The following is a 64,516-nucleotide window of genomic DNA, read 5'->3' as shown; positions in this document are numbered from 1 at the left end:
AAAATGGGTTGTTCAACTAAAAGTGTGTAACTAAAGTAACATCAGAGGCTTCTGTACGTGACTGGACCCTGAACTTCACTCATAACTGGCCTTCCTGGTCAAGCACTTCATTCTAACCAAGATTTCAAGCCACAGACCACCATGAACCAAGGGTCTAGAGTGAGACTATCTATTGATTCTAGCTTAGGAAATTACTAAGTTCAAAATAGGAGAGCATCCATATTCAGTGAAGATATATTCTCAAAACTGAAATAAATACATAATTATTCTGATCAAGAAGAACAGTAAAGACCCTGGGTTGCCATTAAATGGTGGATAGAGTCTCCCTGGAGCTTGTTTTCCTGATAGTAGAGCTTTTGCTTGTTTATAACTTCCCCAAAAGCAGAAGACTGAAACACTGGACCAAGGGGGCTGGGAACGTGCAGAGCTGGGCTCTGGGGCGTTGTGCGGGGTGCCTAGACAGTTACTTTTCTCTTCGAGCCCCAGCACACTTCAGGTGCGTTTCCTATTATTTTACTAGTTCTGTATGAAGCAGAAATTCTACATTTAAAATGGAGAATGGGCACATGCCTTAATCATACACAGGAGGCAGAGGCAGCTGGATCTTCATGAGTCTGAGGCCCAGCCTGGTCTAAATAGCAAGCTCCAGACCTGCCTGGCTGCACAATGAGACCTTGTCTCAAACATCACACACACACACACACACACACACACACGAGAGAGAGAGAGAGAGAGAGAGAGAGAGAGAGAGAGAGAGAGAGAGAGAGAGAGAGAGAGAGAGAGAGAATGTATGAGGAAGCAAGAGTGTGGGGGAGAGAGAGGGAATGGGGGTCAGTGAGGTGGCTCATTGGTAAAGGCACTTGCCACTAAGCCTGAGATCCTGAGTCCCATGCCAGAACCAATATAGTGGTAGGAGAGAACCAACTATGGAACTTGTCCTCTGACCTCCACACATGTGCTGTGGCATGCATGTGGTCCCTCCTACAATAACGTAAAAAATTAAGAACTGTGGATGGTGCTTCAGCCCCACATATATTATAAACAAGAGTTTGCAAAGCCATCCAGGAAGTCAGAACAGTGTCTAGAGATAGTGGGTCAAGCCACACTGTGTGAAAAGGCCAGAGCATGGCTCAGCTGACCTTCTGGGTGGCCATGGCAAACGAGAAGACACAGTCTGTATTAGAACATTATCCAGGAAACGAGGGGCAGGAGTAGAAGGGGAAGAAGCCAGCAGACAGGCGTGAGGGGCAGAGTGAGAGCTAATTCTCCCAGTGGTGGCTTTGGAAAGTTAGTAGTCCTCAAAGCATTGTCACAGGTTGTGGGGCAAAATGATACACAGGTCTTAGATGTTCCTGATTATTCTCTGGAAGTGGCTGAGGGCCGGAGTCAGGATTGAACAGCTCCCTTGGAGGACTAACAGACACGAAGTGCTGGCTCTGGGAGGCCCACTGAGAAGGGCAGTAGGCTTGCCTGTCCAATGGTGCCAGTGGAAGGTCCAGTGGAAGGACTTGTCTTTCTGTTACCAGCAGGGATGGCTCCGCTTGGGTTTTTTTTTTTTTCGTTTTTCGAGACAGGGTTTCTCTGCGTAGCTTTGCGCCTTTCCTGGAACTCACTCTGTAGCCCAGGTTGGCCTCGAAATCACAGAGATTCACCTGCCTCTGCCTCCTGAGTGCTGGGATTAAAGGCGTGCACCCCCACCCCCACCCCCCACCCCCCGGCTCTGCTTGGGTTCTTTTTCTAATCTGGGAGCCTGCATGAACTAAGAGGCCCAAGAACCAGATGCAGGTTTGGCACAAACCAGGCTTTCTCCTGTGTTTGGTCAGGAACTGCTCACTTCCCCACCCCCACCCACTCCTGCAATCCTCGAAGACTTTTCTCATTGCTGATACGTGCCGACTGCCAGTGGCTTTCGTGGTAACTGAGCTCTACTGAGGAGGAGCAGCCCTTTCTCTAAACACAGTAATGTCCCCTGAGATGTCAGACACCCTCCCAGACTGCGGGCAACTCTTCTCAGTTATGAATAGCTGCCTTAGATCCCGCACCTAACATCACAGCCGCAGGCCCGGGCTGATCACTGTGAGGCGATCACTCACAGTTCCCCTGCAAATCACAACCCTACCGCATGTAATCACCAAGTCCGGTATGCTACCAGTACTGAGCTGGCCAATGTAAACCTCCTGGATTTGGTTTAGTCTTTGGTGCCAAGTAACACACAGCTGATTAAACCAGCTCACAGATGGTCTGGAACCATCTGGCTGTTTCTTGCCTCTCCATTTATTCCTTCATCCAGCTAGCACTCAGAGATGACCCCGGCCAGGTCATGGTGGAGCTAGGAAAATTTGCTTACATTTCTGAGCAAAGGAACTGGCCCTGCAAAGCAGTCTTAGGATTGCTGACTTACCACCCTGTGACAGCGGTTTAATACAGCCATGACCTTGCTGTCCCTTGGGGGGTGAGACAAAGGGATGGGAGGAGAGGGACAAGGCAGAAGGATGTCTAGTGTTTGCAGACTCTGTGGGAAGAGCTGCCAGGCGGAGCCGACCGAAGGCTCCTGTGGTGGTAGTGACCCGCTGAGGCCTTGCCAGACATCTGTCCTGGAAATGGTGTGCGTTTGTGGCTTCATGTAGGACACCAAGGCTGAGCTGGGCAGGGTGGAGAGCCCAAGGCATTTCTCAAATAGCTAGACAAAATACCTTACTATGTCTCTCCTTGCTTATCCTATGTCTTACGATTGGGGTTCAAAACCAGGGAAAATGGATGAGGAGAGAGCAAAAGGAGAAAAATATTTACTTACTAGGAGAGTAAGTATTCATGGAGTTGCTATTATGGGTACCATGCTGGGCGAGGTCCTGAGGACAAAGACTGATGGTTTCTAGTCACAGAGAGGAAAACAGATGCAGTGTAAACCATGGAGCAGATATTCCCAAATGGCGGCTCCTTTTGGCAAACTGTCTCAGAGAACTTCTGCCTCAGCATCTTCTTGTTAGACGGGTTTTTCTATCCGATACTGTGCCAACACTTCCAGCTCTCTCCCTAAGTACTTCTGGATCCTTAGAGCATCTGGCTTTGTCTACCAAGGACAAGGGACCGGCAGCTTTTCCTAGGCTTTCTAGGTAATGCCCGGGATGAGCTGGTCTGGAACACTGTCCCGGGGGCCCATGTTAGGAGACTGCCATGGTGCTAGGCATGTCCCAGCCCCCTGTAGGAGTCCTGGTATATCCTGGAGGCCATCTGTGTGACACTGGATACATGTGTTCTCCCCCTTTAGCTCTTCTGATGCTGGCTTATACGGGGTCTCTGCCATTATACTCTCTGCCGGGGTGTCTTGAATCTTTTTATCTCCCCTTTCCCTGCTGCTTGGAACAAGGATGCATGATAGACACCTAGTGTTTTGTGAGGGAGCCTGCCCATTCTCCAGTTCTGAGCCCTGGACTTAGGGATCAACATGGGCACAGTGACAGCCACGTGGACTATCAAAATAGATAAGCCACGAGCCTCATCTACAGCAGGGTGGCACTCACTGGAGAGGCCGCTGGTGGCTGGGAGTGTGGCAGAGCTGCAGACTTTAGCTTTGTGAGAATCCAGCCATTCACCCCAGTTTTTCAGGCTCATGATTTAATTTCTAAGTAGCATATGTGGTAATTAAGAAAATTTTTGCTTAGAAGATTTAAATTTTTCTTGAAACAAGCTTTTTTTTTTTTTTTTTTAATTCTGGGACGGGTCTTGCTGTGTTGACTAGGCTGGCCTCAAACTTGTGGGAATCCCCCGACTCTGTTTTCTGAATGCTGGGATTGCAGGTACAGACCACCATACTCTGCTACCATGAAGCTTTTACAAGCAACATCGACTCCCTGACATGTTATTTCTGGGCTAATTCTGTTTAATTTTTTGGTGGATTTCTGTGATGCATGTTTGTGTAAAGATGTGCATGGGTGAGCGCATATATGTGTGTGTGCATGCAGATGCTTGTGGGCTGACATCACTGCTTTCCACCTGGTTTCCAGGGCAGTGTCTCTCACTGAACCCGGAACTTGCCATTTCAGGTGGACTGACTTGTCCTGTGAGTTCCTGATCTACGTTTCTGGCTCCCAGCTGTGTGCTGGGATGTGAACTCAGACCCTCACGATCATACAAGCAGCACTGTCCCCACAGAGCAGCATCTCCTCAGGTCCTGGCTTGCTGTTTTTGGAACCTTCATTGCCCTCTTCTGAGAAACATCTAGAATAAAGCCACATTTTTAAAGACTGAAATAACAAATCTTTTCTGATTTGAAGATCGTAACAAGCAGAAGAGGAAAATATTCAGAAATTCTGGATGTCACCTGAAATATTAAAATTCTGTCTCTTCCAAAATTTTAAAGTATCCTTTCGCCTGAGCAAGGGGTGGGAATGGGGAAACTGATAAACAGAAAGGGCAGTCTGTGAGCCAGGCCTGAAAATGGGTGGCTTTCCATCGGTCCTGCCAGCTTCCATTCTAAAACTGGTGATGTTCTACCGCCCCCTCGTGGCCAGGTTCATAAATGAGTATCATCGTATAATCTAAATGAAAAGTCATCTCCGCAGCAGCTCAGGGAGATGCAACCTGAAAACAGATTAGAAGAAGGAATCCTGCATTCTCATTTAAACCGGTCACATGCTTTGAATCAATTTGGGTCTTAGAATGAAGAGTACCATGACATTTATTTTGTTGTCTGTGACAGTTTCACCTTGACAGAGCCTCAACATAGAAAATTATCTTCAAAACCTGCTGCAACATTCTCACAAACTGGGAAAGCCCACAAACAACAAAGGCCTCTCTTCAATATTCGATCTTTTCAATCTCATCCATGTCTTCTGGGTCGAGTTGCTTAATATTGCTATCTGAAAGAACAAAAGAGAAAGGATCCAGTCTCATCCCAGGTCCTAAATGCAAGTTCATTCCAGCCAGCCATACTAGAAACAGTGACACCTTTAAAATACAGTTTCTAAGCAGGGTGTGGTGATGCACGCCTTTAATCCCAGCACTCAGGAGGCAGAGGCAGGTGGATCTCTGTCAGTTTTAGGCCAGCCTGGTCTACACAGTGAGTTCCAGGACAGCCAGGGCTACATAGTGAGACCCTGTCTCATCAAACAAACAAACGAACAAACACCCTGCTCCTGTGACATTTTGTATAGGAAGCCCCAAATGAGTAACAGACACCAAATAGTTGGCCCACATAAACTACAACAGCAGCAAATAGACTGGATCCAGAGTGTATATGTCTGGATACCTTGAGCAAAAAGAGGCTTTGCTGATAGTGAGAAAAGCCGGGGTGGACCAAGCCTCCTCATTGGAGTTACTTCCCAAGAGTTCAGCAGAGCAGTAGTGGCTCTGGGTGCCACTCAGGTAGTTTAAGATGGGGTGCCTAAGCAGTACTTTAAAGGGTCAGTGGAAATGCAGCAGTCAGCCTGAAAACCTTTACAAATTCCATTCCAATGTTTGGTGAGTCCACTTCCTGGGGAGTGTGTCTATGGCTTCCAACAAAGTCCCATCCGAGAAGATGGTACTTAATGCCTTCTTGCCATGCTCCCCCCTCCCATCAGTGGCCAGGTTCAAAAATAGATATGATCATATAATCTAAATGAAAAGCCATCTACACAGCTCTCTTGGGTTTGGGGTAATGTTTGTTTGTTTGTTTGTTTGTTTGTTTCTTCAAGACAGTCTTACTATGTGGCTGTCCTGTCCTGGAACTCACTATGAAGACCAGGCTGCCTTGAATTCACAGAGATCCTCCTGCCTCTGCTCCTGAGTGCTGGGATTAAAGGTGTGTACCACTACACTTGGCTTCTGCAGGGGAGGGGGTACAGCTACCAAGTGATGTAATAACCCTTGATGCTCCCATGAGTGCATTCTGACAGTTCTGGGGCCCAGCAGACTAGCTGAGCCTGCTTGTTCAGATGTGGGGCTGGGGAAGGTTGCAAAGTTCAGAAGTCAGGACTGTCCTGTCTGAGAGGGTGAGACTAAGGAGAAACTGTAAAAAAAGAGGAAATTGGGACACAATAAATCCTATTACTTTGTGGTATTGCTCTATGGGCATAAAATTCTACAGATTGCAGAATGAGCTCATGTGAATTGACTTGAGCTTGACACTTAAACTTCTGTTTAACCATAAAGGAATCACGTAGTCACTTGGCCTAGGTTATGACTTTCACCCTATGAACTAGAAGCTATTCTCTCACGGCTTCTGTTTCACACAACCTCTCCCTGCCCTCACGGACAGTGTGAGCATGTCTGGGGCCCCTACTGTGCATGCGAAAGCCTGCTACTTACTGAAGTGGTCCTGTATTTTCATAAGCAGGGGCAGCTTATCCACTTCAATCATGTTGAAGGCGAGACCTTTTTTCCCAAAGCGTCCTGTCCGTCCTATACGGTGGAGGTAGGTCTCATAGTCTGGCTCTTCTGATTGATTTACAGGAAGGTCAAAGTTCACCACGATGGTGACCTGCTTCACATCAATTCCTAGGAGAAGAAAGACACTATAGGGTCTTGCAACAATTTCTTTAGGACAAATCCACCAAGAACTGTATTTGCCAAAGGAACTCTCTCTCACTAGTGGGTCCTAAAACAGGGCAGTTTGCTTGCTCACGGTGGTGTCTGTGATGCTGGGCAGCAATCAAGCTAATCAAGGCTAATTCTGCACAAATCTGGGTACGAAGCATGTATATGTGAGTGGGGGGAGGGGAGAGAGAGAGAGAGGCCCTCACCAAGCCTACAAGGCCAAGCTCTTCCCTACTTCTGTGGAGCTTAGTCCCCAGCAGGCTCGTAGGTCCAGGGTCTTCTTACCCATTATGGGATGCAGCTCAGCTCAACTCTACTCCATGGCTGTGTTCTCATCATGCCAGTTTTTCATCCCTTGTCTCAGTGTTATCTCCATTCAGTGTTCCGCGTTACAATGCTTTTCCCTCAGTCTCTTCCCCACTCTTCTAACGTCACATAGATGGCCACCACCGCCATGTCCAGGACACTTGTGCTCCCAGCCTAGAATACATGCTCCTCAAGTCCTCAAACCACCTACGGGCTCACCTCATTGCCATGTTCAGTTCCAGTTACAAGGGCTAGACATTTTCTAAGCCACTGTATTTTCCTACCCAACTGACCTGTTCTGACTAGAGCTGTGGTTCAGTGGTAGAGTGCCCGCCTAGCAAGCACAAGGCCCCGAGTTCAATCCCCAGCATTTAAAAATCATCTGAACTTTGTCCTTTCTTCAATACCTTTCAATCCTAGTGCTGCCTAGGACACCTCTCTGTCGTCTGGGCCTCCATGGCCACACTGACAGGCTGCCCACATCATCATCTTGCCCTCTCTGCTCTGAGCCTTCAGCCTGGAGCTTTCTTTGCCATTTCCCCCCTAGGGCCTGAGATCATTCTGTCCAGAAAGGAAACCATAACAGTTCATAGACTATTCACAGTTAAATTAGCCAAATTAAAAAGAATCCAGTTCCTCAGTCATACTGTGATGTTTCAAGTGCTCAAGAGCTGATACAGTTAGTTAGTGGCCACCATCTGAACAGCACAAAGTCCCTTTGGATAGCTCCAGGCAAGAACAGTTCCCAAGGGCCAGGAGCTTCACCCTTTTTCAGGGAGGCTAGGCTTCCAAGACAAGGCTAGTAGAGCAGGCCCTTTGTTCTATTCAATGACCTAGAGAATGTGGTTTGAGTACAGACTGACGTAGAGAACATGGTTTGAGTAGAGGTTGACCTAGAGAACATGGTTTGAGTATAGGCTGACCTCGAGTCTGGGGTCCAATTTGAGTATAGCGTCCAAACAACAATGTGAGAAGGATAAAAAAATATGCAGTCCTCTTTCTTAACACTTCTCAGCTCGAAACTGTAGATTTAAAACTCGAAACACCTAAGATACTAATAATGTTGGCATTATTAGTGATTAGGGTAATGCAAATTCAAACCGCATGGAGATACAATGCACCTCCATTTGAATGGTTGAAACAAGAAACTGACAAGATTAATGAATGACAAGGGCGTGGAACATCATCAATGGGAGCGCACCCTGCTGGTGGGAATGCACAGTGGTTGAGACAGGCGGAAGAGCAGCAGTTTCTTAGAAAGCAGTTCCACAGCAAGGTATTTACCCAAGAGAAATGAAGACGTGTGTGGATACAAAGACCTACACATGACTTTTTTTGATTGTGAGCCTAGCCTTTAACAGCTGAGCCATCTCTCCAGCCCCTACACATGACTTTTTATTGCAGACACATTCAAAGTAACCCCTAGCTGCAAGCAATTCAAATACCCAACTGGTAAATGACTGAGCTATCAATGGAGTACTATTGCCAACGAAGAGGAACAGAACTACTGTTGCCTTAGCAAACAAAGCTGGGGAAATTCAGCAGCAGCATGCTAGGTGGACAAATCAGATACAAAGGCTCTACACTCTATGATTCAATGTAGGCAGCAGTCTGGAAGAGAAATCGCATCGGCAGCAGTTGCCAGAGGTTATGTGCTGGGAGGAGCCTGGGTGCAGAGAAAGCCAGGACCATGCTGGGGAGCTGGCGGGTTCTGATGTTGATTACAGTGGTGTTTCTATGACTGCATACATTTCCCAGCAACACTCAACTTTCACAAACCTCGAGCACAGACATTGGTTGTGATGAGGACCTTCTCTTTGCCATCTCGGAACCTCTGGATGATGGACGCTCGCTGCTCCACCGTGAGTTCCCCACTTAGCAAGGACACCTGGTGGCCATCCTGCATCATCTCCACAGTCAGCCACTTGGCATTTCGCCGTGTCTATGAGAGAAATCAAAGCATGAGTCGAAGCAGACTGGCTGCCCCGTAAGCTCATGGGTGAAGGGGGAAAGCTGCAGAGGGCTATTTCCTTCTCCCTCAGTCTTCCAAGGAGGTCTAGACTGTGGCATGACATTCTCTGCGATTTGAAGAATCACAGTCTCTCAACTTGACCAAGCTTTGGCCTTCTTTTCTGATGACCAAACCAAACCAAACCAACAAACACTACAAGAGTTCTTTGTGGGAGCCATGTGATTAACATCTTTATGTACACAATAAAATAGCTACCCATTTCTGCATCTGCATCATCTTTGTTAAATGGACCAAAAAGAAAACAATTCTAAAGCTAAGTAACTTGCCTAGTTTACATGGCTATCTTGGGGCAGAGCTGAACTTGTTTTCATTCTATAGAGGATTTCAGTTCTGTCCACATGCCAGCAGATGCCAGTCTAGAGCAGGGGATATGTCTCAACACCCTGCTCATAATGCTAAGCATGTTCACATGGTAGGAATGAAAATAAAGTATATGAGCATGAAAAGGGTCAGCTAGCAAGAAGCAAACACAACACAACTCCCCCCACCAGCCCACATAAAATAAACACAGTGGGACAGATATCAGTATAAGTAACATCACAGACTTGGAAAAGCCAAGTGTGGATGTGCTAGTGGCAGGCTTTCTAAAAGGGACCTTTATTTAAGGTCCATCCCGTCAGCCAACCTTCCTAAGTTTCACCCCGAAGCTGAAGATTCTAGTCAAAGCTGTTCTGAGGGTTAAAGTGAACACAGTGCCTGGCTCGATGGCATTTACTCATGGTACAGTCTCCCCGCGCACTTGCATGGAATCTGTCCATGGCAAAGACACAGGCAGCAGGCTTGCCTGGCAGAAGATGATGGCCTGGCCAATGGTGATGCCGCCATAGATGTTGCACAGGGCTTGGTATTTGTCTTTTCTGTTTTCACACAACACATAATACTGTCGGATGTTGTTCAGGGTCAGTTCCTCTTTTCGTAACTTGATAACATTGGGGTCAGGAATGATTCGTTCAGCAAACTGCCACACAGAGTCCTCAAAGGTTGCCGAAAAGAGGAGCATCTGGCATTCGGAGGGTAAAGCTCTGAAAGAGAAGGAAGATGCCGTCACTCAGCTGTCAGACTGTCACTCGTCAAGGATTGGCATACTTGTAAGCTTACGTGGTGCTGTGTGCTGCGATCAGCGCCACCTCCAGGCCACAAGTCAAACATCCTGTCCCTATCTGCCACCAAGAATTTGGAAAAATGTATGTGGGATGTGAATCTCCGAGCATTCTGGAGGGTCAGCAGTCACACACGCCAATCTCCTCCCAATGTAAGGTTCAGTAGTCTCACACTGGGAATACATCTAAAGGGAATGAGCCGAACCACTTAAAGGGATTGTTTTAACAACCCAAAGAAAGGAAATCAAAAAAGGGAGTGCTGAGCAACCAACATAAGTGCTCTAATTATTATACAGCTTTCTCCTGAGTAGGAAATAAGAGGGACCTTTTCAGAAGCCCCTTTTGACTACTAAATCGTGAGTTCTGACTCTTTTTTTTTTTTTTTTTTGGTTTTTCGAGACAGGGTTTCTCTGTGTAGCTTTGCACCTTTCCTGGAACTCACTTGGTAGCCCAGGCTAGCCTTGAACTCACAAAGATCCGCCTGCCTCTGCCTCCCCGAGTGCTGGGATTAAAGGTGTGCACCACCACTGCCCGGCAGAGTTCTGACTCTTACTCTATAGCGTAAACACGCTAACTTACTGGTTAGAGGACGGCAAGAGGAGAGTCTCCCCTGACCTCTAGCCATAATGAACAAACAACTGGGTCCCTTATTTCAGCAGCTAAGCACTTACTACTGGGAGACTAGCGTGGAAATTCCGTATTTGGAGACAGGAGCATTAATGGTAGGTGGAATAAGTCACGCGGCCGAAGGGAACGAATCAAATGAAAGCATGCACACTTCCTGGTAGCTCTTCTCATCCAGACTGCCAGCCGCCAAGCGCTGCTGCCTCCTGGAGAGGTCAGAGCATCACCTAGTTCTGATGCCCCCCTATGACAACCACCCGAAAGGAACGCTTCCTGGAATTTCAGTCCCTCGGATTATGAAGAGTTGCCAAGCACTGCCAGATGGGGAGAAGAAAGGTCCACCTTTTGTGAAAGCCGGATGCAGCCAGCAAACAAAACAAGAGAGCTGGCCAGTTCAGACAACGTTGAAAACTGGGAATAGACCGAAACCAAAAGCGCAGCAGCACCACCTTGCAACAATACTGAGATTAGTACCCTCAGCGAGGGAAGGTGGATGCCGTATCCATAACACAAGAAAAGGAAGTGAGGGAAAAGAAACAACCAGGAAATACCACAAGTAGGAGGCAGACAGGAAAAAGAAAGCCGAGACTGCCATTTTAACCTCAGACAGAAGGAAGTGCACGATAAACCCCCGATTAAAGAGCACCTGGAGTCAAGGGTTAGACTAGGCGCTAGGGTCAGGGATGCAAGGGGCCAGTGCACAGACAGACTTGGAAGTCTAGGGGAGAAAGGCAGTGCTTTCAAATTTCTAAAGGTGGCTCCCTCAAGAGCCCAGCACTGAGGTGAAACAGTAGCCCCTCAATTAGCTCAGCCACAGCACTCACATGAGCATGCGTTAGAGTGTCCCTGGGATCTATCTCCAGGACGTGGAGTAGCTGCAGCTCAGAGTTTACAGAAAGCATCTTACACTGTGGGCTGTGACCCCATCTGGGTTGTATAACTGAATGTGGGGAGTGTGAAAAAGTCTGCAATTCAGTAAAAAGATATCTGAGCGGGCAAAGGCCAACAACTAATTCCAAATCAAACCCGTAATGAACCTGAGGTGTTTCTAGCGGAGTTTGCCTGGGGTGCATAGTGTGGCTTGCACACTATATGCAACTATAGTCGTCTTGGTTCTGAGCACGTGGCAGCTTCACTTTGTGCTGTGCGTGCCCCTGAAGCCATACAAAATACCAATAACTATTGCTTGAGACACTCAGCTCAAACTGGTCACTACTGTATGCGTCTGAGCTCCCTACAAGGCTTTCTGTTCTCACAGAAACATTCCTTAACATGTTCTTATCAAATCAGTATGTCGTAATTGCTGGGCTATTTGATTTCAAAACTTTCTGAGTTATTGACTTGAATTTCATAAAAAACAAACAAACAAACAAACAAACAAAAAACATTAACTGTGACTTGAAGTTAGGAAAAAAATTCTAATAATTTCCAAAATGGTGTGAAACATATTTCTGCTATTTGTATTAAATAATTAAAGCAAAGTGGTATTTCCAGCATTGGCAATTTAAAAATACCAATGAACTCTAGAAAATATTGAATAACTTTTGTTTCAGGCAATATTTAATTCTTGATATAAAAATAAAAGGCACATCCATCTATTATGCAAATTTTATTTTTATCATTAATATAAAATTATATGCATACCAACAAACTGTTTTAAAATAAATCTCTTTATGACTCATTTTCAGTAAATGCTTGACATTTATGTACCTAAATATTTGGAGTCATTTAAAAATTTCTCCAGTGAAAATGAGTCTTAAGTAGAGAAAATTTAAGACCTGGTTTATACAAAACTAAGTGGGATGTCCCCATCAAATCCTTCATTCCAGAGCTCAGGGAACCCCATAGAAGAGGAGGCAGAAAGAGTGTAAGAGCCAGAGGGGATGGAGGACACCAGGAGAACAAGGCCCTCTTGAGCAAGGCTCATATGAACTCAGAGACTGAAGCAGCGAGCGCAGGGCTGATGTGGGTCTGTTCCAGGCCCTCTGAGTGTACATTATTACAGCTTTCAGTTTAGTATTTTTATGGGACTCTTGAGTGTGAGAACAAGTGGGTCTCTGACTCTTGTGCCTGCTCCTGGGACTCTTTTCCTCCGGTTGGGTTGCCATGTTCAATTTCGAGATGAAAGTTTTTGTTTCATCATATTATATTTTATTTTGTTATGTTTGGTTGTTATCTCTTAGAAGCCTGTTCTTTTCTAATGAGAGACAGAAAGGGAGTGGATCCAGAGGAGAGGGAAAATGGGGAGGAACTTGGAGGAATGAAGGAAGGGGAAACTCTAATCAGGATATACTGTATGAGAAGAGAATCTAATTTCAGGAAAGGGTAGGGGGAGACACGGTTTATAGACCTAAAAAAAATGTCCTGTGAGTAAGGAAAGGCAGAATGCTGGTAACAGATGACACAGCTTTCTGTGTGAGAGCTGATTCTTCTAAATCTGCTTCAGACGTATAATCCATGCTCCACCACACACCAGCAATAAAAATGTGTCCCTGTCAAACATGCTGGCTAATACCTGTAATCTCAGCAGTTAGAGGGTGAGGTAGGACTGTCATGAGGCTGGACTATATAGTTAGTTCCATGTCAGCCTGGGCTACAGAAAAAGTCTTTCTCAAGACACACACACACACACACACACACACACACACACACACACACACACAGAGTCTAAGATACTTCAATTTTAAAATTGGAGATGATATTTATGAATTTTTTATAAAACAAAGAAAATAAAAGACAGGTTTGCTCATATCTTACCCAAATATAAACTAGTAGTAGCGTGTAAATAAAAATTCTGGCAAATTCTATTCATCCCACAAATTCTCTATCAAATAAAACAAAAATGGTCCTACCAGCTACATGTCTTGCATATTTTGCACCTGACATTTTAAGAAGCATGTAATATCTGACCATGATATTGAGACTTTCATTATCAAAGTTTTGGGCCACTTTTCAGTTTGAAGTTGCACTTAGAAAGACCTTTAACTATGAAGACATGTACTCATATGGTGACTACATTGTTGGTGTCTCTGGAAAGATGTGCAATAAATGAAAACAGATGTCTTTCTCCAAAATGGAAACACAGTGAGAAGGAGAATGGAGAATGGATCACCAGGAAACAGAAATAGCAACCCTTGCTTTTTAGTAACATGTGTATAATTATTTCCATTTTTAATACTTCTTGTTTGTGATGACTGTGTCCTATATGGGCTCTCTCTAGGAAAAGAAGCAACTTCAAAGAATTTCCAGAACTTGAAGGCACAAGGTTTGACAATAAAGTCAACAAACCCCAGTGAGAACTATCAGGATCTGGAAGCGGCAAGAGACCCCAATGGTAAGCTAAGATCAAGGTCTAGGGGAGCAGGGTGACATCCAACCTCTCAGCCACAGAAGCAGAAGCTCACGGTACTGATTACACATGAAGTTACCCAGGGAAAACTGTTTGGTTTTCAACAATGCACCTGAAATTGGGAGGAAGAATGGTTTTTCAATACAGGATTCCTACGTAATAGAGACCAGATTTATAAGACAGTAAAAACGTTTGAGACACATACAAGCTAAAAAACAAAATTAACCCACAAACTTCTTATATACTTTAAAGGAGATGAGAAAATACAACCCAGCACATTCAGGAGATTACACAGGAACCCAGGGACTGGGAGATGCAAAGCAGCAAATGAGCAACAGCACAGCCATGATTAAAGTACACAACAGGGCTGGACACTCAGACAGGCAGGAGAGGGAGACCTGGAAAGACCTCCCGGATAAACAGAAGCCAATGACTAACAACATGATTCGAGGCCTCATGGACTTTCCTCCATCCACTCTGGCATGTCTACTGTTGTCCTTGCTCGCTCATGTTCAGGCAGCCATGTCAGTGACACTTTATGGCTGGAGCTTATGACATTACACAGTATCACAGTAGACTACCTGTTCCTTGGGCTCTTACAGTCTCTCCCCTACTCTTCCTCTATGATCTCTGAGCCTTAGGTGGGGGAGATTTTTGTAGATTTATCCAATGGGACTTGGCTCTACAACTCTGCATTTTGATCAGTTGTGGTTTTCTATAATGATCTCTGTCTGTTGCAAAGAGAAAGTTTCCTGGAGTGAGGACTGCACGTATCTGTGGGCTTCAACCCTACACAAAATACTAGAGGTAAAAAGCAAGGCTGAGAGCAGGGAAACAGTCTCCCCCAGGGCAGAGCACACCAACTGTTTGCCCAGTACCAAACGGTCAGCCCTGAAAACACACACACAAGTAACATTATGCAGACCAAGCAGGTTTTACTAAGGAACACATGTACAAACATATACATATATGCATGTAACAATCATTTAAAAAAAAGAAGCCATGAATTTGAAAGAGAGCAAAGAAGGCCACATGGGATGGTTTGGAGGGAGGAAAGGAAAGGGGGAAATAATGTAATTATATTATAATCTCAAAAATAAAAGAAATTATGAACACAAACAACATGATGTGGCTATGTGAAGAAACCTCTTGCATATGACACAGCTGATGGAATAGTCAGGGAAAAGCTAGAGATCCCTCCCTACACAGGGCCAATGATGGGAAAAAGACAATAGTCAAGGGGAAGTTGTACGATAAAAACACAGTTAACAACACTACACCACTGGACCCGCAGTCCACAGTGCGTGCCTGCATCTGCATGTGTCCTCAGACTGACATAAACAGCGCTGGCACAATCAAACTCTTACGATTTAACCTCTGAGAGAAAGCAGAGAGTGGGCAAGGGCAGTGGTTCAAAAGAAATCAGGGCTACTTTCTACACTGAGAAGTAAGGAGACGATGACTTTACATCAGGAAACAGTAATGTGAGCATGTTATTTAAGATCTGAAGATTGGCATCAGAAAAGACAGGCATGTTCTTAGGACTGAGCAGGCAGGGGTCTATTGTTCCTAAATACTATTGAATTTAAAGTTGAGTAAATATTACTTTTTTTCCCCCTTGAGACAGGGTTTCTCTGTGTAACAGTTTCTGGCTATCCTGGAACTTGCTTTCTAGATCAGGCTGGCCTCCAACTCACAGAGGATCCACTTGCCTCTACCTCCTGAGTGTTGAGATTTAAGGCATGCACCACCACCTTAACTTTATTAAAAAAGAAAGAAAAAAAAAAGAGCAAGGCAGATTCTTAACTTCCCTCCCCAAATCTCAACGCAGTGAGTGTGAAGAAGGGCCCAGAAATGTGTTATCGGAAGCCCATCCGTCAGGTAATTTGTTAGAGAAATCTGGGGAAATGGTATAATTTACTTATACACTAGAAGTGGAGTCAGGACTAGACCTGCTCCAACACCACGTGTTTTCTAGTCTAGCCCAATGGCCATCACATCCTCAAGGCAGCCTTCAGCAGATACCTTCAGGATTCTGCTCAGGATATAAAACATGACTGGCAAAACCTTGTGCGACCCAGGACACACCCTTCAACCTGTAAGTCTGCCCTGCAAACCCACAGCAGAGAGGCACGCACAGTGAAGGCAGGCGTCACAGCAGTCTGAGGGGGCCCTGAGCTGGTGAAACTATGACAAACCCGCAGTCTGCCGGAGGTGACAACAGCAAGAACTTAAGCAATGGAGGTAATTAGGAAGAGCAGAGAAACAAAACTGATCATTTAGACTGAAAATCCAGGAGGAACGGATGAACGTGAAGGTTACCTTTGGATACGAATACTCTGATCTGAGAATCCTTGGGTGTCAATCATCACATCTGCTTCATCCAGGACAAATACACGGATCTTAGTCAAATCAATCAATTTTCGCTTGAAGCACCAATCTAGGACAGTCCCGGGAGTACCAATTATAATCTGTTTGGTGATTTCAGTGCCCCGAGGAACTGTGGAGAAAAGGGTTTGAAGTATTCCTGTAGATCAAAACAGCTCACCTCACGGTGCCAGGACACAGGCCAGGGTGACAGGACGTAGTGCTTGGTATCATTTTTCAAGTGCAAACCCTGCGGGTCATGGATGTATTGAGATTCTGCAGAATTTTAGGATGGATTTCAGACTTTTAGGTTTATGGTAATAATAGCCCTATATATTTGATTGTGCTCCGTGGTCATTTAAAAAGCTACACTTAGATAAAATGGATACTGTGGCATCCTGTAGGCCCCACTACTCAGGAAGCTGAAGTGAGATGATCACTTGCTTACATAAGTTCAAGACCATCCTGGGCAACACAGTAAGGCACTGTCTAAAAAAACAAAAACAAAACAAAACAACAACCCTCCCTCCCCCCAAACCTCCCAATCCAAACCAAACAACCAAACAAAAAACCAAAACAAAACCAAAAGCAAACCAAACAAACCAAACCACATTCCAACTTTCTCTTGTCCTGTGGGAACTATGGCATGGCTGTGGGGAAACTGGTCAGGTGAGGAGTACAGGCCGGGCCACTACTGCAGTCTCCAGAGCAGCTAGTGTCCCTGGCCTGCCACTGCATGAGCTGAGAGATCCCATTGCAGCTACAGGAACTGGGCTGCACTCAGGATGAGAGCACTCAGCTAGCATGCACAAGGCCTCAGTGTCTATCTCCAGCACCTCCAAACCAGAAACAAGCCCTCCAAACCACAAAGCCTTTCCAAACGGGGAACAACAAAACATTCAATAATAGTCTAGAGGTAAAAAATATGGGATGCTGTGAAGCCAGTCAGAGAGGGTGGTGTGACGTGCTCCCATTATGTGAACACTCAACGAAACAGATGTGCAGATGCATCTGCATGGGCTCAAGGAAGAGCAAACACTGGCTTCCTATCTTTTTCCTGGGGCAAAGAAGAGCAGATTTCCATCTCCTAATCTTCATCCTTTAAAATTTCAGTTTCCATGATAAGCATGTAGTATTTTAATGAAAAATCTCCAATAAAACTTGTTTGGCACAAAATCACCAAGTCTCAAAAAGCAGACTTTAAATAGGGCATCCTCTTACAAGGTGTGGAAATAATGCACTGTTTGCTGTCCTCATTATATGCCAGACTGTACCAGGGCTTAAGTCTGGACCACTTTGTTTAAGTTATTTCCCCCACTTTAGAGACGAGAAAGCAGAGAAGTTAGGTGTGAAGCCAGGATTTAACAAATAGCCAAGACAGACTGACTGGTACATACTTCGATTTCCTCGAATGGCATACATCACTTCAACATCCACACAGAATTTCCCCATCCTTTCAACCACACGGCCAGTCTGCAGAGCCAGTTCATAGGTAGGAGCCAGGCAGAGGCACTGTGAGATACAAGAGGGGAGGGGAAGGTTCATACAAGTCACTGCTCAAATTTGAACCACAGTTAAAAGTTGTATGGGAAGAGGCAGAGAAATGTCACTGAAGATTTTCGCTGAATGAAACATTTTAAATTGAATATAATTTGACAGTTGATAAATAGCTGATAGGTTTAAGGTGAATACTCAGGAGGGGTTGGAGCTGAAGGGAAAAAAATAGTTACTTTATATATTCCTCTCTACAGGGCTATTTAGAAACATAAGTTACTGGTCACTGTCTTTTGATGGAGAGAGAAAGGGATATAGGGAGCTGGGAATCCATGAAGAAGGCAAGATAAATCACAGCATGTACAATACCTATCACCTCTTACTTGCTCTTAAGAGTCTGTCTGTCTCCAGCATGCTTTGCTTAATCCACATTATAAATGCATTAATCCTGCCAGAATAATATTCCCCCCAACTCCCCTAGAAGTAGTGACCGTCGAATGAAGATTCTGACAGAAGGAACTTGGTAAGTAAAATATCCTGAGGGGGTGGGTAACTCCACGGATGCAATAGGCCAGATTACTAAATCCAGGTTTAATCTGAGCAAAGCATTCCTGGGTGGTCTCAGGGGAAGCGGGAGAACTACGTGGCTGCTCCCGAGGAGGGGCCTTAAATACCCTCGGGGGAAGGATCCACTGCTTGGTGGGCTTTCTTTGGGTGGGGTCTGGAGTAGGCAGCTCCAGGGGAGATTCCCAACAAAACTGGTGGTTATTTAATGTGTTCATGTGCAGGGTATGGTAGGGAAGGCAACTACCAAAGTGCTAAAAATAATTTCCATACACATTTCCATAACATGGGCTCAAGCATGGCTCTCTTGAATAATTGAATGGATACCACAGTTTCAATCTAAATTTCAGTGACCTTATGTGGAAAGCACACTTCCTATGCTTGGCCCCCATCACACGCATCTACAATTTCTAGGAATCACTGGCAGCTGGCTGAGAAAGGCTTTTAGCATATATGGGAAGTCAGCCCAGGAAAGAACTTTCTAAGTGTCCTTTGGAGGAAAGAGGGAAACAGGACCTGATTCTTTTTGCGAAAAGAAATGAGGCTAGAACTGTGAGCTGGTTGCCTCTACCAGCCACTCTGTGACCACAGGAAGACACTTTCCCCCCAAGAGTTTCTGATAAATGAATGAACTGTATGCCCTTCTGACCCTACAGCCATGCAGACACCATCACTATATGCTTACTTATTCCAAGCACAGTGATGAATGCACATGATGACTTTAGGAGAAAAACTCTCACACATGCATTTGTCATTCAGTGCTTCAGGAATGGTCTCTACAAGGCAGGCTACACTGCGTGTGAGGAGTCGAGCATGAGGAGATCAATGATGATCCGTGCCTTTAGAGTGTGCTGACTTTGCAGAGAGAAAACAGACCTGGGGAGATTTACTAACTGGCCCCTGACACCCAGATAGGCAGGCAGTTGCGGCAAGGCTGGAATTGGAGGCAGCTGGACTCTAAGGCTGGGGCTGTGTATTACTGGGTACTAGCCTCATACTCCCCCCAACACTCTAGGATTTTATGAAGGAATGCCTATTCTTCATATATCTGCAGAAAGACCAGGCATTGCTGAAACACTGTTGGCATCACAGCTACAATTATTTCCACCAGAGCCCTTCCTTACCTGTGGAAACAATTCCAAGGCATTCACTCTGCTTAGCATTGCTAAGACAAAGGCGGCCGTTTTTCCAGTTCCCGACTGGCTTTGTGCTATGAGGTTCTGGGGACTGTGAAAAAGAGGAGACGGCTGGGTATAAATTGAACACAAGATCCTGGGTATAAATAGAAGAAACCAAAAACAACCAACTTGGAAGACCACTACCCTGTAAACTCACGGATGTGCGAGCATCATAGGGAGGGCCATCTCTTGAATTTTGGATGGTCTGTTAAATCCCATTGCGTAAATCCCTTTTAGTAACTCTTCCTTTCTGTAAAATAATAAATAGATGGGTACATAGATAGATAGCTAAATAAATAAATAGTAAGTAAATAAATAAATAAAAATTCTCATTCTCAAACATGCAAAGCCTCTGCTGGTCAGCAGCCTCATTAATACATGTACCAGCAGCCTCCAGAAACACATACTTGAAAGATACACTTCTGAGGTAAGCCACTTTGCAATTAAGCATTATCACTTTCCTAGGACACAGTGCTCAACAGAAGCAGCTTCAGAAGGATTTATTTGAGCTCATGGTTTAAGAAGGGGTAGAGTCCACGATGGTGAGAGTGTGAGGTTGCTGCTCTCACTGTGTCTGTCATCAGAAAACAGAGACAATGCTGATGCTCAGCTTGCTTTCTCCTGTCTTACCTTTTATTCAGAGACTCCAGTCTACGAGACAGTGACACCCACAAGCAGATGCTCCTTCCTCCTCACCTAAACCCCGTGGGAAATACCCTCAGGGACATACTCAGATGTGTGTGACCTAGGTCATTCCAAAGCCAATGAAGTTGGCAATGAAGATTAGCCAGCTACAAGCACTGAAAGCAATACTTAGAAATACAATATTTACACCTCAACCCTGACCCTCCCCCCAACTACATACCATCATGCCTCTAAGCTGGACCACTACGATAATAACCTAGGCTAGAAGCCTAGGTTAAAGGAAGTGGGGAAGGCCTAAAGCCAAACTTTCTGTTAGGGAGCTGGCCAGGGATGAAGATTCATTGGATAAAAGGAGTATATCCATATACCACAAGTGTTATCTTCCCATGAAACAGAAACAAAGTGGCATTGATAGTTTAATTCCTTTTCATGAATGACAGACATTTCCAGAAAAAGAAAACATTTGATTGGGGTGATTCTTTTATCATTTCTTTCAGACTCATTACCCTATAATCTCACCTTGCTGACGAAAGAACTTTAAATGCATCTTTCCTGTACTCCTCTGCAAAATGTCAGAACGAGAGCAACATGAGTGGGCTGGACTGTACACCTTTCCCGAGTCACTCACACATTCGGGTGTTCTTTTCTTTTTTCTTTGTCTTTGTTTTTTCAAGACAGGGTTTCTCTCTGTAGCCCTGGCTGTCTTGGTACTGTCTCTGTAGACCAGGCTGGCCTCAGACTCACAGAGATCACCTACCTCTGCATCATGAGTGCTGGGATTAAAGGTGTAGTGGCCTGGCTACATTTGGATGTTCTTAATTTGGTACATTACGTGGTGGATGACTGGCAGCCACGTTTTAATCATAGGCAGGACTCTCTACCACTTAGAAAATATCTGGGCATCAGGATGTTGAATATTTTCCTGTATGTAAGTTCACATGTTACTACATCTTTCTCTTGGAAACCAAATATTGGGTGTTCCCAATTGGAACTTGGCAACGAAGGCCAAATGAGAAACAGGAATCTGATCAATCTTCTGTAATCAAGTAAGATATCTTCCAGATCCACAAGCCATTTCTCTACTACAAAGTAAAATTTCATGCTAAATATCAGCAACGCTGACTACAGCAAGTCCTGGGATGAGCGATCCAGCAGCTGCTCACATTCACCCACAGGCTCTTAATTCAAGCAATGGGGCCCCCGAGGCAATGGCAAAAGGTGTGTCAAGAGTTGCCTTTTGGGTGGTTGTGCAAACTGCTACCTAACCAGGTCCTTTCTGCCTACTGTGCCTGGCAGGCACAATAAGCCTAGTTTGTCCACCCACATCTGTCACCTGTTCTTTTTTTGTTAGAATATATTTTCTTCATGTCAGTTTCAGCCCTAAGAGATGAAAACCCATTTGAGGAAGTTACTCATTTAATACCATTTGAAATAAATTATGGTTAGCAAAGTAAAGGATTATATATTTTTTTAAGTTGGTTAAGGGGATAACATTTGGGTCATCAAAGCCTGTGTTGATTCTGATATGGAGGGTGACAACATGGCTGTGCTTGGCTTGGTATCCCCCTGACTCCTGCAAGATCAAAATATTTTGCTTTTCTACCAAAATGTGCTCAGTTTGCTGGGCAACTTGGGTATCCAAGTGTTCCTTGAGTTGTATTATTAAAATACAATCTATTTTTTAACACAGCCTACTAGAAAATAAAGGAGATTCTGATGTTCTTTTAGTACCAGTATGCTAGTTAGTTCTGGCTAGCTTAAGCATTCTTACATACTGAGAGTTAAGATACTCACAGCCGTAGTTCTTCAAATGTTTTCACCGAGTAGAGTGGAGAGCTGGGATCCTTTTGTAAGACTTCCACTCGGTGGCTGGATTCTACTAAGGACTGACGGATTAACTTGTTTAAGAGTGAATTGGCTGCCAAATCCACTAGAAAAGCAAAAACAAAAGGGGACATCAAGCCTCCTGAATGGCATCTAATTGTTTTCTCACACTCGGTAGAAATATACAAAACAGCTGCAACTTATTCTCATTTTTCTTCTAAAAGAAAGTTCTAGAAGGAATGCCACAGTACTAGGAACTCCCTCTTTCACAAAGGTCCAGTTTCTTATGCTCTGTTGCACCAACTCCTGACCTTGAGCAAACCAACATCTAATCATGACAGAACCTAATTCTTCTTTGCAAAACTGAAAATTCTTAGCCCCTTCCTTGCAGTTTCCATTTTGTCTAAAGAAATATACCCCCTCCTAATTTAGTATTTTTGTCTGATTGTATTCACTCAAAAAGAAAGCCAAGATAGTGCTTTCCTAAGGCAATCCCGTTCATTACTATTGTTAAAGGGATGATAAAGCAAGCAATGTTAGAAAATACATGCAAACAAACGTCTCTTACCTACATCATCCTCTTCATCATCATCTTCGGTGTTAAGAGAGCCGTCTAAAAGGGCAAGAGAGAAATAATAAATGTAAAGAAAAACGTTGAAAAAAAAATACAGTGCACTCTCAAAATTTCTCACAGGATTTAGTGTATGCAAACAGAGTCATCTCCAGGAAGAGTAAAGTGATTGGGAAGGTGGTGGAGGATCTTGTGTGTAAATTAAATTAAAGGAGCCAAAGCTATTTCAGCTGGCAGAAAGATCTTTAATCAAGCCAGTCTGCTCTAGCCTAACAGCACTCACCTATGTTTGGGACTGTGGTACTCCTAATACCACGGAGGTTCTTCCTGGGGTGGACGAGATTTGAAAACTATTGAAAGGCACAAATTTCAACCAATGTTAGGAAGCAAGACAACAAGCAGAAGCCTGGTGCTATCTACAGCAGGGGCAGGGAAGACCACCCCAAACGCCTTCCTTTGCAATGCTAAGGATTAGTGAATTCATTAATCGGTCCACGGTATGAATTCTCCTATAAAAAGATGGGAGTTTCTTCCATAGTCTCTTCTAGAGGTCTCTTAGTCTGAATATGGCCAGTACCTGGGTGGAAGATGGTTTACAACACCTACAAGGGAAAGGTGACCACCAAGAAGGGGAACCTGCTAAATGGTCAAAACCAGGAGAGGAGACAACTCAGAGCTAGGACTAGCAGCTGCGTTCTCTGTCTGGATTTCCAGGGGTCTTCGCCCTTTCCAATCAAAGGTGTGCCCTGCCTCTGGGAGCCTCCTTTTCCGTGGCCCTTCCACCCCTGCCCACACCTCCCCCATCACTTGACACCCTACTCCAAACGCCGGAGGGGCGCTCCCCCTCCCAGGGGACTTCCCTCGGGAGTCCTTGTTCTAGCTCCCGCCCGTGGGCCCTCCCCTGCTCAGCGGCGGTTACGTGGCTGTTCAGCCGCTCGCTCTCTGCCGCCCCAGCGTCGCCTCCCCAAAGTAACGACGCCATAGCTGCGGTCTCCGCTCTCGCCCCCGGCACGTGCTGCCACCCCCGCGCGGGGAAGCGCCGGCTCGGCTCAGTGGCCAATGGTTAGGCTCCGGGACCGGCGTCCGCCTCGCGACCACCCGTGGCGCGGCGCACTGCGCAGGCGCGGGCCCAGCGCGGGGCGGGCGGAGGGAGAGAGAGGTGCGGGGCGCAGCCGTGCGGGGCACCCGCGAGCTTTCCGTTTGGCCAGCCGGCCATCAGCACAGCAGGGAGAAACTGGGCGCGGAGTCGGTACCCATAACCGCGTTGCAGGCTCTCGGGGCTCGTGTCTCCCCGGACAGCTCCATCTGGGCATCAAAGGTGTGAGATTGCATAGGACCGTGGAGGGACTGGTGGGCTCGACTGGAGGTTCGGAAAGAAAGCAGAGTTCAAGTGCAGACATCTGTCTCCGTCCTGGATATTTCTGATGTGCCCACATATACACGTATTTTAATTTTTATTCTAAGGCGTGGTCCCTTGTTAAAGCGACCTCGACCACCACTACCTACGCATATATTGCACAGCTCGGGGGTAGATCCCTTATGCTAAGTTTGGACCAAAGAACCACGATTTTCTGTTTTTCGACTGGAATTTTAAGAATCGTGGCAACATTTCTAGAATTGGCAAAAATAGAAAAGGAACAAAACTGTCGCCATGATCTCTCCGTGGTGCTGAAGCAGCACTCCTTTGCCCTGTACTGTCAGTGTTTCATTCAGGCTATAGCATTTCCCTTTAGCCTTTACATTAACATCCTAATAGTAAACGCTTTTGACTCTCAATTAAATTTCTGTTAATTGAACGATATGCAAGATTGGGACACGATCTTCGATCTCTTAGTTTTCATATACGATAGCCAGCATTTAAAACCTTTTTATTTTAGACCAGAATTGTAATTTCGCCATTTGTTCTTGCATTGATTGTGCCTTGGGGTGAAAACAGGGCTGCATCAGAAACCTGTGCTTACGGTGGGTTAGGGCTTAAAGCCGGCACCCGGATCTCGGAACTACATTTCCCAGAACCACAGGCGCGCCTCCCGTGAGGCCGCGCATGCTTACTGGAGACACGAAGCTGTAGCTTCCGGCTAGTCGCGTGGTCGCGAGCTGATGACCGGAAGGTAAGTGTGGACTCTCCCCGATGGGCTGCTTTGAGTCCTATAGAGGAATGAGCAAATGCAGGGAGACCAAATAGCTACCTCCTACCCCGATACTTAAAGGCTTTAGGAAGGCACTGGTGTATGAAGTGGGACTTAGGACAACGCATGTGGTGTCGTGCCTGGGACTTCTTGGAGCTAAGAAAGTCCCGCCAGCGGGGCTTAGATTCGGCAGCTGGCTTAGAGGGCCTCTGCTGCACCAGAATTGCTCAAAAACAAACAATAGCCCAGTAAAGATGGTATGGGAGGAAGGCGTGGCGGAAACTAGCAGTTTATTTTGGGGTTTGCTTTACGCGATACTTTTCAGAGTTAATGATAGTAGCGCGTCTTGAACCCTTTATCTAGGGGAAATGTGTATCCACCCCTCCCCCCCTTTAAACTTCAAAAAGTTTCGTGCCTTTGAGGCTATTTTTAGTACACCCAGGAATTCCCTTTGTGGGTATTTGGTCACCGTTGCAAACCTGTCTACCTTCTGAATTTCACTGATAAACCTAGTGTGCTGGGCCAAGAGTCTTGGGGGTCATCCTTTTTAAAACAAATATGCCTCATGACTGCGTTGATCTTCTCATGCATGGAAAGAGCTAAACTGGGATACTTACCTTGAAATCCCTTTTATTTTGGCAGTTTGAACTTTGAGGTGCAGGGAAAGGAATTTTTTTTTTTAAATCAACTGTTTTGAAAAAGCTGTCATACTTTTAACCCTGCACCTAGTTAACTATTCCTCGTGCTCTGCATGTATGACAGATCTTGCTGTTTGAGTTACAATATAATTTGTATTCCCAGGCATTTGTGGCATTGTCCTGGCTCAGATGTACCATTGGAATTTGCAATTTTTACTTGATGTCAGTGTATTCACAACACGTAGCTGAGTTCCTAATAACATGTCTAGCTATGGGTGGTACTGGGTAAATGTATTTTATCTATAACCTCAAATATTGTTCAGAGGATGTTTTAGCAGCTAGTAATGATCAGGCTATTTGTGCTTATAGTGTTTTTCCTTCTTGAACAAGCATTCTGCTGTCAGCTTTCAGGCCTAAATAAACAACTCTTTTTTTTTTTTTTTTTAAGGTATTCCTTACTGAATTATTAAGATTTTCAAGAATGTTAAGTTCTAGCAAAAAACAGAACTAGTATTTTGATCTATACCAAGACAATTTGTTCATTTTTGTGTCTTCATGTCAAGTTAAATACAAAAACTCTGAATATCAGTAGATGATCACAGGAAGAATCATGCCCTAGAGCTGAGGTCCTTATATTGGGAAGTACTTAAAATAAGGTCCAAACTCATCATTTTCCAAATTCTTTAATAGTTGAGCTTAATGCCCACTAATGGGAAAAAAAAAAAAGCCAAAACAAAACACCGCAGTTTACAAGTCTTTTCAAAATGGCACTGACTACTTTGACAAAATCCACATTTCAGGTAGTCCCCTCCCTCAATTGCTGCATTTGAGAATATCAACTTAGAAATTTAAGTGGTGTATGATACCTAAAGTGACATAGGGAAATTAGGAAGGACCAGTGAAGTCCTTCCCCTATGTTCTGCGGGCTTTTCAAGTCAGTTAGTTGTATGTAAAAGGAGAGAGATAGAGAACTGGGTTGTCCTAAGTTCCGTGGAAGGAGACAGGTTAAAAAAAGTCTTAAGAAGGAGAAAGAGGGAAAGGAAGCTTCTTGGGTATGACACCGTTTGCAAGGTCACAGCGCACACCCCACCGAAGGGCAGACCTTTTCTTCTCAGTTGGTACTAGGTAATTGTTTGGAACATAAACATGTTGAGGCTTGGCTTGGGGCTCTGTTCTAGAGAGCATTTGTCCTCGGACACTCCAGCGTAGCTCCTTCCTATGATCTTCCCCAGGAAACCGCATTGAATCCCAGTCCCTTTTGTACTCAAAATATCTGGCCACCCGGTCTATCTTGCCCCGGTTTCGGCTTAACTGATCCAGCCTGGGGAGAATAAAGGACTTGGGTCTGCTGGCAACAATCAAGTCTTGTTCATAAACAGGAGGTCCCATTTCTTCTCTTCGTAGATAGCAAATGAGCTGATCTTCTTGTGAAATTCCTTGATACTCATGTGGTAGGTTATATTTTTGTGAAGCATCACTTGGGGATTCTGTGCCTTCTTGAAATTGTAGGTTCATCAGCCTGTGTCTTAAGTTCCAGAGGTCCAAGTCACTTTCTGTACCCGATTCAGATTCACTGATAATAGACTCATCTGTCACTAGTACTTCCCCATCTGGCTTTCTGCGCAGAACCTTTCTCTTCATCACTGGCTTTCTGCATTTTTGGGAAGCCTCTGAAACAGTTGATGAAGTGACACGGCTTCTTATAGGTGGGTAGTGCAGCTGCACAGGAAGAGCAGGTCTCTTTCCTGGTGTCACGGAGGCTTTACTGTAGGGATCATACTGGCTAGCCTTGGCTTCTCTCCTAATATCTCCTTCGCCCTGCCCTGCACAGATATGTGTAAAAGCTGTAGCAGCAGCTAACATTCGTTCTTCTGGATCCATATTGGCCCATTTTTGTCCACCGGGTCCTATCAGTTGTTCCATTGCTTCCTCTACATTATAAGGCTGTCTATAAAAGATAACACTGGTCAGTTTCCACCTCATTAATTGCCCATTCTTGTCTCAGTTTTATAGTCAATTGAAAGTACAAGGTAATAATAAATTCAGTAGCTGTGGTAGAGATGTATTATTACTTGCTCTCATGTCTACTGTTTTCTTTCACTTCCTATTGCCTTGTCACATGTGGCTCCTGTGATGTGGGCTGAGTTCTGGCATATGGAAAGCTTGAGACTACATGTAATGGAGCATGATGCTTGGTGAACATTATATAACATGTTTAGAGGATGCTTTATGTATATGGCATTACTCTCATATGGTTATTAATCCATGTAATCCTTGCATTTTAGGATTAGTTCTTTTTCACAGGAAGCTTCAAGAAGTTAACTTGCCCAAAAGTACACAGCTAGTAAGTACCGGAGCTGTAACAGTACCTCAGTAGTCTGAATCAGACATCAAAAAAGCAGCATGATGGGGTCTGCACACATACAGCACACATGTGTATGCATATACTCTAAGACAAATCTGTCCTAATAAGAATAACTATCCAAATCAACCACCAAAGCACGCAGTGGTGGATTTCCTGACTGGGTTGAAGGTGGTTATCTATTGTCTGCCACTTTGTTTCTCTACTTTTTTTTCTCTTCAAGTTGAAAAATACATGCTTATAATTTTAAAGAATTTCCCCTCCATAATGAAATTTCTGTCTAAAAGGCAGTTTCTTAGCAGTTTTTCAGAATTTTCTGTATTCACACTAAAGTTTTTCACACTATAAAGGAGCATGGCACAAAACCTCTGAACTTTGAAGAGAGTTGTGGTGATTCAGCTGTCAGCACATGAAAACTTACTTCACCTTGTTGTGTCAAATTTGTCCAGTCCCTTATTGATATAACACAGACTTATAATCACTTGTTAAAAAGTAATGTACAGCGAGTATCTTGTAAGCTTTGACACACTTGCATAAGCATGTAGCATAGGTTCAATTTCTAGCATGGGGTTACCTCTAAGTGAGTTTTCCCCCTTCACAGTGGTATACTATCAAACTTTCCCATCCTTGTAGACCATTCCACAATTAACTGTTCTCAAGCACTTGAACATGTGTTAGTTAGCAATGCCTTTCCCCAAGGAATATAGCTTAGTGACTGAGGGACTGCCTAGAATACAAGAGGATCTATGTCAAATTCCTGTGGTGGTGTCTCCACCCCCCACCCCCGGCTTTTTCTGATAATTTAAAAATATAAGAAAAGGCATTTCCCCATATTTCTGCTAGTAATATTAGTGTCACTTATAAGATTTAAATGTTTAATCTACCATAAACTCATAAACTCCATTTAGTCATAGTTGGCCTTAGAATGAATATAGAAATGCTCACCAAGTAACTACAAGTCACAGATTAGTTCAGTGTTCAAACTGGTATTGTTGCCCTTTGGTTACTGAAATACACCAGAAATTTCAACTTTCAGATCCAAATTATGTCAGACTAACTCTTGTATAACTGTTACAGAAGTCTTTTAGGAACACATGAAATTGTTTGTAAAAAAGCCAGTAATTATTAATTACCTTTTTTCTGCCATTACAACTACTTAAAGTAAGAAAAATTTGTCTCCAGGTTCTACTTCCAATGTGAAATATAATCATTGATTGTATTTCTTCAATTAAGATAGCTTCTATTGTGCCACCTTTAAAACAAAACAGAACATTAGATAATATATAGGCCACTTACTTCAAATATTGTAAGACAATAGAAACAGAAGCAGTCATAAGTACCCCATGTAAATAATTCTTACTATTAAAACTACTGGACAAATGTACTGAGAAATCAAGAGGAAATGTTATAGGGAGAAAACCAGTCTACATGAATCCTCATCTTTGTTAGTAAGGAATAGAGAATAAAATTGAGGCATTTCCCTAAATTTTAAAAAAACAGGTGAATTTTTCACTTTTCTTTTGTGAAAGTAGCCAGATAGAATGTAAAAGAACAGAGAAGAGCTGGGCGGCGGCGCACGCCTTTAATCCCAACACTCGGGAGGCAGAGCCAGGCGAATCTCTGTGAGTTCAAGCCAGCCTGGGCTACAGAGTGAGTTCCTGGACAGGCTCCAAAGCTACAGAGAGAAACCCTGTCTTGAAAAACAAAAAAAAAAAACCAAAAAAACAAAAACAAAAAAAAACAGTGATGAATCCATAATAAAAAAACTGGTGTCTTTGGGCACCTTGGGTAAGCAGAACCTACACTTTTAACATCAAATTAAATCTTAGTGTTTTTGTTTGTTTTTTTGTTTTCTTGAAATAGTAACTTGTTTGTACCCGACTGGCCTGGAACTTGTGGTCTTCCTGTCTGTGCCTTCCAAGTACTGGGACCATAAGACTGCACTACCATGCCCAGCTTCAATGATATTTAATCATGTTACACTGTCATATCCAAAGGAACTAGCACTGAAACTAATGTATTCCTTCACTCTTTTCCCACAGACGGCTTTTCTTGTCTTGTCTTCAGACGGTTGTCATGGCTGAAAACACAGAAAGAAACCAGATTGAGAAACTCCTAAGCAGAGTAAAGGAACTGGAGCAGGAGGTGAAAAGACTTAAGAAAGAACAGGCCAACAGTATCAAAGACTCAAACATCAGAGAAAATTCTTTAGGCTCTGGAAAAGCTAAGCGTGCATTTGATTTCAGTGCTCATGGCCGAAGACATGTAGCTCTAAAAATAGCCTACCTAGGCTGGGGATACCAGGGCTTTGCCAGTCAGGAAAACACAAGCAATACCATTGAAGAGAAACTGTTTGAGGCCTTAACCAAGACCCGACTAGTAGAAAACAGACAGACATCCAACTATCACCGGTGTGGTCGAACAGACAAAGGAGTTAGTGCCTTTGGTCAGGTAAGGGCCAGTACCTTGTTTCTTAAAGCAAGTAGTAACAGGAAATCTGAGTGTACACACTGAGTCTTGAGATCATCTCTGAAACAGTTTCTCTCTCTAATTCCACAGGTGATTTCTCTGGACCTACGTTCTCAGTTTCCAAGGGGCAGGGATTCAGATGACTCTAATTTAAAAGATGATGAAGCCGATGATGTTGCTAAAGAGATCCGTTACACCCACATTCTCAATCGGGTGCTCCCTGCAGATATCCGAGTGTTGGCCTGGGCTCCTGTAGAGCCTAGCTTCAGTGCTAGGTTTAGCTGTCTAGAGCGGACTTACCGCTATTTTTTCCCTCGTGCTGATTTAGATATTGTAACCATGAATTACGCCGCTCAGAAGTATGTCGGCACTCATGACTTCCGAAACTTGTGTAAAATGGATGTGGCCAATGGAGTGGTGAACTTTCAGAGGACTATCCTGTCTGCACAAGTGCAACTGGTGGCTCAGAGCCTGGGTGAGGAGAGACGGCAGGAGCCTTTCCAGTTATGTCAGTTCCAAGTGACTGGCCAGGCCTTCCTGTATCATCAAGTCCGGTGTATGATGGCTATCCTCTTTCTGATTGGCCAAGGAATGGAGAAGCCAGAGATTATTGATGAATTGCTAAACATAGAGAAAAATCCCCAGAAACCTCAATATAGGTAAGTTAAACCAAACTAGTACATCTGTCTCTCTCCCATGATTTTGAAAAAAACTCAACCACTGATTCTGTCTTCATTAAATTGTATACTTTTAGAAAATTTTATGTGTATAGGTGTTTGGTGTTTGCCTGCATATATGCCTGTACACCACTTGTGTGCCTGGTAACCACAAAAAAGGGTGTCAGATATTTTGGAACCAGAATTACAGAAGGTTGTAGCCTACTATGTGGGTACTGGGAATTGAACCCAGGTCCTCTGGAAGAACAGTGAGTGTTCTTAACCACTGAGTCATCTCCCCAGCTCCTTTCACAAACTTCTGATTTGTAGAATGTTGTGAACATGTAAGAGGGGGTGCTTGCTATCTACTACTTTTCTCATTGTTCTATTCCATTAGTGAGGAAGTAGATATTTGGACCAGGCTTCTAATTCCCAGCTTCTGAAACCATAGGGAAGGTAGAAAAGAGGTTTTTCTTTTGTGAACAGGCTGTGGCTAACAGTGACACCAGTAGTTCATTCTGTGAGAATGTCATGAACAAATCTGGATAAATAATGTGCTTTAAATTTTATGGTATGATGGGGAGCCAGTGTCTTACTTTCTTATCAACCCACATCTTGATTTATTGCCACTTAATACCGAGCAAATTGATCATTGCTCTTTTTCCTTCAAGAAACAGTTATAAAGTTGCTCCATATTAAGACAGTGTTGTATTCTTAGATGTTACTAACCATTGACATTAGTAGATCTTCCTCCCCCCCTTAATCTCAACTAAAGCTCAGTATTATAAAAAAGAACTATTGGCTAACTGCTGTGCATTCTCACTTGTTTCTCTTTAGCATGGCTGTTGAATTTCCTCTAGTCTTGTATGACTGTAAATTTGAGAATACCAAATGGATTTATGATCGCGAGGTTCAGGAGTTCAATGTTACTCACCTACAACAGCTATGGGCTAATCATGCTGTTAAAACCCACATGCTGTATAGTATGCTACAAGGACTAGACTCTGTCATGATAACATGTGGGGCAGGAACAAAGATGGATGAAGCAACAGAATGGAGAAACATTAAGCCCTCTGTCATAAAGCAAACTAGTGCCTTTGTAGAAGGAGTGAAAATGCGCACATATAAGCCCCTCATGGATCGCCCTAAATGCCAAGGACTGGAATCCCGGATCCAGCATTTTGTACAGAGAGGACGTATTGATCACCCACATTTACTCCACAAGGAAGAAACAAAGGCCAAAAGGGACTGTGCCGACACAGAAGAAGAAAATACTGTTTTAGAGAATCCAACAAAGAGGGTCTGTATAATAGATGCAGAGATTAACAGTACTGTATAATCCCAGCAAGCTGAGATCTCTACCAGGATCTAAGAAACAAAATCAGCTAAAATTCTAAAGACTGGCTCTTGAAAAGACCTAACAAGTCTTAAACAGGAAAGGGTCTAAATATTCTCTAATCCCTGTCCAAAAGAATTATGGAATAAAAGAAGCAAAAAGCACTTGTGAGCTATATAAGCCTCTGGAAATCTGTGCCTTGTGTTCAAATTCATTAAAGCCTGACCCCACAAATATCATTTGTTATTCCAAGGCAAATGTAATAACCACTTATCTGAAAGATCTTTGCCAAAATGTCTTACTTTCTTATTAAATTCCATCAATTAAAGATTGGGTAGATGGGTTTAGTGCCAGGTGTGAAGCTACTTGAAATCTACCTAACTCAGTATAGCACAGTATGTTTTTAATGAGGCAGCTAAGTGCAGGAGCTGACAGATTCTTTTTACTAAGGGTAAGAGCAAATATTTTAGGTTCTGAAAAAAATGCTATGTTGCATTCTTCTTATGACCTTTTAGAGATGTAAAAACATTTTTATTTATTGTTAGCCAAGTTCTGGAAGGTTCAGCTTTGCAGAACTGGGGAAAAATGTTTTGGTTTTGAGCTAATTGGGTAAACTGGCACACATCTATAATCCCAGCCTTTGGGTGGATGCAGGATCAGGAGTTCAAGGCCAGCTGGGCTATAAGAAACTCCTTCTCAACAACCAAACAAGAAAAGACTTTGAAGTCTATGGTAGAAAATACAAGTCCTTTAAAGAGTTGGGAATTAGCACATACTTAGTATGACTACAAAGTGACAAAAGCTTAATTTAGGTAAGTCAATGTGTCACATTCATATCTTTAGGGGCCACTAAGAAGTTTTAAAAGCCAGAAAATTATGCAGCAAAAGCACTACTAATATTCAGACATGAAATTCTTGACTCATACCATAGCAAATGAACTTAAAAATGCCTACTTTAGCAACTGTCCTTGCAATAGTGTTATTCACATTTACTAGACATGTTTATAAAAACCAATCAACGAGTAACTAGTTTGTTCTTATGTTCAAGTCTCAAAACATATAGGGATTATATCTGGAAACTGCTAAATATAAGGAACACCTGGACAGTTAGAAACAATATTTACAGTAATCTGGTGCTAAGTACTAGATTCCTAGTGATGGAGTATATAATCACAGACTCGTGGGATTTTAGAAGGGAAGTAGCTTGAAAAGTGAGGTGACTTGTGCAGAAGTGGTACAACATAATAATAGCTTTTACAACCTAGTAGAGAAGCCAGGAGAACAGCATACAAAGTGATTTAGGATTTCTTGTCAATGTAACATTCTAAAAAGGACTGCTTTGTTCTTTCATTTTTAAGTCTTAAACATTTGTATGTGTGCATCACATGGGTGTCCACAGAGGTTGGAAGAAGGCATCTTAACATTCTGTGGAGCTGGGACTGGGCAGTTGTGAGCCATCCACTGGGTGCTGGGATCCCAACTCTGGTCCTCTGATAGAACAGTTTCTTACCTTATTTTGGTTTGCCTTGACTAGCAGTATTTGAGTTAACAAAAAGGAAAAACCTAGAAAAGAAAAACAGACTTTAAGAAATAGTACCTATTTAAAAAGTTACCTCCAAAGCCCTAAGTAGAAGGTGTTCTACTCCGGAGTCTGTAGAAGCAAGAGTTCAAGGTTTAAATCTGAGTAAAATCCTTTCAAGAGGTTGCCTGCCTAGGAATCTAAAAGAGAATGGATTCAGTGACCTTATGTTTGGTAGGCAGTCATCACAGAAGCAAAGGAGAAGCCCCCAAATGTATTTTTGCAAAACCACTGAGGTGATATTTATATGAACTCCAAGGTAAGGACTGATGTTGGAAAAATGTAAAGACGGGCTTAAGGTTTACTTTCTACATTTAGAAAGCAGAATTATTTCAATATGTTTTGAAGTTTAATTGAATTTTAGACACTAAAGTCATGAGGATTTTTAATGGCATGTTTACTGGACATCGTTAGTGTTGTTCCTTTGTGTTCAAATTATGTCTCCGTCATTTTACCCCTCAAATGTGTTGATGCTTACAGAGTGAAATGCAACTTTTCATAAGGTCTATAGGTTATGTTCAGTTCCTTTGGTTTCTAATAAAACATGACAATCTCACAAGCTAGAGAGACACACACAAGCTAAACTACCATCTTATATTTTGTGAATAAATATGGTTAACATTGACCAAAATACCTATCTTTTCTAAAAAAGGCAAAACAAAACAACAACAAAACAAACTTAAGCAGTTACCTAGTTACAGTTGAAAGGATTTGGAGGGTGGTATTTTTAACTCTTAAATTCCCGGATGCGGATATAACTGAAATTATGGTGCAATTTAACCTTCAAGTCAAATGACAAACTGCTCTCTAGAAAAACTTACTACCAGGACACACTGGTTAGCGTGCTTATTTGTATTTATTCACGTTCATCAGCACTGCGTATTGAAAAGCCTAACAAACCTGAAAGGGCACTGTAATAGCCGTTCCTTCGGTTTTACCCGCTATCCTAAATTCTAAGCAAACGCAATGGTGGGCTGGTTGTAGGCATGAGCCCACGAAAGGTGCAACCCAAACGTGAGACGACTTCCCTGCTGCTAGAACAATGAGGACACCCGTAGCACCATCTGGCCGTGGGCGTGCCGAGAGCTCCGCTCCTTCCCCAGGGGACCGGTCCCCAGCCTCCACGCTGACTCCAAGGGCTGTCAGCTCGCTCGGCCTCCGGACAAGAGTGGCGCACAGTGCACATTGTGACCTGGAGGAACTTGGCGGCCTCTGCCCCGGTGGCCGGTTAAGGACGCCCCAGGCAGCGCACCCCGGGACTTACCTTGACCGCAAGAGCCCGGCCAGGGAGGAGAACGCGAATCCACGCGCAGCGGTCCAGGGAAGGAGCTCGGGCCTCCGCCGCACCCTGTCCCAGGAAGTGTCTGTCCACCGCTGCCCGGCTCCGCATACGTCACCAGCCCCTGTCGCCGCCGCTGCTGCTGCTGCGGGTTTAGTCGTCTCGTCGCCGCTCACGGCGGACCACTGCTTCCCACTCACGCAGGCGAACCACCCACCCTCACTCCACGCAGTCGTTAACGGTCGGCCGTTCAAGTTTAAATCCCGGGGCGAGCCCACGCCCTCGGCTCCGCCCACCAGCTCTCTGATTGGCTTAGGGGCCAGACGTCCTCCACGCCTACGGAAAGATTGGTGCACGTTTTCTTTCTGCCCGCCCCCGCGGGCCCGGAAGCAGGCTATGGGGCGTGGAGCTGAAGTGGGAACCCGCCGGGCAGTGCCGCGGAAGCCTTGGTCTTGGTTCCCCAGGCGTTGGTTTGGCGGAGAGACAAGGGGCTGGCCCTGCTCCGTGCCCCAGCCGCTCTTGGCCGCAGTCGGCGGCGTCGGAGGTGAGCGGAGGGGAAGGTTCTGGGGCGCAGCTGGCCCGGCTCATACGTAGACCTCCTCTGCAACCCGCTGTACGACGACGTCTTGACCAATGCCAGCCTCACCCCTCCCGCGGCACGATGTGCTCTCTCCCAGAACGCACTGTCATTACCCTCTTTAGCTGAGCGTACTCTTGACAAAATAAAAAGTATTTTTAAAAATTATTAACAGGCGTTTTAAATTTTTTTTTGCATATGTGCCTGAAAAAAAAAAAGAGGTACCCTAGTGCTGAGGATAAGATTGGAAAAGAGGTCACCATAGTTCAACATTCTAGTCACTTGTATGCATCAAATCTAAAGAGTTTTGGCCAAATCCTCGGTTGTATTTCCCAACACAAATAAATATCTCTCTCTCTCTCTCTCTCTCTCTCTCTCTCTCTCTCTCTCTCTCTCTCTCTCTCTCTCTCTCTCCTCTCCTCTCCTCTCCTCTCCTCTCCTCTCCTCTCCTCTCCTCTCCTCTCCTCTCCTCTCCTCTCTCTCTCTCTCTCTCTCTCCTCTCCTCTCCTCTCCTCTCCTCTCCTCTCCTCTCCTCCTCTCCTCTCCTCTCCTCTCCTCTCCTCTCCTCTCCTCTCCTCTCCTCTCCTCTCCTCTCCTCTCCTCTCCTCTCCTCTCCTCTCCTCTCCTCTCCTCTCCCTCTCCCTCTCCCTCTCCCTCTCCCTCTCCCCTCCCCTCCCCTCCCCTCCCCTCCCCTCCCCTCCCCTCCCCTCCCCTCCCCTCCTCTCTCTCTCTCTCTCTCTCTCTCTCTCTCTCTCTCTCTCTCTCTCTCTCTCCTCTCTAATTTTTTGAGACAGGGTTTCTCTGTGTAACAGTCCTAGCTGTCCTGGAACTCGTTTTGTAGACCAGGTTGGCCTCGAACTCACAGAGAGATCCACCTGCCTCTGCCTCCCAAGTGCTTGGATGAAAGGCACGTGCCACCACCGCCCGTTTTTTTTTTTTTTTTTTTAATTTTATTTCTTAAAATCTAGAATATGTAACTCTTCCAAACACTTCATCCTATCTTCTACCTAGCTCACTTTTTCTCAAGGCCCTTGATCTACCTCTGGCCTTGATCTCAAGATCTCCTTCTCTCTGTCGCCACTAATATTGCAATTGTAGGTCTGTGCCCACCTGCCGGCAAATGAAGATAAATGTAACCGTAGTCCTATGGTTCATACATGACCTTAAGTTTCCTTTATTCTAGAGACATCTCCATTTCCCTCCTTATACTTTTACTTTTTAAAGGACCCCAGTTACAGGCTTCTGATGAATCCCTCTGGTGAGTGTCTTCTCTACCTCTTGACACCATGCTCTTGTTTGCTCCCCCAGCTAGGCGTAGTTGATTTTAGCCCACCGGCATCTTTATTTATAGACTTAAATATATTCAACTGATTACGTGGTCACACTTAAGTTAAGCAACTCTTATGCTATCTTTGCTTACCTTACCTCTTGTTGACACTTTAAAGTCCTCTTAACTGTAGTTCTCAGATTATGTCCTGTCTCTCATTTTCCATTTTTTCTTCTTGGTCTTCTCCGTCTAGAGGAACAACAGTACAGACAACAGCAGAATGAAAACAAGCAACGTTCTCTTGACACTGCTGCTGTCCTGTCAGCTTGCCTGTTCCTTCACTCCCTCACTCTCTCTCAATTGCTCCTGAATTCTGCCTCCTCTGTAAACTCAGGCTACTTTTGATAGTCGCCAGTGATCTCAACAGTCAGCAGCTTCAGTTGTCTTGCTCAGTCCTGTGAGTATTTGATAGTTTACCCAATACATATTTATTGGGCACTCGTGAAGCGTACTGTGGTATGTTTTGGTGGTTTGATAATTGCATAAAAATCTCAGCAAGTGGGAGACTGAGAATGCAGGATCTTGACTTGGAGGCAAGCCTGGATTACATAAGGGAGACTATGTCTCAGAACACAAGAGGCTGGAGATGTAGCTCCTGGTAGAGCACTTACCTAGCATGTACAGGATTCTGGGTTTAATCCTTAGTACCAAAACCAAAAGACACAACTTCTTGTATTTAGGAGTAATTGACATTGATGGATCACAAATTAAAATTATGGTCAGTCAGCACAAACGGGTGGCAAATTTTTCATAGAGAACTCCTAATAACAAGGATTTACCGTATTATGTCACAAACCAGGAAATAAAAGATGAGTGAAAGGGTGAGGAGGGTAGAGATGCAGTGAGAGGTATGTTGTCGGGAATGGAAAAGCGTATGCAAAGATCTAGGCAGATGGGAGACTTAGACTTGAGAAACTGAATGAGAACTAGGACAAAGGTAGATGGTAGAGATGAAATTAAGAGGTAGGTCATGGAGGCCAATGGGAGGGATTCTGATTTTATCCAAAGAGCTATGGAAACTGGGTGTCTGAAGCAGAATTGGGGTGTGCTGTGAAATATTCAGGCTTATACTTGCAATTATTTTCTCTGCATTGAGAAGAATGGATTAAAGGAGTGTACCATTCTATGTAAAATCTAAAAGGGAGATACGTGCATATTCCAGTTGTACATTGTGGTACTTTAGGTGAGGATGGTAATGGCCAAGATATTAAGATGGGGCAGATAGCTGTATTTTGTGCCTATGACCAGAACATAGATTTGCTGAAGTTGAGGTATGAGAGAACAGGTGTGCTCTATTGGTTCATAGGTCTCTGGTTTGTACAGCTGAATGCTGTTTTTTGTTTGTTTTTGTTTTTGTTTTTTGAGGCAGGGTTTCTCTGTGTAGTTTTGGTGCCTGTCCTGGAACTTGCTCTATAGACCAGGCTGGCCTCGAACTCACAGAGATCTACCTGGCTCTGCCTCTCAAGTGCTGGGATTAAAGGCATGCGCCACCACTGCCTGGCTGAATGCTCTTTTCTCAGACAAGGGATACTGGAAAAAGATAATCTTGGGTGAGGTAGAGTTAAGTTTTGAGCATATTGAATTTTAGATGTTCATCAGTATTCTGTTGCTGTGACTTAACAGAGAAATTCAAATGGAGGAAAGATCTGTTGTGCTTCAAAGATTGAGCTCACTTAGCTCTACTGTTCCTGGCGGGGGTGGTGGTGGTGTGGCAGAACAGAGCTGCTCATCTTATGGCAACTGGGAAGCAGGGAGGTGGAGAGGCAGATAAGAAGGGGCCGGGGCATACCCTATTTACCTACTTCCTCTAATCAGGCCCCACCTCCTAATAATGCCACCAGATTATGAACCTTTACTGGGTTAATCAACTGATGAGGTTTGAGTCCTCTGATCTAATCACCTTCCAATGAGTAGTTTCACCCACTGGGGACCAGTCCTTCAAACCATTGAGCTTAGGGGATGCTACACATCCAGAAGATACCTTGAGATATCCTGGGGAGATGAGAGTAAGCAGTTACATTAAAACAAATTTGTTGTGTCAATGGAGAATTGACTCAGTGGTTCAGAGCACTTGTTGCTCTAGCAGAGGACTCAGGTTCGATTCCTAGTGTCCATGTGTCAGCTTTCAACCATCTGTGACTCCAGGCCCAGGGAATCCAATGCTTTCTGACCTCCACAGGCACCAGGCGTACACATGGTGCACATACATACAGCAGGCAAAACTCTTATATAAATAAAATAATAAAATAAAGAAGTATGTTAAGTGATGTGTGAGAACTGAGGGAAAATTTATGTTTTACTCAACAATCTTCTTTTTGTAAGCTTGATAAACCTGGGTGATCAGCAAGGGAGAAAATGGATATTAGCATAGTACCTACCAAATAGCTTAACACATTATAGATACAGTGTGTGGTGATATTTTATTTGTGCTCTAATACATAAAGCTTGCCTGGAGATCAGAGGGAAAATCCAGCCATTTAAAGTAAACACAAAAGTCATGCAATGTTAGCACACACCTTTAACCCTATCACTTGGGAGGCTGGAATCTGTCTGGATCTCTGTGATTTCAAGGCCACACTGGGAACAGAGCCAGGCGTGGTGGCACATGCCTTAAATTCCAACACTAGTTAACCATGGAGGTCTGGAGGTCTGTACAGACAGATAAGAAGTGATGGAGCTGAGCAGGAAGAGGAAGTGATGTAACTGGACAGAGAGCAAATCAAATGGCAGAACAGCAAGGCATATAGACATGGGTAGACAGGAAGTAGCTTGCTTTTGGAAGTTTCGGAGTTGGTGAGGTGAGGTTGTTATGGTCATATCACAAGACCCCCCCCCCCAGCAAGACCACCACAGAGCTGATGCAAACACACAGGGGGTTATTGGTAACAAGCAAGCCCAGGCTTGGTCCGTGTCCAACACTCAATATAGTGGGTAGAGGACAGCCCTGAGCTCTCAGGGTGAGTTTTTTTTTGTTTGTTTGTTTGTTTTTTCGAGGCAGGGTTTCTCTGTGTAGTCTGTGCCTTTCCTGGAATTCACTCTGTAGCCCAGGTTGGCCTCGAACTCACAGAGATTTGCCTGGCTCTGCCTCCCGAGTGCTGGGATTAAAGGTGTGTGCCACCACAGGGTGAGGGGTTTTTAAAGGGAAAAACCTCGAGCCGAGTGGTACAAGCCTTTGCATCATATGATTGGGTGAGGGTATGTAGCCTTTGAATTTACTGGTTGGGGGTTACAGTTATCATTTTGGGGCAGGCATGGATAACTCCCAGGCTTTGCCCTTGAGCTGCCATGGGGGCTGGCTGGCCTAGCACATACTGACTGTGGGGGCTGACTCAGTGGCCCAGGCTCTGTCCTTGAGTTTCGAGTTGCTAGCTGGACTCACACTTTCACATTGACCCATGCACGTAGCTATACGTTGGTAAGGGGTCCCAGACAGTAAACAACTGGCTGAACCCTGAGCAGTCAGAGTACATGCAGAAAGGGAGCTACTGCAAGGACTATGTCTTTTGTTCATGACCCTCCCAGAAACTGCTCGATCAAGTCTCAGGAAACTGAAATTGAGGCCTGATCTCTGAGAGAAGACTGAGCAGCCTGTTATGGCATCTGCTTGGTCCTTTCAAGGTTAGCATGTGGCTGTTCCTATTCCTCTGACCTCTCTCAGGTTTTCACCCCTGTGTTTGGCTCTGTGTTTTCTATTAATAAGACTGTTTAGAAATTCATCTACAATGGTGTGTTATATTTATTCTTTATTCTCATTAGATAATGGCTCCATGCCTTTTCTTATATCTTATATGGATCAATCTGTTCTCAACATCATTGCCAGGTGAGGTTTCCTAAAATGATAATCAAGTCACTCTGCTTATGTACCTGCAGAGTAAACTCTGTCCCTGGACCCTGTGTAATCTGGACCAAAGAGGGAACCAAAGGAATGGCTCATATATTTGAATGCTTAGTCACCAAGGAGTGGCACTATTTGGGAAGGATTAGGAGGTGTGGCCTTGTTGGAGTAGCTGTGACCTTATTGAAGGAAATGTGTCAGTGGGGATGGGCTTTGAGGTTTGAAAAGTCTATTCCAGGCCCAGTATTTCTCTCTTTGCCGACAGATCAGGATGCATCTCTCAGCTACTTCTCCATCACTATGTCTACTTTCTTGCCACTGTGTTCCCCACCATGACAATACTGGACTAAACCTCTGAAGCTGTAAGCCAGTCCCAGTTAGATGCTTTCTTTTGTAAGAGTTGTCGTGGTCATGGTGTCTCTTCACAGGAATAGAACAGTGACCACGTATAGAGAGCAGGAGGTTCATGTGCTTACAAATAGCACTATTGAAACCAGAATTGTTAAACATGCAGACTTTTTTCTTCAACGCAAGAAATTGATACCTGTTCACCAAGAAGGCTGGCATGGATGTTGTTTATTAACCTAGTGATCTTTTGCTATTTTGTGGAGCTAGTCTCCATTTGAATTCCCCAGACTCTTGAGCATTGTTTTTCAGTTAGTAGAACCCATCGTTATGAAAGAGGTCCTGTGTACTTTGCAAAAAAGCTTTGCTATTATGCTTATTACAAAACCTTCCTCCCTAGACCCTTATCTTGAGCATTGTTTCTCGGTCAATAGAATCCATTTTGGAAGAGGTGGTAGTTGCTTTGCTAAAGAAATGTACTCTGCAAAGGAGTTTCAGTGTTGCCATGTCTTAAGCTTTGTTTTGATAATTGTCATGAAAAAACTTTCCCTCAAAGTCTTACTGTTTTTAAATATGTAAAAAAGTAAACTGCTCAGGGTCAGACTCTAGAAGTTTGAACTAGCCAGACAGGTTAACTCATGCTGAACCGAGTTTCCTCCTTACCTCATGGATCATTTCCCTCCTGGCTGTGACACTTGAAGGGACCCCCATGACCAAGACAACCCACAATAACTTTTCAACCTTATTTCTCAGGGTCCCCTTCTATGAGCCTTCCTCTTTAGCCAGTTTCATTTGTTCAATGTTCCCCAAGCTCTTGGGTTGTTTAACTTTGAGTTCCGTGGTGACTTCCCAGTCTAGAACGTTCTCTTATCTCCTCCCAAATCTTGTGTCTCTTTAGTGATCATTACCATTCCATTTTTTTTTCTACCAAGCCTCTCTAATTACCTTCAAATTGCTGAAATTTGACCCACTTTGAAATTCCTCAGCATGTCATTCAACATCTAGAACACACAGCGCAGGGGCATCTGAACTTTTGACTTCTCTGGACTACAGTGAATAAAGAATGATCTCAGGCTACTCACTCATTGCATATACAAACACTAAAGTAAGCTGATGAGAGAAAAAAAAAGATTGGGGTATAATTGTTATCTATCACCACAGATAAGGAAACACTCCTTACATAGTCCAAATTATGTGACTCCCTGTTTAGATACTTGTTTAAAATTATTGAACAGGTCCTGAGTTTGTGAACACCAAAAAAGAAAATGAATGTATCTAAGTAATAAAACTCCATTGATTTTTAAAGATTTTTTCATTGTGTAAGTAAAAGAATATACCATAAAATGAGTGGGATATTTGAAATTGTATTGAGAAATGTCTGCATCCACATCTGTTTTGATGGGAGTACCTCAGTTCTCTGTGATCTGAGATTTTGTTTCTAGCTTTTCTTTTCGTGTACTTCATTCTTGAAAACAGTTGCTTACAAATGCAGATACTGCCAGCAAGCGGTGACGTGGATGAGGTGAGATGATAAAGTAAGGGATGTCTGTCTCGATGTCAGGAACACATTTTACAAGTTGAATTCAGGTTGCAGCTCTATGAATTCAATTGGAAAATGGGCAGGGAACATATTTGTGTTGACTGAAAATGTTGTTGCAAATATACCAAAATATTATTTCTCCAGACATCTTGAAGTCCAGTCTCATATTCTTTTATCAAATTGAAAAACGCACTGCATACTTTTCACCATTTGGGGACTGTGTTGAGTCAACATAATGAGATGCATAAAATTGTGTCTTAATTTGAACTTGTTATAATTTCAGTTTTATAACACTGTTATGACTTGAAATGTTGTATTGATATGTTAGTTTTGCCTTGAAGATTAGTATTTTAAATGAGTGGTTAAAGTCACCAGCAATGCTAAATATGTAAGTCAAATTCTACAAGCTTTGTGATACCATGAATGACTTGAAAACATGTCACAAATCATAAAATCTGTTTAACATTTGGCCTAAGCCTATCTGTCTTACTTTTGGAAAGTAGATGATGTAGTGCTTATCAACCCTTTGAAAAACTTCCTGGGTTGGTGATGATTTAAACCCTTGGCTTTATGAAATTCATAGTATTGTTGACAATTTGTGCAGAATTATTCACTTAGAATGCTTTTGTGCATAATTTTTGGTGCTGTGAAGTGATACTTCAGTAAATATCAATTTTGAGTGGCAATTGCATCATCTGTTAACTTTATGAATTTCCCTGTTTTACCTTCTGTTGTTAGAGCATCAACAGTAACTCTACCCCAGACATGTTGATAATGGACAAAGAAAGCCATTTCACAATATTTCTTATGATTTGTATAGATTTATTGATTTAATTGTGTCTTTTACTTTCATTTTATTTTTAAATTATGTGTCTCTGTGTGGGTATGTACACATGAGTGCAGATGTCCACAGAGGTCAGATACCCGGGAGCTGGAAATACAGGTGGCTGTGTGCTGCCCAACATGGTTGCTGGGAACAGAACTCAGGTCTTCTGCAAGCGCAATACGTGCTGGTAACTTCAGAACCATCTCTCCAACCTCTAGCTGTGATTCTTGATGGCACTAAAAAGTCGTTGTCCCCAGTGACGTCGTATTGATCATCAATGACTCTGTAAAAAAGGAAACGTAAGCAGCACCTGTAGTCAGTACTGCCATCCATCACCACAGCTTAGACTGGAAAGTAGGATATACTCTCCAAATTGTGTTTGATAGATTTCCCATCTTCTTCAATTCACCTGGCTATACTCTGGTGAGTGAACCTTTATTGTTTGTTTGTTTACAACATTCCTTCTTTTTATATGTCTTTCTTTATAAAATGTTATATCTATTATGCTTCCCATACATTGCTTAATAAATTCACCATCAGTATGGCTTGATTTTCTTGCTGTTGAATATGCTATTACACAACTAACTTTTATAATCTGAATTGAATAATTAGATTTGGTATAATTAGAATCTGCATTGGAACTCCCTTTTTAAGATTGTTGTTTTTGCCAGGCGGTGGTGGCGCACGCCTTTAATCCCAGCACTCAGGGAGGCAGAGCCAGGCGGATCTCTGTGAGTTCAAGGCCAGCCTGGACTACCAAGTGAGTTTCAGGAAAGGCACAAAGCTACACAGAGAAACCCTGTCTCAAAAGAACCAAAAAAAAAAAAAAAAAAAAAAGATTGATGTTGTTGAGAAGACAAATTTACTTTTCAGATCTGTTACTTTGTCCTTATGACACAGCCTTTGATACCCACCAAATCTGGCAGCATTTTACTGCATATGGCACCTTTTCAAATAACAGTCATTAAATGCATGCACAAATTCCTTAGATACTAAGCAAAATGCTTACAAATTTCCTTTAAAAAAAAAAAAAGCAGTGATATGCCCACATTTTGTTGACTAATCTTCCTTCATCCATAATTTTTCCTTTGTTTGGGTTCTGTTTTATTTATTTTTTCTTTTCTTTTTTTTGGTTTTTCATATTTATTTTTTCTTTACAGAAGTATTTATTTGGAAAATATGAGTGAAGCCATATGATTTTTTAAATAGAAGTTCATTCAATGATAATGTGCATTATATAATATAGTTTGTAGTGAAATTTACATTTGATAGTTTAAGCAAAGCATTATCCTATAAGAATCATGTTATAGGGCCATAGCGATGGGTCAGTGGTTAAGAGCACATACTGCCTGGGCAGTAGTGGCACATGCCTTTAATCTCAGCACTCAAGAGGAAGATCTTCAAGGCCAACCTGGTCTACAGAGTGAGTTCCAGGATAGCCAGAAAAACCCTGTCTTGGAAAAAAAAAAGCACATGCTGCTCTTGAGACGACTTGGGTTAGGTTCCCAGCACCCACAATGGGCAGCTTACAACTACCTATAACTCCAGCACCTTCTTCTGGACTCCTCAGGCACCCTTACTTACTGGTACACAAACTCACATGCACATATATACATTGTAGGGACCGGTATCAACTCAAGACACTCCAAGAGCAAGTTCTCAGCACAAAGGAGATTTATTTGCCCCAGAGGGGCAGAAGGCAGGAATAAAGGGCAAAGACAGGAGAGAGAGGATGAAAGAAAAGGGAAAGGGAAGAAGGGAGGGGGAAGGGATATTTGCCCCAGAGAGACGGAGGACTGTCTCTGAATAGAGAGGAGACAGACATGGCCCATAGGCAAATGGCAGCTTATAGAAGTAAAAGGGGAAGCCCCATGTTAGAATGAAGTGTTTAATTTTAATTGGGCATCTTAATTAGGTGAGCCAAAAGGGGGACTTTTGATTGCTGGACTTTGGTAGTCAGCCTGAGGAGGAGGAAGTGGCTAAATAAGGGAACAGACCTTGGTGGCCAGCTTTAGGGATGTAATCTAATGGTTTTTAGCAAGGCAGAGGGAATGGGAGAGAAGGGCAAGGCCTGCCAGAGCCATGTTTGCCATGCTTGGACTGATTAGAGTTCCTTCATACATAAAATTAAAAAAAAATCACGAATCTTTTTTGGAATTATGTTTAGAAAAAACATCTAAGATTTAATTAGAAAATTCACGGTTCACAAAAATCCATGCCTTGTGTTGACTGCTTGAGAACACCATCATACATTTCCTGAAGACACAGAACAAAATTTACAAGCTTGACCAAATTCAGTGTGTCAAAAATTTGTGCTGGACCTACTGATACTTTGGATCTCCTGCTCTTCTGGCTAATGAGATAGATGCATTTGAAGTAACTGCTTCTGTTTATCAATCAACTGATATTTTATCTTATAGCCAAGATCTGTTGGTTTACAATATGTCTACTAATCAATAATTATTTATATTATAATTATTATGTCATTGTTCACCCCAGTTTACCTCCCTATCTCAAGGAAATAACAGGTCCAAAAGTGCAGGGGCCTTCATCACTTACAGAATTCAGTTTACCCTGGTTATTCTGGAGAAAACAAGAAATCCTGTCTTGTCTATGCTCCCGCCTAGCTCCAAGGGAGCCTGACTGGTAAACCGGTGCACATGCAAGCACTATTACCTGGAATGTGCTACACAGAACTGTCCTCTGTTTGGGAAGCATGTGACCAACTCAGGCTACAAGCCCCACTTTGTTCTCTGGCCTTCCAGAGAGAAAGATACGGGGTATTCACAAAGAAGAGTATTTTTTGGAGAGAGAACATTAAGACCCGATGAGAGATGACAAAGGGGTTGTGTCTTCTTATTTTTTTTTTAAGATTGATTTATTATGTATACAGTATTCTACCTGCATGTATGCTTGCACACTGGAAGAGGGCACCAGATCTCATTATATAGATGGCTGTGAGCCACTGTGTGGTTGCTGGGAACCGAACTCAGGACCTCTAGAAGAACAGCCAGTGCTGTTCTTAATCTCTGAGCCATCCATGTCTCCAGCCCCCGGGATTGTGTCTTCTGAAGGAGATCACAGAGAGTTATACTTCTTAATAAGTGGAGTAGAGTGGCAGACACAAAAGGCCACAGTACTGCATATGCCTGAACGTTGTCTACACAGTTCCTATAGGTGCAGTGCCTTCTTTAGGCCTTTGGTTCCAAAGAAAGTGGGGGGGGGGGCGAGAATACAGTTTTTAATTTGTATGAAAGGTCTTATAATGAGGATTATTTCTAGGGAATACGGGGACCTTGACAAACAGGGCAGACTCGTTGGAGGGGGACCTTGAACCACAGAGTCTAAGAACCACAGTGTCCAGTGTGATGAACCGGGCATCTGCCCAATAAATTCATGTAAGGGCAGAGAGGCCAGAGAAATAGCCACCGACTTAGCGCAAAAAGATACATTTTCTTTTCTCACAATCTAAAGGGCTCCCTCTTGTGGTTATAGGGAAGAATATTTCCGGCATGGCCTAACTCCCAGGGCTCCCTCCCCAGGTGGTAGAGGAGAATCCCTTCTTGCCCTGTCCTCACTCTGCTGGAGCGGTCCTGGTTCTCAGAGTATCAGTGAAACCGGTTTCGGCTGTTTGCACATACCTTTTGTCTCTGCGTAGACTGTGTATGTCTGTCTCTACTTTTTATTTTCACCCACATTTGACACTGTTTTTTAAAGTGCCTCCTCACTGCAAATGAATTGCAAATGTTTTGTCTCTATGTCCCTATTGAATCTTGGACTTTGCAATCAGTTAATCCAATGGTTCCCCACCTTCCCTTTAATACAGTTCCCTTTAATGCTGTGACCCTTTAATACAGTTCCTCATGTTGAGTGACCCCAAACCATAAAATTATTTTCGTTGCTACTTCATAACTGTAATTTTGCTACTGTTATGAATCGTAATATAAATATCTGATATGCAGGATATCTGATATGTGACCCCTGTGAAGGGGTCATTCGACCCCCAAAGGGGTTGTGACCCACAGGCTGAGAACCTCTGAGCTAGTCAGAAAGTACCAGAACAGAGCTAGGGGTGCAGTGAAGGGCTAGTGCAAGAGAAGTTGCCTATAACTTGTGACAGGTCCTTGTTATGACCCCCACGGCTGATAGAGAGAGCTAGAGAGAAAGGGAGCGGGAGGGAGGGAGAGGGAGAGGTTGGTTAGAATACTATTCTGCATCTGTAGCACAAAGTTTATCAGCGGACAATCTCCAGGTCTGTCAAAAAGATGTGTATTCTTTCTAAACAATTTTTTTTTTCAGAGCTGAGGACCGAACCCGGGGCCTTGTGCTTGCTAGGCAAGCGCTCTACCACTGAGCTAAATCCCCAACCCCTCTTTCTAAACATTTTATTTATTTATTTTTTTTTTTGGTTTTTCGAGACAGGGTTTCTCTGTGTAGCTTTGCGCCTCTTTCTAAACATTTTAAGGACATTTGTTATTACATTAAAGGCTTACCCAGTTAATCACCTCTACAAAGACACTCTTTTCTCCCCAGATGCAGTAATAAATTTATCACAATTCACTCTACCATTTCTTCCCCCCTTTCTGAAGTTTCTGTGCGGCAGATTTGTAGGGGCCAGAGTTCCCAGGAGATGGCACTGTGCATCTGCACAGTAAAAGGAAGGACTCAGTGACTGATTCTGCAAACTGGTGGCTCAGGACAGTTAGTTAATGGTTTCTTCTTATTTTCAAACCCAGCAAAGGTTGCACCTCTTTACAGAGTATCACTCTCACACTATCTTCCTTGTGATGACATTGGGAACACCCAGGTATCTCTTTGCAGCAATAGAACACTGACTAAGACACCCAGGGTGAGTCTCAGAAGGATAGCAAAGTCTTTCTCTGGTCCATATGTGGATGCTGATAGTGTATGCAGAAAATCTCCACCATAGCTTTCTCCCCTAGGGTATTTACAGCCAGAAGACTGCTCCCCAACAGAGATGCTCCTATGAGATTAGTTAAACCTGCCTCCTTGTTCAGCTATATATAATAACCCTGCCTCCTTGTTTATCTGTATTTTTATTTGTTAGTCTGTTGTGTCTAGTAAGGGCATTGTTGGCCCATTATAGCATTATAGGACAACTCACAACTCCATTTAAACTCTGCCTCTGTCTATGTCTCTGTTCCTTTCTTTGTCTCTGTTTCTCTCTGTCTGTCTCTGTCTCTGTCTCTGCCTCTCTCTGTGTGTGTGTGTGTGTGCGCGCGCGCATGCGCGCATGCTGTGGGATATCTTTCTGTATGTTGTGAATATGTGTTGCTCCCATTGGCTATAAATAAAACTGTATGGCCTATGGCAGGCCTCTTTGCTAGCTAGCTCTTATATCTTAAATTAACCCATTTCTATTAATCTATGTTTTGCCATGTGTTCCGTTGCTTTACTGGTCTACTGGCATGATGCTCCTTGGGTGGCAGACTGGCATCTCTTCTGCCTCTTCCTTTCTTCTCTCTCTCTCTTGGATTTCCCACCTGCCTCTAAGCTGCCTTGCCATAGGCCAAAACAGCTTTATTTATAGCCAATGGGAGCCACACATGTTCACAGCATACAAAAAGATATCCCACAGCACTTCCCCTTTTCTATCTAATCAAAAAGGAAGGTTTTAACTTTAATATAATGAAATTAGATATAATAGAACAGTTGTCAAGCAGGAATTACAGTTACCATATCTAGCCTATTTGTATTTGGCAAAATTAAAGAAAATATTCTATCATCTATCCTATATTTGTGAGTCTAATGTTTCATATCTAATTTATCTTTTATCATAACCAAGGGAAATTATAATTATAACTATCTAGTCTTTAACTCCATCAAAGACCTGAGAAGGAACATAATAATACCTGTAGTGGTATTTGCTCCACCCATGACCTTGGGCTATATGGCCTAAAGGAGGCGGTACTTCCTGCCATTGTATGTGACCTCTTATAAGGAGTTGGAGAAGAGTCACATTCCCTTTCTCCCTGCTCCTGCATGCAGGTAGATTCGCTCCTGGTCAGATCAGAGGACGACTTCTACTGTCTACTACATTCTGTATTTGTGAGTGTATTTCTTCAATTTATATCTTAATAAATTCTGTTACCCATTTAATAGACTCACATGGATTGATTATAATAAATACTTGAGAATAAGGAAAATGCAAGCAAGCAATTTCTAAAATTCTTGCGAGAAAAGACAGAGCAGCTGGCAGCCTGGACAGTCATCTAAAGTTCCTCTGAAACATTGGGTCATCCAACTTCAGCCAATAGGCCTAGAGCTTCTCAATTGCTTTTCCTTGTGTCCTGCAGAATGTCTGGCAGTCTCCTCTGTGAAGCAGGAACCTGAAGGACCATCTCACCTTGTTTTGGCAAAAATTAGTGGTCATTTTCCCATGGGTTCTGCGTATGCAATCTATGTAACATGTTGTCAAGCAGTCCAGGCAAGAGCAGTTCTTTGCCCAGCAGGCCATTTTGTGCCAAGAAGAAGATAAACTCCATTGATGTCTTCGATGCCCATCTTCCTCTTTGAAGTAAATCAGTGCTGCCAGGGGCAGATGTGTCTAATCGTCCAGAAAGTCTAAGTTTTTAAAACATTTTAAATGCCAAATCCTGTAAGTCTTTGAAGTGTTTGAAGATTACCTACCTAATTGAAATATATCTATGTATACCTAGAAAACTTAACTAACATGACTATGTGTGATTATCATAGATGACTAATTATCAATCTGTATTTCTTAATTATACATTACAATTTTAAATGAGTTTCATAAATATATTATCTTAAACAAAAGTAGAAATATATATATAGTATAACAAAATTAACTTTAAATTTGTATCAATAAACTAAAATCCATAGCAATGTAAAACATTTTAAACAAGTTGTTGCTCTTTAAAAGTAGATTCAATAATCTACCCTTTCATTCTATCATATCTATATACGGCATTTCTATATCATATCTTTTAGAAAGAGATTGAATGTGACCAATAACAATTTGTAACCAACCCCTAAACAAGGACAAACATCCATAATCCATTTTTTTGGGAATGTGGGCATAGTTTTCTAGGTGACTTCCTGCTGATTGGGAGCACTGGTAGTCTTATGGGATTTAAGATTATGGTCAAGTCCTGGCTGGAGTATTCTCTGAGCCACTTGCCTTGAAGCTGTTCTGGATGTTAGATCATCTGGAGACCTCTCAGGGGGTCTTCCATGATGGAACCATATTAACTTGGAAGGAATCTACAACTTCTCATCTTCTGTGGAAAGAAAAGCAGAACCTCTTTTCTAAAGCAACATATCCTTAGACATGAATTTTGAAGTCAAGATGCATTTAAAATATGCATATTAGTTTAACTGAGTAGCCTTTACAATCAAATGTCTTCCTATAGTTAAAAATCCCTAAGACAATATAATCCAGACTCTTTGTGTGACTTCCATCTTTACGTGGCTTCTTTTCATATTATTTTTATTGTCTCTTTAAAGACTTTATTTTTTAAAATTATCTTTTTTTAAATCAACTGTCTATCCTCCTTTTCTTCTCTCTTCCAAGCCTATGTACATTTTTACATACACTGTAAACCATTTAGAGGTTTATTCCATCTGAAGCTGCCTGTTGTGTATCTGTAATCCTTTTCTGATCATTGCAAACTGTAGTGTGGCTAAGATTGAAATGGCAGCCCTGGCTGTGACTCCACCCACTTCAGCTTTTCAACATGGCGGAAGTACCCAGGAAAGTCACACTTACTCTGCCAACTCTGGGGTCCATGTTGCCATCAGGTAGCATGCAGCTGCCCCATAAATCCTTTTTGTCTGTATAAATAAATCTGTGCAGTGTGCTGTGCAGTTTGGAAACACCTCTGTGTACTGAAGCGGTAATCCGCCATGCTGTACTCAAGCCCAGATGCTGCAGAATCTTGTGGCCCACATGAGACATGAAGTAGGAAGCTGCTTTTGGCTCCATTTTAGAATCTCTTATTAAATTTTCTCAGATTTCACGTGGAAACTCGAGCCAACACGTTGGGCAGCCAAGGACAAGAGAAAACTTTGGACTGTATGCACACATGTATTTTAAAGAAGCTTCTACATTAATAGGTTCCTATAGGACTTTTTCAAAAGGCCTTTCATGTTAGTTATTCCTCCCTAGAGGAAATGTATCTGTTAGGCCTCCAACTCCCTGTAATTAAGAAGACAGCAACAATGGACAGGAAGGAAACTGTTATGGTTTGGATAGGAAATGCCCTACACAGATAGTTTAAAACCTAGGTATACTGTTGGTAGTGTTATTTAGGAGGTTCTGGAGACTCGGTTAGTAGGGGCAGGTCCCTGGGGGATTGTAGCTAGAGTTTTCCTGCCTTGCCCACAGTCAGGATAAATCTCTGTCACCCGCCAGTCCCACAGCTGCTCAGAACCAACCAAGTAAACACAAGAGACTTATATTGCTTACAAATTGTGTGGCTGTGGCAGGCTTCTTGCTAACTGTTCTTATAGCTTAAATTAATCCATTTCCATAAATCTATAACTTGCCACGTAGCTTGTGGCTTACTGGTGTCTTCACATGCGGCTTGTCATGGTGGCGGCTGGCAGTTTCTCTGACTCAGCCTTCCACTTCCCAGAATTCTTCTCCTCCTTGTCCCGCCTATATTTCCTCCTGCCTGGCCACTTGCCAATCAGTGTTTTATTTATTGACCAATCAGAGCAACAGATTTGACATACAGACCATCCCACAGCAAGGGATAACTTGAATCATGACTCTTCCTGTCTCTTGCTCTGCTTCTGGTCTGGAATGAGGTAAATGGATCTCTGCTACCATATTACTCATACTGCCATGAGGCTGTGCTTTAGATGGTCCCCAGGTCAGTAGAGCCAAGGGACCATGGACCAAAGCCTGAAACTGGGAGCCAAAGCAAATCTTTTCACCCTCAAGTTTCTATCATGCATGTTGTCACAGAAACCCTGGAACTGACAGACAGTTTACAAATGTCACAGTGAGTGGGCATTTCTTATCAGACATAGAAGAAACCCTCACAACCCTAGTGATAAAATAGTATAGTAGTCATTCAAAAATGAAATGATCTTAAACAGTTTGGGTTGCTGTCACAGGAACATCAGAGCATATGTAATACAAACAGCATACATTTGTTGCTTTGAATTCTGGAGACTGGGTAGCCAAAGATCAAGGCACAGTCGGGCTTCAGAGCTTCTCCCTGCTTACCTTCTTTTCAAGTGGTGCCTTCTTGCTGAATTATGCCATGCTGGAAAGGGCAGAAAGCTCCTCTGGATTGTCTTATAAGGTCACCATTCCTGTTCACGAACCCCCACCCTTAAGGCATAGTCACCTCCTCAACTATTATTATATTGAAAACTAGGTTTCAGCATATGAATTTTGACACCTTCAGACCATAGCACAAACAGACAACTAAAGTGAAATGGCTTGTCTCATGATACAACAAAAAATCTATACGAATAGTTTCTCATATATCGTTGCTCTTTTTTTTTTTTTGACTTTCTAGCAATGTCAGAGGATGCCATTTGGTAGACTTCAAATATTGAATTTTGAATATTTTTTTTCTGGGCCTGTGACACAAAGGTCAATGCTGTTTTGTAATACTGAGCAGTAGCAGGGAATTATAGCCCCCCAGTTAGCACCACACTCAGAAGGTAAATGGTGGACACCCTATAATGCACTGTGTTGCTGCGCTAAGTTGCTCAGGTTAAGTATATTAAATTTAGTTTTATCTGCATGATATTTCCAGTGTGCAGTGGATAAGATGGGGGTGTTTCCCACCACAACTTGAAGAGCAGTTTATTTTGTATTTGCACATGGCTTCTGGCACTAAAATCCCTGTGATTTCCTAAGTGATAAAAATAGCAGGAACACCTGGTGTTATAGTATTTGGCCTTCTGTTCTCAGCTCCTGAAACATCTCTGTGTCTTCCACTATTCATAACAGACTTCAGACACACCGAGGAAGTGATTTTGGGGGAATCACTTAAATAACTGCAGAATCGGGATTGGTCATGGGGGAACCAATCAGTGTGATTGAGAGTTAGAACTCTGAGCCTCCTTCTTCCCTCCTCAACCTCTGGGAAGATAGGAGAGGGACTGGAGGTTGAATTAATTGCCAACAGTTGATGACTTAATTAAAATAGCCGACGAATTACGAATCTTCTGTTAAGATTCTCAACAAAAGGAGGTTGGGGTACTACTGAGCTGGTGAACAAGAATGCACTTGTGTGCAGAAGTGGCTCAGCTCACTGTAGGAACAGGAGCTGGCAGTTCATGTCAGAGTTGAGTTAAATTGTAAGACATTCTGCCAGTGTCCTTCGAAGATGCAGAGGATTCATTTGTGTGGAGAATCTCATACCTTTGATATCAAAATTTTGTGTGTGAGAGAGAGCAGTGAATTTTTATTTTTTAGTATAATATAAAACAATATCACAAATAAAAAAAAAAAAAACCTTCTTTAATCCCAGCACTCGGGAGGCAGAGCCAGGTGGATCTCTGTGAGTTCGAGGCCAGCCTGGGCTACCAAGTGAGTTCCAGGAAAGGCGCAAAGCTACACAGAGAAACCCTGTCTCGAAAAAACCAAAAAAAAAAAAAAAAACAAAAAAACAAAAAAACAAAACCTTCTTTGTATAGCAAAGCATATTAGGAAAGTTTATTCTATGAAGAAAAATAATAATGGATATTTTCCCTCAACAGCATATTGTGAGTGACTTCCCACAATAGATTAGGGGCCTGAATATAAAAACACTAACATAATAAAAGCAAACCAAAACTATGTGCACAGAAACTAACAACCGGAGAGCTAGAAAGGTGCAGTCAGTTTATGAACCAATGAGAAAATATAAGTTAATCTGCTAGAACATATATTGCTTTAGAAAGTGGTAGGTTACCACTGAAGTCATATCTGAAGGATTACCTGCAGCATGTAGTGAGGCTGAATGCTAAGGACTAACCTTTCATTCAGTCACAGCAGTTAATCCTCGTGTGGTAGTTTGAAAGAAAAAGACCCCCAAAAGGAGTGGCACTATTAGGAGGTGTGGCCTTGTTGGAGTAGGTATGGCCTTGTTGGAGGAAGTGTGTCACTGTAGGGGTGGTCTTGAGGTCTCCTATGCTCATGCTATACACGGTGAGTCAGACCACTTCCTGTTGTCTGGGAGTCAAGATGTAAGGACTCTCAGCTCCTGCTCCAGCTCCAGGTCTGCCTGCATGCCACCATGTTGCACCATGTTGATAATGGACTACACCTCTGAAAATTCAAGTCACTCCAATTAAATGTTTTGTGTTTCCTTTATAAGAGTTGCTGTGGTCAGGGTGTCTCTTCACAAGAAAAGAAACCCAAACTAAGACGCCTTTCTTCTTTCAGGTTACTCTAAGTCTGAAACAAAGAATTCCATATTGCCCCATTGAGTAGGTCAGGATTACTGATTCTTTTAATTCCTAGATACTTATTAGGATTGTTTTAACTTCCTATTTTTGAGATAATACATGACTACACACCTAATTGCTTAAAACAACACACACATTTATTCAATTTGTAGAACTCTGAAGTCAGGAATAAAACTTATGGGGGATAAAATCAAGTAGCAACATGGCACTGAAGAAAATTAATTTCATTGTCCTTCTCAGTTTCTAGTGACCTTCTGTATTTCTTGGCTCATGAACCTTTGATCTATCTTCAAGGGACATCACTCCAATTACTGCTTCCACCATCATACAATCATTTCCTCTTCTATAGTCAACTCACCACCTGCCTCTTCTTAAAAGGACATTTGTACTTGTGATTAGGATCCACCCTGACAATCCCAAAATAATCTTCCATTAATAAGATTCTTAGTCAAATTGTCATTGTCTCTTTTGTCACCCACAGCAGCATTCACAGATTCCAGATATTAAAATGAAAGCCCCTGGGAGACTATCACAGGGCTAGAAATTGCAAACTGGAAGAGTAAAATAACATGGTAAGCATGGTATCATTTTGCAATGGTCATGATTTTAAGGGTCTAATGGTATGGTCAAGGAACCCTTCACTGAAACGAAGACACAACCCCTGTTGCCATCTCAGGGATCTCAGGCCAGTGTGGAAACGGTGTGGGAAAGCAAGTTCTTCATATTGCTTGGCATGTAATTTTGGATCTTGAACAGAAGATGATCTTCTTCAAGAGACTCTTTTCCGTCTAGAAAGCATTACACAAGTTTTTGGAACAGCACATTACATAAGTCATTCTCCTTCCTCTCGGGGTCTCGCTTTCACGGCAGTTATTCATACATAAGTGTTCTGAGAACAGATGGTTTTCTCCTAAAAATAAAGAAGCTTGTTATACATGCTGGAGGAGATTATCTTAATACAACTACCTAAAAGTCACTGCCAAGAGGAAAACCCCTTCACACTGGATCCCCTTCCCTGGCTCCTTGGGGTCACACTCCCATATTGACTCTGACTCTGGATGCCAAGCCCCTCAATGATGAATTAGAAAGTACTCTTTTCCCTCCTCCCGACATTTTACTCATTGCTCTACCACTTAGCAAGGTTCAATAATGGTAAGTTCTTTATCCCAGGCACTAGTAGGAGTAATAGTCTTTTGAAGGCATTTTGTTTTGAAGTCCGCATCAGCCCTACTTACCGGAGTAGTGTGATTTAGTAGCGCATGACTGACCATGGATTGCAACGCATCTGTCTTGGCCTTTAGTACATTTTGAATTTCTTGAGTCCTTACAGACATTACAGATCAGACCTGTATTTGTTGAGTAAGGAAAGAATAGGATATTTAGGATGAACTGCAGGGCTATGGAAACAAGTGATTACAAGATCCAAGAGAGGCTTCAGTGTTACACACAGACTATACTGTCTGTTTTCTCCATCAGCTAGTATTCAACCTAGCTTTGTGAGTTAAGCTAGGGGGTATGTAGTGATATATTGTGTACCCTAATAAAATTTGCCTGAAGATCAGAGAACAGAACAAGCCACTAGATTAAACATAGAAGCCAGGCAGTGGTGGCACACACCTTTAATCCTAGCACTAGGGAGGCAGAGATCTGTCTGGATCTGTGTGAGTTCAAAGCCACCCTGGACTACGTGAGACTGACTCAGTCTAGGAGAGAAACAGAGCCAGGCAATGGTGGCACACACCTTTAATCCCAATACTTGGGAGTCACACGCCTTTAATCCTAGCACTAATAAGGAAGAGACATGGCTGGGTGGAGAAAGGTTTATAAGGCGTCTGGAGACAGGAACTGAAGGCTTTTTGGCCGAAGCTCTCTTTTCAGCTGAAGACTTTTTGGCTGAGGACTTAGAGGCATTCAAATAGAGGATTTGTGGAGTTGGCAAGGTGACACGTGGCAGTGGCTTGTTCCTTTGTATCTCTGATCTTTCAGCATTTATACCAATATCTGGTCCCAGGTTTTTTATTACAAGACCATCTACCATTTGTGCAACAGGGTGGATTAAAATAATGGTGAAGTTATTTTTGTTAACTAGTTAGTACCTACTTATATTTGAAGATGAAATAAAAGCAATGAGAATCAAATTATATATATATATGTATATTATACACACACACACACACACACACACAAAATCAATTGGATGAATTGTATGATGCAATTTGAGTATAACAACAGACATATTCCATTGGGCCGAGAAGGCAAGACTTCTGTAGCCCAGGACTTGAGTTGATTATTGGAGATATGGAGATGTAGGTTGGATCTCTGTGTTGGAGGATCTTATGAGGGAGGGCATAGAGGTTGGAATAACAGTGAAATGTTTAGAGCAGGCTGAGGTGACATTCTTTGCTGATGATCCCACCTAGCTCAGCCTGACTTTCTTTCTTTCATAGAATGTCACCAAGTAGCAAAATGATCCAGGAATATCTGTGATCAAGTAGTAACAGGGCAAGAGAGGTAGGACATGGAGAGGATATCAGAAACGATGACAACTTTAGCTTTTAGGATTAAGCAATATTGATAGAGAGAAAATGGAATATGTTAGTTCAACCTTTCATCTCACACATTCCAAGATTATTGAGTAAGAATCTATATGGAGCCAAGAAGGCCTTGAATGCCATTGACTTACATCCAATTTCGAAGACAATTTTGCAACATCTGTCTTCTATATTTCACTCTCTCTGTTCTATTAAAACTGCCTTTACAAATGTTGCTAGTAATCCCTAATGACAAGTCTAATTGTCTTTGTATGAACCAAGAGTTTTTCCACTTATAAGTAATGATGACTTAAAGCATACAAGAAGATGTGCACAGGTGAGGGGCAAACATGTTACAAAATTTTATATCAGGGACTTGAACATTCATGGCTTTTGGTATCAGGAGCAGACTTGGAGTGAGTTGCCTTTTATAATACAGTGAGAGGGCCATACATGGTACATAATCTGCATCTTGATTTCCTTTTAACAATGTATGATATAAGTAAAATATTCTATTGCAGCTTTGTAGCATGCTTTAATTAATCAATTCCTTATGTACATTTGTTTATACTTTTTTGATATTACTTGCTACAGGAAATAACCCTGAACACTATTCATTATAATATAAGGAGGTTGTTATGTAATTTCATTTGAATGTGATTATATCTGTAAGATAATTTCATATAAGCAGAATTTCTGGATAAAAATAAATTATTGTTTTGATAGATTTGCACTTTAAAGGAAAAGAAACTATGGATACTCTTGTTATCAATTTTTAGGTATTTTATCTCACTGTAACTAGGACATGGTAGTTTCTACTGTTGACAATAGGATCATTTAATACGTACTTCTCTTACTACATAAGGAGTGAGGCTGAGCACAATTTTGTATATTTAATAGCCATTTGTATTTACTGTATGGTGAACTTTTAATTCTTTAACTTACTTTTCTGTTAGATTATTAGTGTATTTTTAAATTCTTTTATTGGAGGTCATCATATATTAGGGACATTAGCCATTTTTCTACAACACGAATTGACTTTTTGCTTTTTACTATGAGGAATTTTAATTTTTTTCTTTCTTTCTTTATATTATTTTTATTTTTTGACATTATTATATAACTACATCACTTCTCCCTTCCTTTTCCTACCTTCAAGACCTCCTATATGTCCTCCTTGCTCTCTTTCCAATTCATCTGGTCTTTCTTCTAAGAGCTCTAGGTTTTTGAGTTATAGTTAGAAAGATCTTTCCCAAATTGGTAAAAGAATAATCCTTCATTTTCTCTAATATTTTATGTTTTAGCAGTTCTTAGTATTGAAAGGGGGACAAAATAGAAACACCATTGTACTTCCAGTACATTTAATAAGTAAGATGAATAGGAATTAGACATTGATTTTCATTAAGTCATGAGGGAGAACTATGTGTCAAGGCTGACTTTCAAGCAGAGTGTGCATTCACTGGTGTGAAATGGAGGATCAACAGAGAGATTTGCCTGAGGAGTGAAGCTCGCTGTTTTCAGCTATAAATTGTAATTGGAGCTTTGGAAGCAGAAGGGGATCTGTGTGAGTAGTATTGAGCTTTGAAGAGCCCACAGTGAATCAGGTAAATAAAGGTTCCTGCTGACCTAACACCTGCAAAATACATGGAGAAGAAGTAACGAGAGACAAGAAAGGGGAAGGAGGAGAGTGATGTGTAGAATGCAGCATAACGTGTTCCAAGAAAAGGGAAATGAAATGGGAACCCAGGAATGAAAACTCAAAAACTGGAGGTCTGAACATTGCTGTCTTGTTTCTCTGTGGTTCCTCTGTTCTCTTCTTGATTAGTATATCCCATAATCTCTCTAATGTCCAGAACCTCCGTCTTTAGGTTTGAGCTGCAAATCCTGAGTGAGACTGGAGGACAGTGGTTTAGAAAATAGCACCCCTAAGACCTCCCTCCCCTCCCCATGTTGCAAACTTACTCTCCACGGAGCAGAGAAGAGATAAGGTCACGATGAGCAGTGTGCTGATTTTTGTCGCAGGATTCATGTTGGATGACGGACAGTGGCTTGAGGTACTGTAAAGGATGGCCACTCACTCTCTTTATAAAGTTGGAGAACAGGAAGAAATCTCCAACATTGGCACAAGGAGGAAATGCCCTTTTCTATTTACTTTTGAGAAACTGCATGTATGATAATGTTGGAAGTACAGGCTGCCCAGCTGTCTAGCTGCAGCTGAGTCAGATAACTTCCCTCCCTTATCTTATCTTCTCTGTGTGCAAGTGTGTGAGATGTAGTTTTCTGGTCCTTCAGAAACTTTTCTCTATATAACAAGTAGAAAATGTCTGCTCATCCTAGAATTCAGAAATGGTGACTCAGAATTCAAAGGCTTCCAGAGAAGGATCATGTAACATGGTTTCCTGCATAGCTTATTCCAATGGTGGAAAACTCTCCAGTTTGAGACTAGGAAAGGAGGAGGTTTGAGCCTAAGAGTCTACATGCGACTCCTGTTTTCCAACTTTTCCATCTTTCCTCCTTAAAAAGTTCTAGTGCTTATCATGCTAAAAGTCTGGGATATTTGGAAGTCTGGGATATCTCAGGTTCCCAGCAAATCTTATGGTTGGGAAGTTCAGGGGCGAAGGCAGACATGAGGGTGCTTCTCAGAGGCATTTCCAGTGAGCTCCTTCTTGGGGACTGAGCACAGTTTCTGAGTATTTCCTGCCCTGGCCCTTCTGGAATTAAAGCTAGGACCATGCCTCCACCACACTCAGCCCTGTCTCACACAGTGTCCCTGCTGTGGACTCTAGGGAAATGAAATATCATGGTCCCAACCTCACTCTGAGCCATTCAGCTACATTCTAGAACAAAGGTCTAGAAGAAAATTTCTTGCTTGTCCTTGTGGCCTCCCCAACTTCTCAGGGAGATTTACTTCCTTCATGAAGGATGCCATCTCTGGTGGGGTGCATTCTCTCCACCCCATTCTAGTTGTTACCAGGTCTCATTACCCTTTCTCTTCCAGGTGACCTTGTCTTTGTGTAGCTCCATTGTCTGGGCTTCATTTAAAACCAATAACCATGAAGATCTTTTCTGTTTCCTTGTTGGCCTTGTCCTCTGTGGGGATTAGGTGTGTGACATGGTCTAAGACCTTAACAGACAGGGCTCTCTCCCTTTCATTCTGCACCTTTTACATACTGGATCCTAAAAACAACTCTGGGCAGTATAGATAATAATTATCATTTCTTCAAATGAAATAATAGGCTCAGAAAGGTTCAATAATGTACCTAAGGTCACACAGCAGCTAGCAAGCTTCAGAGCATGTGAAACCATGATTGTCGGCAACAGAGTTACATCTAAGATAAATTTACAAATCATACATTTATTCCTATTAGTGGGATTTTGGTGTATTCCTCAACCTTTGAGAAAAAATATTAATTTTTAATCCAGTTCCTGAAACTGCACCACAGTGAACAGGAATTAAATGATATATTCTTAGAGTTATATACTTTGTATGAGCTCCCTATTACTATGGTAAAAATAAACTCCTAAGAGTGGCTTTTGATACCATGAATTACTCTTCTAACATTCCAGAGGCATACAATCTTATGGAGCTACAATAAAGACACAATTAAAATTCCAGCAACATGCTATTTACTTCTGGAGATACTAAAGAAGAAAATATATTTTCCTCCAGTATTCCATAGCTTGTGACCCATTTCTCCATCTTCAAAGCATATAACTTCAAAAATCTGCTTTCATCATTATATCACATTCCTCATTCTACAGTCAACTCCCACTCTCAGATTCTGATAATCAAGCATATGGTTTTGCATGTGCTAGGCAGGTTTTCTACCTTTAAACTATGTCCTCAGTCCCCTACTTCTCTTTTATAAGGTTATTTATGATCATATTTAGGGGCCCAACCAAATGAAACATGATGACCTTTCATCCCACAGTCCTTACCATAATCTTTTGGGGCATACACGCTAACATTCCCCAATAACAGAGATTGGGATATAAAAATATTTGGAAGTAATTATGCAATTTTTTCTATTTACTACTGTCAACTCGACACAACCTAGATCACTTGAAAAAGACTCAATTTGATAATTGTCTTTATCAGGTTAGTTTGTGGTCATGTCTGTGGGGGATTGTCTTGGTTGTTAATTGATTCAGAAGAGTCCAGTTCACTGTAGGTGGCACCATTCCTGTGCAGGTAATCCTGGACTGGATAAGTATGAACCTGTGAGTGATCCAGACATACACACAGAGACAAAGAGAGACACAGAGATAGATAGATGATAGATAGATAGATAGACAGATAGAAGAGAGACACAGAGATAGATAGATAGATAGATAGATAGAAGACAGATACAGAGAGAGAGAGAGAGAGAGAGAGAGAGAGAGAGAGAGAGAGAGAGAGAGAGAGAGAGAGAGAGAGACCAAGCCAGTGAGTGAGCCAGAAAGCAGTGTTCCTTCATGGCCCTTGTCTCCAGATTCCTGCCTTGAGTTCATGAGTTCATGCCCTAACTTTCTTCAGTGATGGATCATGGAAATGCAAGCCAAATAAACTCATTCTTCCCTAAGTTGACTTTATTCATAGTGAGAATGCTTTATCATGGCAACAGAAAGAAAATAAAACACTGTCCACTACGCACTCTCAGTACCAAGATCATGACACCATCTCTGTGGGCCCTTCTGTTTGCCCAAATGCTACCTCTGCAATAAGGTGCATTTCTCTCTGCCTGGCCTGCTTGTGTACTCACACCTGTATATCTTCTTCATTTATGCAGTAGCAAACACCCACTTCTTTAACAGTCTGTCCCATTATTTAAAGCTTCTATCTGTTCACATTTGCTCTTCCTCTGGTGCTTTCACTGTCTTTTCCACTGAACTACTTTCTTATTAGCTTTCAAAGTCCTCTTTTTCCCTCTCTTTGTTAAATTTTATTTTAATTAAAGTATAGTTATATCATCCCCCTTCCCTTTCCTCCCTCCAATCCCTTCTGCATCCTTCCCATCACTCTCTCAAATTCAAGACCTCATCTCCTTTTCTTTAATTACTATTGTTACACACACATATATAAAATCTGCTGAGTCCTTTTAGTGTTGCTTGTGTGTATTTGATTTCAGGGCTGATAATTTATACCAATGGTACCTCAACAATATTGCTGCCTATACAAGATGAGAACAATGAAAACACCAAAGACATGCTAACATGGAAGGAGGAAATGTCATAGGGACCTATGACAAAGAACTACAGACAACTAGTGACTGCTGAGAGAAGGAGGATTAGTCTTTTCCCAGGAATAAACTCCTTAACTGTCTATCCAATACGGAGTGGTCAAAGTCCTTCTTTTTGAACAGAGGTTTCCCTGGTAATATTTTCTAATCCTAATCCCTTCTGGTCCCCAACAGCCAACTATGTTTGACACACTGTGATCTCTTTAAGATGGTTTCAAATTCTGTAAGGTCCTCAACCAGTGTCTTTGTTTAACAGAAAGCCTCGCACTTAGTAAAATGATCAGTGACAGTTTACTGAGTTGGAAAATTAGCTAATGAGTAGAAATGATGAGGGCAGACTTGGTTCAACTTTAGGAAGAATTTTACAATAAATAATACAGATATACAATAGGGTATTTTGTGCAGCAGCTTTCTAATAACTGTGGAATTAGGGTGAGCACTCTCCTGGGAGTGCATGGGGGAAATCAGGTAGGGATGCTGTGTTCTTGGAAACATCTTATGATCTGTAACATTTGGTGCCTAGTCTAAGCACATATCACAAAAGGGAACAGTGAGCACACACCCCAGGGAGGTACATGATGAACATCTGAGAATACTTGATCCATGCCTCTGTTCATACTGAGTATAGTCATTCTGCTCTGCCTGTTTAGAAATAATTCCTGGAAATGCAGGAGCAGCTGGCAGTTGCCTGAGAGAGAGAGAGAGAGTCATATTGTTTTAAAAAATGGCTACAAGAAAATATGATATTTGAATGAGAAATTATAAGAACTTTCTCTTGTTCATGGGAAGCATGCTGGGTGTCATTGACAGCACAATCCTAGGGTAAATCTGTTTCCTTGTGAAGCCTTTGGAGGATGGCTATATTTGACTGCATCACTATAAATATTTCCATTCCTTTGTTCTCTTACTTGGTCATCAGCCTGTTGACTTCTCTCTGCATTCATCCCTCTTCCATTGTTAGGATTCCTGGCTAAGGGAGAGTTCATGACTTGTGTTCCTTTGGTAGTCTGCTTAGCAACTTTGTCCACCTGGAAATATAGCACTGCTTTCACATTTGTACAAATTATCAAATGAGAAGACAGGAGAACCACAAATCATAAAAGTGCCATAAATTGGACAATATCAAAATTAACTTTCTTCAGGAATGAAATGGAGAGTGAAAGATACTAGTCACAGACTGGGACTCCAAGAGTTCAACTGCTAGTGACAAGGGAACTCTGATAAACTTCGTGGAAAACTGTACATGAGGACAACCACAGCACTCAAAGTCTTAGCTAAGAGGAATAGGATGAGAGAAGGAAATAAAGGGGATAGAAATAGAACAATGAAGTCAAAGTATCTCTACTTGCTGATGACGTCATTCTATAGTCAACCTTAAAGATTACACTCCAAACTCCTAGAGCTGATAAACACCATCAGCCAAGTGGCAGTTTATAAAATCAATACACACAAGTGTATTGTGCAAGGGTTTCTTTTTCCTCTGCAGCCTTGTCAGCATTTATTGTTTTGTTTTCTTAATGGTAACTAATCCAACAGGGCAGCTGGAGAGATGGCTCAGCAGTTATAAGCACTAGCTGCTCTTCCAGAGGACTGGGGTCCAAGTCTCATCACCCACATCGCAGCTCACAACCATCTGTAACTCCAGTTCCAGGGGATCTGATTCTGGCCATCTTGGGCACCAGGCATGTATGGTTCACAGAAATACATTCAGACAAGACACCAATAGACATAAAATTAAAAACAAAATCTAATTGGGATAAAATGGCGTTTTAACATAGTTTTCATTTTCAATTTCCCAGTGGCTAAAGATAGCATATTAGTTTCTTTGTGGTCACTGTGATCAAACGCCCTGACATAAGCAACCTAAAGGAGGAGGAGTTGATTTGGGATCACAGTCCCAGGGT

The 64,516-nt window shown here is 42.6% G+C and overlaps 5 protein-coding genes across 6 annotated transcripts; 2 read left to right on the top strand and 3 right to left on the bottom strand.

The window, feature by feature from the left end:
- Positions 1 to 4,660: 4,660 nt before the first annotated feature.
- Positions 4,661 to 23,680, bottom strand: Ddx25 (DEAD-box helicase 25). 2 transcript variants are annotated; one of them, XM_028879039.2, is made up of 12 exons: positions 23,490 to 23,680; positions 22,854 to 22,920; positions 22,568 to 22,612; positions 21,970 to 22,105; positions 19,688 to 19,780; positions 19,477 to 19,579; positions 17,692 to 17,806; positions 16,250 to 16,427; positions 9,639 to 9,876; positions 8,602 to 8,764; positions 6,289 to 6,477; positions 4,661 to 4,859 (listed from the first exon to the last, which is right to left on the bottom strand). In XM_028879039.2, exons 1-12 carry the CDS (start codon positions 23,550 to 23,552, stop codon positions 4,798 to 4,800), a joined length of 1,452 nt encoding a protein of 483 aa, XP_028734872.1. In that variant the 5' UTR covers positions 23,553 to 23,680; the 3' UTR covers positions 4,661 to 4,797. The 2 variants fall into 2 exon arrangements, with proteins under 2 accessions (XP_028734872.1, XP_028734873.1); XM_028879040.2 differs by having other exon boundaries at positions 22,854 to 22,897.
- An 892-nt stretch (positions 23,681 to 24,572) lies between these two features.
- On the top strand, positions 24,573 to 32,335 carry Pus3 (pseudouridine synthase 3). The gene is made up of 4 exons (XM_028879037.2): positions 24,573 to 24,681; positions 29,742 to 30,150; positions 30,259 to 30,827; positions 31,662 to 32,335. The coding sequence occupies exons 1-4, from the start codon at positions 24,671 to 24,673 to the stop codon at positions 32,161 to 32,163; spliced, it is 1,491 nt and encodes a 496-aa protein (XP_028734870.1). The 5' UTR covers positions 24,573 to 24,670; the 3' UTR covers positions 32,164 to 32,335.
- Positions 26,005 to 35,085, bottom strand: Hyls1 (HYLS1 centriolar and ciliogenesis associated). Its single transcript, XM_028879038.2, has 4 exons — positions 35,004 to 35,085; positions 33,671 to 33,723; positions 28,833 to 28,951; positions 26,005 to 27,285 (listed from the first exon to the last, which is right to left on the bottom strand). The coding sequence occupies exons 3-4, from the start codon at positions 28,844 to 28,846 to the stop codon at positions 26,355 to 26,357; spliced, it is 945 nt and encodes a 314-aa protein (XP_028734871.1). The 5' UTR covers positions 28,847 to 28,951; positions 33,671 to 33,723; positions 35,004 to 35,085; the 3' UTR covers positions 26,005 to 26,354.
- On the top strand, positions 33,874 to 38,304 carry LOC114699751. The gene is made up of 2 exons (XM_028879024.2): positions 33,874 to 35,562; positions 37,116 to 38,304. The coding sequence occupies exons 1-2, from the start codon at positions 34,782 to 34,784 to the stop codon at positions 37,265 to 37,267; spliced, it is 933 nt and encodes a 310-aa protein (XP_028734857.1). The 5' UTR covers positions 33,874 to 34,781; the 3' UTR covers positions 37,268 to 38,304.
- Positions 38,305 to 55,001: 16,697 nt separating this feature from the next.
- Pate4 (prostate and testis expressed 4) lies at positions 55,002 to 59,439 on the bottom strand. Its single transcript, XM_037207629.1, has 3 exons — positions 59,356 to 59,439; positions 56,101 to 56,211; positions 55,002 to 55,775 (listed from the first exon to the last, which is right to left on the bottom strand). The coding sequence occupies exons 1-3, from the start codon at positions 59,420 to 59,422 to the stop codon at positions 55,654 to 55,656; spliced, it is 300 nt and encodes a 99-aa protein (XP_037063524.1). The 5' UTR covers positions 59,423 to 59,439; the 3' UTR covers positions 55,002 to 55,653.
- Between the last annotated feature and the right edge of the window lie 5,077 nt (positions 59,440 to 64,516).

This window comes from Peromyscus leucopus, chromosome 7 (genome assembly GCF_004664715.2).
Source record: "Peromyscus leucopus breed LL Stock chromosome 7, UCI_PerLeu_2.1, whole genome shotgun sequence".
Taxonomy (NCBI): Eukaryota; Metazoa; Chordata; class Mammalia; order Rodentia; family Cricetidae; genus Peromyscus; species Peromyscus leucopus.
Note: the sequence above shows the minus strand (reverse complement) of the source record. Positions and strands in the feature narration are given on the sequence as shown.

Bases quoted from the DNA above. Each gene is read 5' to 3' on its own strand.
- Ddx25 (XM_028879039.2), bottom strand. From the start codon at position 23,552: ATGGCGTCGTTACTTTGGGGAGGCGACGCTGGGGCGGCAGAGAGCGAG. The intron at 19,781-21,969 runs GTGAGTATCTTA...ATTATTTTACAG, and splicing joins ACATTTGAAGAACTACGGCT to AAAGGAAGAGTTACTAAAAG. The intron at 4,860-6,288 runs GTAAGTAGCAGG...TTGTTCTTTCAG, and splicing joins GAAAATACAGGACCACTTCA to ATAGCAATATTAAGCAACTC.
- Pus3 (XM_028879037.2), top strand. The intron at 30,151-30,258 runs GTAAGGGCCAGT...CTAATTCCACAG, and splicing joins GAGTTAGTGCCTTTGGTCAG to GTGATTTCTCTGGACCTACG. The intron at 30,828-31,661 runs GTAAGTTAAACC...GTTTCTCTTTAG, and splicing joins CCCCAGAAACCTCAATATAG to CATGGCTGTTGAATTTCCTC.
- LOC114699751 (XM_028879024.2), top strand. From the start codon at position 34,782: ATGAGGACACCCGTAGCACCATCTGGCCGTGGGCGTGCCGAGAGCTCC. The intron at 35,563-37,115 runs GTGAGCGGAGGG...TTCTCCGTCTAG, and splicing joins CGCAGTCGGCGGCGTCGGAG to AGGAACAACAGTACAGACAA.
- Pate4 (XM_037207629.1), bottom strand. From the start codon at position 59,422: ATGAATCCTGCGACAAAAATCAGCACACTGCTCATCGTGACCTTATCT. The intron at 56,212-59,355 runs GTAAGTTTGCAA...CAACAAATACAG, and splicing joins TCTTCTCTGCTCCGTGGAGA to GTCTGATCTGTAATGTCTGT. The intron at 55,776-56,100 runs GTAAGTAGGGCT...CTTTATTTTTAG, and splicing joins TACTAAATCACACTACTCCG to GAGAAAACCATCTGTTCTCA.